This window comes from Electrona antarctica (assembly GCF_951216825.1).
Source record: "Electrona antarctica genome assembly, chromosome: 4".
NCBI lineage: Eukaryota > Metazoa > Chordata > Actinopteri > Myctophiformes > Myctophidae > Electrona > Electrona antarctica.
The window spans coordinates 55,396,784-55,468,872 of record NC_136809.1 but is presented as its reverse complement, the minus strand read 5'-3'; the positions used below and the strand labels follow the sequence as shown (position 1 = coordinate 55,468,872).

The 72,089-nt window shown below is 41.6% G+C and overlaps 2 protein-coding genes across 4 annotated transcripts in view; both read right to left on the bottom strand.

Moving 5' to 3' along the window:
* The window catches only part of LOC306922041 (sodium/hydrogen exchanger 9B2), a 48,018-nt gene extending 38,702 nt beyond the window's left edge, over nucleotides 1-9,316 (bottom strand). The window contains exons 1-3 of one of the 2 annotated variants that reach the window (XM_079499408.1): nucleotides 9,159-9,316; nucleotides 5,460-5,818; nucleotides 1,597-1,801 (exon numbers count right to left, since the gene is read on the bottom strand). In XM_079499408.1, coding sequence (XP_079355534.1) covers nucleotides 1,597-1,801; nucleotides 5,460-5,645 — 391 coding nt within the window. In that variant the 5' untranslated portion in view covers nucleotides 5,646-5,818; nucleotides 9,159-9,316. Of the gene's footprint in view, nucleotides 1-1,596; nucleotides 1,802-5,459; nucleotides 5,819-8,918; nucleotides 9,048-9,158 lie in introns of those variants that run through there. The other variant, XM_079499409.1, reaches the window with a different exon arrangement.
* Nucleotides 9,317-12,349: 3,033 nt separating this feature from the next.
* bdh2 (3-hydroxybutyrate dehydrogenase, type 2) lies at nucleotides 12,350-35,675 on the bottom strand. 2 transcript variants are annotated; one of them, XM_079500250.1, is made up of 10 exons: nucleotides 35,644-35,675; nucleotides 33,633-33,722; nucleotides 26,796-26,874; nucleotides 23,383-23,479; nucleotides 21,628-21,736; nucleotides 19,823-19,883; nucleotides 19,388-19,501; nucleotides 16,430-16,488; nucleotides 14,742-14,834; nucleotides 12,350-12,757 (listed from the first exon to the last, which is right to left on the bottom strand). In XM_079500250.1, exons 2-10 carry the CDS (start codon nucleotides 33,702-33,704, stop codon nucleotides 12,704-12,706), a joined length of 738 nt encoding a protein of 245 aa, XP_079356376.1. In that variant the 5' UTR covers nucleotides 33,705-33,722; nucleotides 35,644-35,675; the 3' UTR covers nucleotides 12,350-12,703. The 2 variants fall into 2 exon arrangements, with proteins under 2 accessions (XP_079356376.1, XP_079356377.1); XM_079500251.1 differs by having other exon boundaries at nucleotides 33,633-33,725; nucleotides 35,648-35,669.
* Between the last annotated feature and the right edge of the window lie 36,414 nt (nucleotides 35,676-72,089).

The following is a 72,089-nucleotide window of genomic DNA, read 5'->3' as shown; positions in this document are numbered from 1 at the left end:
GGGTCGGGAGGGGGCGGGGCGGGGGTCCCGAGACATTGCCAAAGCATTTCCGGGGGTCCCCGGCCAAAAACGTTGAGAACCCCTGTACTACACAATTAGAGAATGTGGAATTGTTATTTTGATCAACGTTTGACTGTTATCTCTCGTAATGGTACCAACATCAATACAGCATGGAATTGCACAAAATATTCTACATTTTGGGTCTGAGAGGCTATATGTCATCAAATGGTGGTCCGTGGCTCAAATGCAGAATAAATAATGAACCTTTTGATATGAAAAGGGTTGAAAACCACTGCTGTACAGTCTTGCGTAGCCAGACTAAGGAATTCCACGAAAATATTTATTCGTGAATGGAAATGGCAGCTTCCTTACTCGGATTTCGGAAGGTGTAGTTACACTACACCTTCCGAAATCCGAGTAATTACACTACACCTTCCGAAATCCGAGTAATTACACTACACCTTCCGAAATCCGAGTAATTACACTACACCTTCCGAAATCCGAGTAATTACACTACACCTTCCGAAATCCGAGTAATTACACTACACCTTCCGAAATCCGAGTAATTACACTACACCTTCCGAAATCCGAGTAATTACACTACACCTTCCGAAATCCGAGTAAGGAAGCTGCCATTTCCACTCACGAAAATATATTTTAAAATATCTTTACATTGTATTATTTTATTTCCATTTCTGCTAAGCAGCAAGCTATATATGCTTAGATCATTTCTATTCATAATAGGATATATTTGCGTGACTGTAAAGATATATTTTACTGCATGATCAGAACTTCCGTTGCTCCAGACTGTGTGACCGGAAGCATTTGAAAACTTACGAGAGACAACAGTCTGGCAACGCGAGACCAAGGTCTCCATTTTCATCACCGCTAAACCCCTTATCCCTGAACTTCTTTTTTTTTTTACTATTTTGAAAAACATTTTTGAATAGTTCAACTAGCCAATCTACATTGACACGTTGTGAGCTTGTAGACTGGCCATTTTAACGATTCAAAAATGTTTAGCAAAATAGTAAAAAAAAAAAAAAAAAAAGGCAAAGAAGTTTAGGGATAAGGGGTTTAGCGGTGACGAAAATGGAGCCCTAAAGGCTCATTCATAGTCTGGATTTTCGGTGGTGAGGTGACCACCACTCCGATGGTGAGGTGACCACCGGAGCGGTGGTGAGGTGACCACCACTCCGATGGTGAGGTGACCACCGGAGCGGTGGTGAGGTGACCACCACTCCGATGGTGAGGTGACCACCGGAGCGGTGGTGAGGTGACCACTACTCCGGTGGTGAGGTGACCACCGCTCCGGTGGTGAGGTGACCACCGCTCTGATGGTGAGGTGACCACCACTCCGGTGGTGAGGTGACCACCGCTCCGATGGTGAGGTGACCACCACTCCGGTGGTGAGGTGACCACCAGAGCTGAAATAACGTTGAGCGGTGGTGAGTAAAAACAGAGAGAAGGTCTGGGGAAGTGGTTTGCTCTTCACCGCGGCTTGTGGCGTCATGTTGTAGTTCGGTGGTCACCTAACCACCGGAAATCCAGACTATGAATAACGCTCGAGTCTTCCTCTACTCTGTGCATGCCTACCTTTGGTGACGAGCGAGGCGAAGAGGCCGCGCGGCGGACATGGGCAGACCTTCTTCAGCAGCGGGCAGCAGACCACGACCGGCTCCGTGTTGGTGCCGGCGTCCGCCACCGCCGCATTGCGAGGGAGGAAGTAGGTGGTCTCCTCCGTGACGTTGGGAGTGGAGCAGCGACGCACCACCACCTGGATCTGGTTCACGTTCAGGTGCTGGTTGGCGTACACAGGAGAATGGATGGGTTTGTCAGTTACTAACATTAGCCCATTTATTTAGACCTGAGGATGATTCTACAAAATGTCTTCGAAATGCATGGGTTTTCGGAAAAGCCTATGTTTCTATGTCAGTGGTTCTCAACCCTTTTCATGTCCAAGGACCGCCAGAATTATCTGTATTTGGCCTCGGACCCCCCATCTCAAAATACGTTGTTTCAGGGGGTGCCGGTCCCTCTACTGTACCCTCTACTGTACTGTACTGTCACTGTACTGTACTGGCACACCCAAAATCATCATATACACAGTTAATATGTGCGTGTGTTTGTGTGTGCGTTAGGTTGCGCACAGGTGGTGAAAAACAACCATGCTGTTTTCGACTTTTCGTGCTCATACCCAGCCAGGCAGGCACCCACCCAGCCACCCACCCAGCCAGCCACACACATATCTCCGTAAGGGAGTGGTTGCACCACTCAAAAATACATGAACCTGTGTACTGGCGCCATCTAGAACATCAAGAACATTGCCCGTCTCCGACCCTCTCTGTCATTTTCCGCAGCTGAAACACTCATCCACGCCTTCATCACATCCCGCCTTGATTACTGCAACAGTATCCTCTACGGCACCACCTCCAAAGTCCTCAATAAACTGCAATATGTCCAGAACTCAGCTGCCCGTCTACTCACCAGTACCCGTTCCAGAGACCACATTACACCAGTCCTCCGTGACCTTCACTGGCTACCGGTTAAACAAAGAATCCACTTCAAAACACTCCTGACCACCTACAAAGCACTAAACAACCTGGCTCCCCCATACCTCTGTGACCTCCTCAAACGTCATGTCCCCTCTCGCTCCCTCAGGTCTGGTGATGCAAACCTCCTCGACGTCCCCAAAACCAAACTCCGTACATGGGGTGACAGAGCTTTTGCCGTTGCTGCCCCAACCCTGTGGAATGCCCTCCCTAAGGCACTCAGAGATGCCCCCACCCTCCAAACTTTCAAAACCGCCCTCAAGACCCACCTCTTCAATATTGCCTTCCCTAGCTAACCCTTTTCACTGTCTTTTAATGTTCTTTAGCTTTTAGTGTTTTTCCTTTTTTCTAATAAAGTTGTTTTTATTTTGTTGTTACCTCTGTAACAGAAAAGCGCTATATAAGTTTGAGATATTATTATTATTATATTAATATTATATTATTATTTATTATTACAATTATTATTATTTATCTACTGAAAGTGACGTCAGACTTCGGTGCTCTATACGCCTGTAAGGTCGTCATGGCTAGGGCAAGTGCTACGGGTTAAGATGGAGTCTGAAGAGGTGGGTTTTCAGACTATACGGCGGAAGATTGGGAGTGAGTCTGCAGTTCTTATTGCAATGTGGAAGTGCATGCCATAGTTTAGGAGCCAGAACTTAAGGGAGAACTTAGAGTTTGGGAGAGGTGGAGCGTTATCCCATCTTTTAGTGAAAGATGGAGTGCCGTGATTTTTTTCCACCCTAAAACATGATCATCAGGTCTTATTGTTATATAAGGAGGTATATTTTTTTCAAAAAAGTGTACAGTATTTGTTCAAATGTTGTTTTTATGTGGGCACGCCCACCAGTTCATTAAGTATGCCTGGTTTGCCTGGTGGGTGGTGATGGGTGGTGATCCACCTGAACTGAAGCCGCACCCACAGCTGTAGTTGTATGATAAAGGGGGAGGGGTTAGGGGAGGGGCTGATAGTGTGATGTCACTATATTACTGTTTACTTAATTGGCCTGTTTGACTGTGAAGGGTTCAGCCTCCAGGAAGAAACCCTAAATACAAAGTTAATACACCATTGCACATAACAACGACTCCAGGGTGTCTAATGAAGTACTGTCACCTCATAGACACATGAAAAACTGGAAAAATACAAACATTGTGGCACTCCCTCTTGAAGGTACTTCTGGAGAATGGATGTTTTGTCAATTACTAACATTAATTGTCCCCTCCAGACATATTTGCCCCCGCTTACACCACGTTTAAATGCACATTGCATTGATGAATAATACTAAAATGTCTATCAAGGTGACTTACATTATGAATAAAACAACGGATACCACAATTCCATTAAAATGCACGTGGTCATTATCATCACTCGACTATAATAGCCTAGTAGTTGCCGCGGAGCAGCCTCGTGAAATCTTAGCATCAATAATGCATCGTCATGACAAATCCACGGAATCTAAAATGTAAATAACAAAACAATGCTTTGCTTGTGGAAAAACATCAGAACAAATGATAAGAGTGGGTCCTTAGCCCATTTTGGGCGGGAACCCCTTTGTGTTTTAAGCATTATGTTATACTTTAGCTATTGAAAAATAGCAGATCTACAAGCTCATAGCGCGGCACCGAGTGGCAAAAAAAGTGGCGCAAATCCTGACAGAAAACTGTCAGACATAAATTTCGACGTCAGGTCAAAATGGGTTAGGAAGCTTTCCACACCCGTATCGAGTGACTTACCCTGTTGACATAAGGTTAGAGCACAGACTACTACTGTTTGTCACTAGATTACACAGATATACAGTATCAACTGGACCGAATGAAGATATGAACATTACATTACACCATACATACAGTATGAACTATGTGCTCAACATTCTCTGTGGCCTTGGCTAGGATCTAGAATTAAGATATACAGTAGGGCTCCATTTTCGTCACCGCTAAACCCCTTATCCCTAAACTTCTTTGCCTTTTTTTTTTTTTTTTACTATTTTGAAAAACATTTTTGAATAGTTCCAACTAGCCAATCTACATTGACACGTTGTGAGCTTGTAGACTGGCCATTTTAACTATTCCAAAATGTTTTGCGAAATAGTAAAAAAGAAAAGAAAAAAAAGGGGTTTAGCGCAGTGTTGCCAACTCTTGTGAGAGAAATAAGCCAACCCACCTCCAAAAACAAGCCCAAAACAAGCCAACTCTTAGCGAGAGAAATAAGCCAAATCTTCCCTCGAAAAACAAGCCACCGAATTTGTTAAAACAAGCCCAAAAAAACGCAACCCGCCACCTGGGAGAAAAAAAACACAACTCTGGAAAAAAACAAGACAACTTTGTCGGGAAACAAGCCAACATGGCTAAACTTTAGCGGTGACGAAAATGGAGCCCATACCCTATGAACTGTGAACACCCTGTTGCCTTGGTCAAAACAATGTCTCAAAGTCTAGAATCTCCCCATATTTGTGGTATGTTTTCACAGTATGAACGAATTCCGTGTCTGACAGCCTTTCACAGTCCATCCCTTATACGGGATTACAATTTAACCCATTTTGGGCGGGAACCCCTTTTGGTGTTAGCATTACGTTATGCTTTAGCTATTGAAAAAATAGCAGATCTACAAGCTCATAGCGTGGCACCGAGTGGCGCGCTACAAGCTTGTAGGTCTGCTATTTTTGAAAAATCGAAAGAACGACTGACATAGAAACACAGCTTTTTCAGAAAACTGTCAGGATATAGAAGACATTTTTAGAATCTGATCTCAGGTCAAACTGGGTTAAAGTACATTGTATTTCCTGTGCCAACAGAACACGCCGACACCTATCGAAGCACGCCACTTGCCAAAGTCCAGACTTTGATCTAATAATCTCAAGACTTGATTGATGATCGTGCAAGGATAAGAAAGAAATGGTATATACTCACATCGACATGGTTAGCGCTAGTCGTGGTAGCTCGGTCTTCCCCTGCCTGAGTACTAGGAGCGGGACTGGGGGGCAGCACTGGACTGTGGGCCAGTGGGCTGGCGGGCGGCACCGGACTGGGGGGCACTGGACTCGGCACAGGACTCGCCTCTGGTGTAGCTGCTTTGGTCTTGGTGGTGTCCTCCATGGCATTTAGCTGACTCTAGTTATGGTCTTGGTCCTCCTGTTGCTTCTAACACAGCGAACCCACTGAAGGGGTGTGGTTCATCATGGCCATCTATGGGGCTATAGTCCTTCACCGGTGGACAAAAAGGTCCTTCTGACTGTGGGCCGCCAGGCACGCTCCTATTGATGTATCACCTGTTTATCAGTGGAAATAGAATTAACCCATTTAGACCTGAGGACGATTCTACAAATGCCTTCTAAATGCTAACAGTTTTCTGACAAAACCCATGTCGTTCTCAAACATTTTCATGTCAAGGACCCCCAAGATTATATGTAATAGGCCGCCGACCCCCATCTGAAAATATGTAGTTCCAGGGAAACCCACAGAAGCAAAGATTTGAGTTAAAAACTTTGGCTCTGAAAGAATATACAGTATATTCAAAGATTCGCGCCACATGTTCACGATTTTTCAAAAATAGCAGGCCTACAAGCTCGTAGCGCGGCACTCGGTGCCGCGCTACGAGCTTGTAGATCTGCTATTTTTGCAATAGCTAAAGTATAACATAATGCTTAAAACACCAAAAGGGGTTCCCGCCCAAAATGAATTAAGAATAACACTGCAGGTGTGCAGCGCTGTGCAGCAGGTGCCTAGGTGATAACACTTGGCATCGGGCAAACAAGGCATTGAGTGATTAACCCATTCAGGCCTGACGTCGAAATTAAAAAAAAAAAGTTTTCTAAATCATGACAATTTTCGGAAAGATTTGAGGCACATTTTAACGATTTTTCAAAAATAGCAGACCTACAAGCTCATAGCGCGCCACTCGGTGGCGCGCTATGAGCTTGTAGATCTGCTATTTTTCAATAGCTAAATTATAACAATGTTTAAAACACCAAAAGGGGTTCCCGCCCCAAAATGGGTTAATGGTTAATGGTTAATGTGGTTAAACGCTAACGTGACATGGATGCGTTCCAGGTCTCAATGGATTAACTAGTAGTACTAACATATAGGCCTATGCCCCAAAGGCAAACATTTCAGTCAAGGTTATTCTCAATTTGGTAACTGGATAACTCACCCCTTTTTCCAACTTTTTTCAAAAAGTGTGGACATCTCACCACCGAAAGTCTGGATAACTCACCGGTCAAAATGTCGCCCGCGGTGAGATGCCTCTACTTTCGGGGGTGCATGCCCCGACCAGTTATTATGTCTGTGTCACGTTTTTAACGCCCATGTATGGAGTTTTTTTGTCAGGCATGCCCAAATATGGAGTCTATGCAGCTGCCAGAACATCATTGCTTTGTCGGAACAGGCCAGTTCCATATATGGAGATATAGGGGTGATCAGGTTCAGAGCCCGCGGGCAGAGGCTTTTGTGCTGGTTCTGGACAACCGGCTATCCGACACCGACTCGACACCGCGGGCACTGCTGCACTCCCTGTGGCGGTGTGGAACGCGTGTCGAATTTGAAGTCGGTGGGGCGAACGGTTTTCGAGTTACGTGGATTACACGGTCACGTATGTACTACACACAGAGACTTGGTGCATTTATATTAGGATGTCTTGTAGTCATTTTATACTCTCATATGTGGTCGGTAGGTTAACCCATTTTGGGCGGGAACCCCTTTTGGTGTTTCAAGCATTATGTTATACTTTAGCTATTGAAAAATAGCAGATCTACAAGCTCATAGCGCGCCACTCGGTGGCGCGCTATGAGCTTGTAGGACCTACAAGCTTGTAGGTCCCTTAACTTGTAGGTCTGCTATTTTTGAAAAATGGTAAAAATGTGGCGCAAATCTTTGAATATATATTCTTTCAAAGTGAATGTTTTTAACTCAGGTCTAAATGGGTTAAATCATAAGGTGAGCTGTCCGCGTCTCTTGGGCGAGCTGTCCGTCTCTTGGGAATACTGGATAACTCACCCCTCTACCAACTCACCGTAGAGACATAACTCACACAGACATGTCAGAAAAGTGAGGACATTATTATCCAGTATTCTTAAGCCATTCTGGGCGAGAACCCCTTTTGGTGTGGCATTATGTAATGCTTTTAGCTATTGAAAAATAGCAGATCTACAAGCTTGTAGCGCGGCACCGAGTGCCGCGCTACGAGCTTGTAGGTCTGCTATTTTTGAAAAATCATGAAAAGTGACATGAAAGTGTTTGATAACGACTGACATAGAAAAACAGCTTTTTCAAGAAAACAGTCAGGATTTAGAAGACATTTGCAGAATCGTTCCCAGGTCAAAATGGGTTAAGTATAAGGTTATTGACCGGCCGGGAGAGAAGGGTGCAAAGCAGACTGTGAATGTTGAAAAGGGTATCTATGAAAGACAAAAGGAGAGATACTGTCTGACAGACACTTGCCAAAAAACGTTGCTCTTTAATTAGGTCGACGTTCCGGTCGCTTCGACCTTCATCAGGCCAGACAATACTGTGTGTGAATGTTAAAATGTGTTTTAAATAAATTAGTTGTCCTTAATAGCCAATTAGCCATAGTGCTGGTCTTGTAGTAATGCAATTTATAGCTTCCACTTGTCACTATCAACAAATAGGGTCATTCAAAGGAAGCCAGGGTAATTCAATTCAAGTGTGGTCTCTTTATTCACGTGTGGTCTATAGCTGTGGCGGGCATGGTGCCCAGTCCCCACAATGACCAGTGTGGGCTCAGAGGGCACATGCCGCTCTCTCTGTGGCATGGTGCCCAGTCGCCCCACAGTGCCCACCATGAACCAGTCCAGTGCACTCAGAGGGCACACGTGTGTCAACACAGCTCAGGGGGCACACACACACACACACACACACACACACCTGAGGACACACACTCAGTCAGCCATAAAAAAACTGGTGCCTAGCCTAATATTTATAGACTCTCGTAGGTGTATTTAATCGATTCTGACATTTTTTAATTGTCAGAATCGATTAATAACACCTATACGAGAGTCTAAATCTCAAGGCTAACTGGTGCCAGCAGCAGTCAAACGCATATAGACGAGGTAATGTTTTGACAGCAGTTAGTTAGTATAGCTAAAGCAACAGACGCTGTTGTTAATCCAATTTGGAGGGAGAGGGGGACCACACCATCTAATCATCAATGCTTTACCAAGCGACCATATGGCACGTCTTCTAGCCTTAGATTTAGACAAGACATCTATGCCAGTCAGTGTCACTATATAGCCTGGCTAACTTAGCTGAAGCTAGCAGCAGGAGGGCAGGCAGGCAGCAGCCATGCTGACATGTTAGCATTACCATTATTAATAATGAATGAAGTCAACTTCCTTATAGAGTTATTAAACCTACTGTATCATGAAATAAAAGGATCGTCTTGTCTTCCTGGTTCCATCCATCACGTACAAAGAAATATAGGCACTATACACTTGTATAGAATGCTAATACACACATTATCCATTAATACCCAGGGCAGTTATACGCATAGCGACTAAAACCAACACGACAGTACAGTACTAGGGGGAGTGGATCTGTCCTCACATGATCCCCACTACTAGTGGTTGTTGTAATTGTGTTTAAAAATTAACTCACCCCGTCGTAAATCGATGTCATCACGTCGTGTTAACGGTCATATATCCCTCGAGCAGCAGCGGATTCAGCCTTTCAGTATCCAGGCCGTTTAAACTGAGTGGTTGAATGGAGTGAGTGGGATGGGATTATAGAGAGAGGCGATTCAAAACTGTCCCGTGTCTGGGAATCTGGCGACGCGCCGCGCATCCTTCAAAAGACTGGACTACACACAGACAGGCGGGTCCTTCAGTGGGGCGGGGTTTGTCTGGACCCACTGAAAAATCGGTCATTCGGTTTTTCCCCATTATTAGAGATTTACAAGAAATATTTCTATACATTATTCTAAGCTACAATCAGGGATCCCGGTGAGTCGTCATGACCATAAAACCTTTGGTTTTGTGAAGAGAGAAAAAAAAAAGTTTGAATAATTTAATTATATGGAAAATAAATAAATAAAGTTTAAAATAAATTTAAATGTCTTCTATACATCCTGACAGTTTTCTGTAAAAAGCTGTTTCTATTTCAGTGGTTCTTCGATTTTTCAAAAATAGCAGACCTACAAGCAAGATCTTGTAGATCTGCTATTTTCCAATAGCTAAAGCATAACATAATGCTAACACCAAAAGGGGTTCCCGCCCAAAATGGGTTTAACTAGAAAAAGTGCTCCTCGGGGCACAGGTCCTCCACCAGGGCAGGTCAGGTTGTGGCCTCCTGGTGGCGCTATAATGGGCCAATGTGAAAAGAGTGACAGGATGATTTGAGGCATTTTAATTGTTCCAAAAATGTGTTTTGCAAAAATCCACCTGTTGGTGGCGCTATAACAGGCCAATGTGAAATGGTTGGGATATATTCGGAAAGTCTGTGCACTGCACGCTGCGTTCATGATTTAAGGCTTTTTGTTAAAAACGGGCCAATACTCTTTATGGTCATGACTCACCAGCATCCTGGATGGTTTGTTTCATTCTTGGCTTAAAATAATTGATCTAAATATTGTTTTGGAAATCTTTAGGGGAGAAGTCCTTCTGCACACCTACAGCGGACAAGTGCGTTGGATAACTGGAACTAGATCGAGAAGTAGAGAAAAAAATCACACCCGTGTGAACTGAGTGGTGTAAGGTCTTATATAGCCTGATCAGCTGTGGTCTGACGTAATGTCTGACGTAATGAAATCACACCCGGGTGAACTGGGTGACCGTAGCAACCATGCTAATTTTTTCTGCACAGACAGACAGACAAACAAAGCCAGTTGTAGGAGTGGTTTACACCACTCAAAAAAGGGATTCCGCACACTGTCAGGCATATGGCCTGTTGAAGGTCTGAACGACCGAAACGTTGCTCAATAAACTTTAATGCTGTAAAGTGAAGACAGTGTGCGGGATATCCCTTTTTTTCCCCCCCTAAATCTCTATGGGAGAAATGAATGGCCGATTTTTCAGTGGGTCCAGAAGAAACCACACCCACCGCAATGTGTGGGACTTCTGAAACAAGCGTGCGTGTGTGTGCGAGCGTTCATGCATGCACTGACTGACAGCAGCCAGCATGCAGGGCCCGCATAGCTATGTGCACTGCACAGCAGGGACGTGCACACATAGACATCAAAGGGGGGCTTCAGACGCTGCCCTTTTTACCCGTCTGTAAAAGCATATAGATATTAACAAAATGGATGCCTCATTGGCCGCTGCAGTTCGTTGGTGCGATGTGTGTTGAAGGAGGGGCGGAAGAATTTACTTTATTTTAGCTTTTAGTCCTCTTGTCCTGTTTTACTGCTCACTTCTGTGGGGCTGACCTATGTACATTTCACTGCATTTTAAAGATGTTTTTGAATATGTATGTGACAAATAAAGATTGATTGATGCCTGCCAGTCGCGATAATGTGGGACAGGGTCTCAGTTTGTGGGACGCCTGAAAAAGTATTAAATGTATAAATGAGGGATTGTCCCACGCTGGTCAGTCACCCTGGGTGATGGATGATGGGAACTAAGTACATAAAACTCCAGTCTTGCATGTCAAGAAACTTTTAATGCCATGAAATACCATACATACAGACAGTATTTCACCAATAATCACAAAATGGGGATATGTATAACAATGAATGATGATGGCACAACATCAACATTAATTTATCTGAGTGATCTGATCACAACAGATGATCTGTGTGACACATGTTCCCACCAATTTGAAAGCAGACGATTTCCTATACACAATCCTATCAGCAGTTTCAGTGTGTGAACTGCGTGCGTGTGTGTGTGAGACAGCTGTTGCCTGGCAGCATTGCTTCATCGGGGGTAGCAACAGGCCAACAGGGCCCTCGAGAGTTTCCTTCCTCCTTGATCATGATGACAGCACATCACATGTTGGATCACAGATAATCCGCAATTTGCAACACTAGATTTCTTTTTTTGAATAATGGGATGAATCTAGAGTTGCAATACCCTCCATTGACAGTCAGTCCATTGATCCAAATTGCATTTCCAATCTGCTTGTATTAAACAACTCACCAATATTGCAGCTGTAGGCCAAGCTTGAATTATCCTCTTTCAAATCTGCAAAGCGTTTGTTTCATAAAAATCCACCGTAGACATGTTATGAGCTACTTTCGGTCAATTCTGTGCAGGTGATTCTTTTTCTAAGTGTTGGGGTTTGGAAGCGCTCGTCAAAGTCACTGAACAGCCCTGCGTACCACCTGTTTCGAATTTTGCACATAAAGCAGGAGGCAGCAAGCACGACCCGTTAATAAAAAACGAGTACTTCCAAACTCTAACACTTCTTGACAGAAAGTAGCTCATAACATGTCTACGGTGGATTTTTTATGAAACAAACGCTTTGCAGATTGAAAGAGGATCATTCAAGCCTGCCCTACAGCTGAAAGGTTGGTGATTTTCACATTGCTTAATACAAGCAGATCGTAAATTCGATTTGGATCAATGGGCTGTCAATGGAGAGTATTGCAACTCTAGATTCATCCCATTATATAAAAAAAAAAAAATTGTGGCCAATGTTGGATCACAGATAATCTGTGACAGAGTTTGCTTATACAGTACATTGAAGATAATAGACATTAGTCCAACCACCACACATTCGACAGTAGAGACCACAATGATTGATTGATTGATTGATTGATTGAAGAATTTATTAACAGTTTGCAGAATTACAGTACATTTCAAGCACAAACTCAATACAAAGGCTGTTAACTGTGAGTGGACGACCCAATTAAGCATTACACTTGTTTCCAATAGGGTCCACCATGTTCAAATCATCAAAACATTTAGAGACGTACAAATAGACACTTCTATAGACAGAACAGGAATTCATCATAAAGGAGGTAAAAAGGGAAAAGAAACATATACAGTGAGGGGAAAAAAAAGGGGTGGGCGGTGGGGTGGATTCACGTTCAGCTCTGTTAATTTGTTTGTTTTCCTTGGAGGAGCTGATCCTAATCATATCAAAAGCAGTTGTGCGTGATTCCTTAATTTATTTCTGTATGTTTTGTACGTGCACGTCTTATAAAATGACGTGTTGCCCAGCAGCAGCAGTGTCTAATTAGGTATAGGCCGACAGGTTCCTCTTCACAGTCTCCATCCTCCGTCGATGATGTGCTCCGTTCCGGTCACGTACGCTGACTGGGGAGGTGGGGGAAGAAAAAAAAATCATGCATCTCACATAAATATTGTCAGGCCAAATTGTAATTAACCCATTTAGGCCCGACGTCGACATTTTAAAAATGACTTTTTAAAATGTATTTTCTTCTGAAAGAACGCATGTTTCTATATCGGTGGTTCTCAATATTTCATATCAAGGACCCCAAAAAATTTGATGTAATTGGCCACCGACCCCGATCTGAAAATATGTTGTTCCAGGGACCCTCCAGAAGCAAAGATCTGAGTTAAAAACTGAAACTCTGAAAGAATATATATTCAAAGATTTGAGGCATATTTTCACGATTTTTCAAAAATAGCAGACCTACAAGTTCATAGTGCGGCACTCGGTGCCGCGCTATGAGCTTGTAGATCTGCTATTTTTCAATAGCTAAAGTAACACCAAAAGGCGTTCCCGCCTAAAATGGGTTAAGTTCTGTAATCAGAAAACGATTCATCTGAGCATTGATCCTTAGTCTGCAAACAGCGTGCCTAACATCTTCGGCTATTCCCTTCAGGGGTCGCCACAGCGAATCATCTGCCTCCATCTCACCCTGTCCTCCTCTGCCTCCACAGCGAATCATCTGCCTCCATCTCACCCCGTCCTCGGTCGCCACAGCGAATCAACTGCCTCCATCTCACCCTGTCCTCTGCCTCCACAGCGAATCATCTGCCTCCATCTCACCCCGTCCTCTGTCGCCACAGCGAATCATCTGCCTCCATCTCACCCTGTCCTCTGCCTCCACAGCGAATCATCTGCCTCCATCTCACCCTGTCCTCTGTCGTCAACAGCGAATCATCTGCCTCCATCTCACCCTGTCCTCTGTCGCCACAGCGAATCATCTGCCTCCATCTCACCCTGTCCTCTGTCGTCAACAGCGAATCAACTGCCTCCATCTCACCCTGTCCGATGTCGCCACAGCGAATCATCTGCCTCCATCTCTCCCTGTCCGATGTCGCCACAGCGAATCATCTGCCTCCATCTCACCCTGTCCTCTGCCTCCTCTTCTCTCACACCAACTAACTTCATGTCCTCTTTCACTACATCCGTAAATCTACTGTTTTTTGGGTCTTCCTCTAGGCCTCCTGCCTGGCAGTTCCAACCTCAAAACCTCAACCGATATATTACTCACTATCCCTCCTCTGTACGCGTCCACACCATCTCAGCCTGGCCTCTATGGCTTTATCCCCGAAACATCCGACATGCGCTGTCCAGTGGCGTGCACAGACATTTAGAGGGGCAGGTGCTCAAGTTAAAAAAGGGCACCTTGTGCAGCGCGTGGAACCGGCCGGTTGCCTTAATCCATTTTGGGCGGGAACCCCTTTTGGTGTTAGCATTATGTTATGCTTTAGCTATTTAAAAATAGCAGATCTACAAGCTCATAGCGCGCCACCGAGTGGCGCGCTTTTTTTTTTTTTTCTTCAAAAGGGCACATTGCCAAAAGGGCTCTAGCACCCCCTAGTGTCTATCTGTGCACGCCACTGGCGCTGTCCCTCTGACGTACTCGTTCCTGATCCTATCCATCCTCGTTACTCCCAGAGAGAACCTCAGCATTTCGGTCTCTGCTACCTCCAGCTCTGCTTCCTGTCCTTTTCCTCAGTGCGACCGTCTCCACACAGCATAATGAATTGCATGTTTATAGCGCTTTTCCAAGTGCTCAAAGCGCTTTACAATGGTTCATTCATTCATACATTGGGAGGTGAAGCGGCGAACAGTCGACGCCAGCGTCCTCACTTCCCACATTCACACACCGACGGTGGCGAGCTTTCACCGACCGACTCATTGGAGGCAATGTAGGGTTCAGCGTCTTGGCCCAAGGACACTTCGACATGTGGACAGGAGGAGGAGACGGGACTCGAACCGCCGACCCAGGGATCATTGGACGACCTGCTCTACCTCCTGAGCCACAGCCGCCCCAATCATACCTAACATACAGTATATTTATTGCGTCACCCATGTAACACGTACCTCGTCTGAAGCCAGGTAGACACACAAGTGAGCCACCTCCTCCGCTGTGCACATTCGACCCGTCTTCTGTCTCGCCATGAAGTCCTTAAAGGCCTGCGGAGCATAGTTATGTTCACAGTGTGCAAAACACAACACAGGGGGGGGGGGGGGGGGGGGTGGGGGAATAATCAAGGTCAAGGTCAAACTTTATTGTCCACAAGGGAAATTTGTCTTGGGCTTTCACCCCAGCTACAGCCACACATAAAACATCAATGACAAACAAAAATACATTACAGAGGAAGACACAACATTACACAATTGCACACATGATGTGGATAATCTAGCCTCACACAGTTACTGCTGTCAAAGGTTGGTTGATCAAGACCTGCCAAATCCTGGACAATTACAGCTGCAACTGGTGAGCTGTTTATTGTAATGTATTGCCATAGAAGCCATGTTCAGTAAAAGTGGCTCGTAAATATTTACAACCAATACAGATAAATAACTAGATAAAGTGCCCCTCGTGGGGACAGGTCTCCACCAGGGCAGGTCAGGTTGTGGCCTCCTGGTGGCGCTATAATAGGCCAATGTGAAAAGGGTGCCATTTGTTCTTATGTCTTGGATGGCAATTGAATGACTTGAGGCATTTTGTTGCAAAAATGGGTTTAGCTAAAATCCACCTGTTGGTGGCGCTATAACAGGCCAATGTGAAAAGGGGTGGATACATTCCTCAGCCTAGTAGGAAAGTCTGTGAAAGATTTCACGTAAATTGCACGCTGCGTTCATGATTTGAGGCTTTTTGTTAAACACGGGCCAATCCTGCAAACTTTGAAAGCCAATGTTAGCCAATTGGAATATGATGGAATATGAAATATCGGACAGATCTGTCTTGAACACATGACTATAGAGATAGTGTGTAACAATTTGCGGGATTTTTGGAGTAATATCAAAACAATTGTTTTTCAAAAGTCAGCCTCCTGGTGGCGCTATAACAGGTCGTTCTGGAAAAGTTGGGGCACTCGGACGGAGCGCAAAACATACTCTCTCCCCATGCCTTCGGCCTGGTGTGCAAAATTTGGCATCGACCGGGTTACCGGTGTCAGAGATTAGCTGGTAACAGACGGACGAACGGACTCACACACGGACGGAGTGCAAAACATACTCTCTCCCCATGCCTTCGGCCTGGTGGAGACAATTATGTGCACATGGAAATAAGCGCCCAAATGTTTAATTCAGTTATTCGCCTAGACCTTAATCCATCCATAAGACTAACGTGACCGAAACATGAATAAGCTCTCAATATTGATATACAGTATATTTATATACATGTTAATTCAATATTGAGAGCTTCTTTTTCCAGGGTGTATTTAGTCATTTTCCTGTGCAGCACTTTGTAAATGAAAACCTTGAGCTGTAAAATGTACTATATAAATAAAGAGGGTTGGTACAAATATTGGTTCATTTATATAGTTTTGTTTATCCTGAAACCAGCACGCACGCACACACACACAATTATCTGCTATAAATAAAAATTAAAAGTGAAGTGAGGGGCGCTCTTATCATCAAATCATACATCACTTTTTCCGTGCTCAGCCAATCAGATCATCACATTCCATGGTACACACACACACACACACACACACACACAAAGCTGGGCATATAGCCGCCCCTCAAAAAAATAGAAAATCCAATGAAAAAGCTCAGTATACCTGCTCGGGGTCGGGTTGGGCCTGGATCCTGGCCCTCAGTGACGGTGTGTCAACAGTCCCTGATGACCCAAACATAGAATGGTAAATGGTAAATGGTGCATTTATATAGCACCTTTATCCAAGGCGCTTTACATAGATTGTGCATTACATTCACCCATTCACACACACACATTCATACACCGATTGCAGCGGAAGCCATGCAAGGTACCAACCAGCACATCGGGAGCAATTTGGGGTTCAGTGTCTTGCTCAAGGACACTTCGACATGTAGACAGGAGGAGCCGGGATTCGAACCGCCGACCCATGGATCATTGGACGACCTGCTCTACCTCCTGAGCCACAGCCGCCCCGATAGAACATCCTTTATATTCAGTCTAAACAATTATAGAGTATGCACATGCATGATTTTCCCATCAGGACACGCCCCCCTCATCTAGACTGAGTGGCAAAACATTGAGCAGCATGGAGTGTTGGAGTTTGGAAGCGCTCGTTCTAAATCACTCAACCGTCCTGCGTACCACCTGTTTCTAAATGTCACATAATGCAGGACGCAGCGAAATGTTGTGTTATTGAAAACAAGCACTTCCAAACTCTTGCAGATAGAAAGAGGATAATTCAAGCTTTTCGTACAGCTGCAATGTTGGTGAGTTTAAAATTGTTTAATGCAACCAGACAGGACTTTTCTGTTTGGATGAATGGGCTGTCGATGCCAGAAAGTAGTTTTTTGCCACTCAGTGGGCGTTCCCGCATAACTTCCAGGTATGATGATGTCACGCGCATACCCTTGTGGCAGCGTTGGCCGAACGGTTTGCGGAGCGGTCTTGATACCGGAAGGTCGCCAGTTCGTATCCCCAGACCGGCACGTTAAAATTACCACCGCTGAAGTGCCCTTGAGCAAGGCATTGAACCACTACCATGAAATGTTCTATGAGCAGGGCCTGGCTGTAAACAAGTATCTGATGCTTAGTCCAGTTACCCTGGGTAAATATAGTAACTTTGCTTTGCTTTGCTTTGCTCTATACTAAACTAAAGGCTATCATTTATACTTTGTCGTACGTACAACCACGCTGCTTGTCAAAAAGATGTCGCATATTTCACTAGAAAATCTGCTGTCGTCGTCGTATGAAGTTATCACGATGTGTCATGGATAATACTGTACTTACACTATACTGTATAGTGTACATTATATACACACACTAGGGCATTAAGCAACTAGTCGACTAGTTTACTAGTCGACTAGTAAATCCACTAGTCGACCTTGTTGGTACTAGTTGATAAGAAAAATATATTTAAAAAAAAAAAAATATATATATATATATATATATATATTATATATTTTTTCCCCTTTTTTGTAGGCCTCAAGATCAGGTAGATTATAGTTATAGTCACCAATGTACAGTTTTTAAATGTACAAATATTTATTAAAAAAAAAAAAAAAAAACTAGGCAACTAGTAAAAATGACTAGAAGTGAATGCCCTAACACACACACACATCACTTAATCATATCTACTGCAAGTAGTGGCCGACCGGTTCGGGTTTTTCCAATGATCAATGCCGATACAGAGAGAGCACGATTCATAATCATGCTGCTGCCGTTTTGCATCAAATAAAAACACAAATGATACAAAAGCTGCTTAAGTTAAATGGTAATTTATTTTATTTAACACTAAAGTTGTCTGCTTTTTTGTAAAGTGGACGTTTAACCACTTAAAGATGGAGTGCCACGATTCTTTTCCACCCTGAAACATGATCATCAGGTATTATTATAACATAAGGAGGAATAACTTTTTTCCAAAAAGTGTACAGTATTTGTTAAAATCATGCTTTTATGTGGACACTCCCACCAGTTCATTAAGTATGCCTGGTTTGCCTGGTGGGTGGTGATGGGTGGTTGATCCACCTGAACTGAAGCCGCACCCACAGCTGTAGTTGTATGATAAAGGGGGAGGGGTTAAGGGAGGGGCTGATAATGTGATGTCAATATATTACTGTTTATTTCATTGGTCCGTTTGCCTCCAGGAAGAAACCTTAAATACAAAGTTAATACACCATTGCACACAAAAACGAATCCAGGGTGTCTAATGAAGTGCTGTCACCTCATACACATGAAAAACTGAATGAAAAAATACAAAAACTGTGGCACTCCATCTTTAAATGTTATATACAATACTTCATTGACTGCAGTCTCCGAGGGGTTTCCCTTTAAGATGTCTTTGCAGAAGGCGATCTACAAGCTCATAGCACATCACGACACCACACATTGTGGGCGTATTTTTGATGAACATCCACCCCCCCCCCCCCCCCACCCCCCAGAATTGAGCACCAAAGTCTGACGTCAATATCGGTAGAGGGCGCTAAGTCCACAGGTTCATGTACTTTTTTATTTGCATTGTGTTTGAAAATTAAACAAACCATCCCGGCCGTTTCACTCATAATGGATATGAAGAATCAACTGACTGAGAGAAAACAATAATGTTACTGCTAGTTACATTTTCGCTATAAACAGACTGTATCATAAACGATACAGAGACACCTCCCCGACAATATCGCTTTTTGGACCACAATTTATTATAGGAGAAATGCTATTTTTGAAACATCATGAAAATGTGGCACAAATCTTTGAATATATATTCTTTCAGAGTGAACGTTTTTAACTCAAATCTTTGCTTCTGGGGAGGTCCCTGGAACAACATATTTTCAGATGGGGGGTCGGCAGCCAATTACATATAGTTTCGGGGGGTCCTTGACATGAAATATTGAGCACCACTGACATAGGAACATGGGTATTATTTCAGAAAACTGTCAGGATTTAGAAGACATTTTTAAAATGTCAACATCAAGCCTAAATGGGATAATACTACAAGCAGGGCTTCTTTCTGACCCTGAGTTCCAAACCAAGGAAAATAACTCTGTTTTCTTCACATGTTGTTCGTTTCAAAAACCAATAACATCCTTACCAGGGCAGATGCAATTACAGCGAATGCCTTGCTCGATGAAATCTGCGGCTATGGATTTTGTGAGGCCGATAACCGCAGCCTTGGAGGTGCTGTAGACGCATCTATTCACAACTCCTGTGGAAGGGAAAACGTGTGTGTGCGCACGCACGCACGGACACACACACACACACACACACACACACACACACACACACACACACACACACACACACACACACACACACACACACACACACACACACACACACACACACACACACACACACACACACACACACGCACGCACGCACACGCGCAAACCAATTGTCAGTTAAGAGGATCACACTGAACATGGGGCATACCTTGTTCATAGCTATCCTTTTTTTTCCCGGCACAAAACAAAGTTTATTTGCGAAGTCTAAAATAGTACTTTCCAATGTAGTTAAGATCCTTTACCTTTGATACTCGACGCAACAGATGACATGTTAATGATGTTTCCCGACTTCTTTGCCAACATCTAGAATGAGAATGCATTGAAGGTGTCCCAAGTCATATTCACAGAATCTTCCCAAAAACAATACATATAGGAATATGAATGATCATGTGACAATCGTTATGTAAATAACTGACTCATAACTAATGAGCTACGGTGCAAGGCAATTATTCATCTTTAATCCATTGAGACCTGGAACGCATCCATGTCACGTTAGCGTTTAACCACATTAACCATTAAACCGGGAACCCCTTTTGGTGTTTTAAACATTATGTTATAATTTAGCTATTGAAAAATAGCAGATCTACAAGCTCATAGCGCGCCACCGAGTGGCGCGCTATGAACTTGTAGGTCTGCTATTTTTGAAAAATCGTTAAAATGTGCCTCAAATCTTTTCGAAAATTGTCATGATTTAGAAAACTTTTTTTTTTTTAATTTCGACGTCAGGCCTGAATGGGTTAAGAGACTTTGATTAGTTTGAGGCTAAAGCTGGATTAGCAGATGGGAAGTTAGTGCCCATCATGTCACAGGCTCAAAGTAATACAACTAATCCCAACAGGGCAACAAAGCAAGGCAACAAAAACATATGTCGCCTCAATTTACTGCCCTCTTGTTCTCCCAGCATAGGATCAGCAAAGAGGACATATGTTTTCTTCAACTTAAACCCTATATAGTACTTAGTTGACTACGGTCACCCAGGGGGGCTCTGTGCGTCCGTCGTCCACTCCTTCCCCCCCTCCTCAACACAAAATCTCTTCACCGAAAATAGCCGATCTACAAGCTTCACAACAAGGCGACAGACACGTTGCCGTGCGCGTGTACTTAGATCGGTTGTTTCTTGCCTATATATATATAAGCTTCACCCCTTAGAAAAGGGACGCTCATGTAGTTAATTTCCCAGTTTCCCCAGGCAGTGTTTCTCAACCAGTGGTCCTTGAGGGGGTTCCAGGTCGGTCCCCCAGCTAAATGATGGAGAGTTGGTAACCAAACGGACCCTTATTAGATCTTGAACTCTTGAGTGCGTAAAATTAAACCATTTTACGCTCTAAAGAGTTATTTAATTCACAATAAGTCTACACAATTACAGAATGTAGAAGAGGTTTGCCTGTTATCTCTCCTAATGGTACCGACATCAACAAGGCATGGAATTGTGGACTAAATCTTATCCAAGCGAAAACAAAGTATTCTTTAGTTTTGGGTCTGAGAGGCTAAGGGCCCCATTTTCATCACCGCTAAACCCCTCATTCCTAAACTTCTTTGCCTTTTTTTACTATTTTGAATAATATTTTTAAATAGTTCAACTAGCCAATCTACATTGACACGTTGTGAGCTTGTAGACTGGCCATTTAAACTATTCAAAAATGTTTTGCAAAATAGTAAAAAAAAAAAAGGCTAAGAAGTTTAGGGATAAGGGGTTTATCGGTGACGAAAATGGAGCCCCATATGTTATCAAATGGTGGTCTGTGGCCCAGGCGGTGGCGTAACCGCCTGGGCACCCGACTGGCAATCCAGTCGCAGTGTGCCGCGGGTTCGACTCCCGAGCCCGACACGGCCTTTACTGCATGTCTTCCCCCATCTCTCTCCCGTTTCCTGTTAGCCTACTGTCTGTCCCTTCAAAAAACCAATAAAAGGCGTAAGCCGCAAAAAGATATCTTTAAAAAAAAAAAATGGTGGTCTGTGGGTTTAAATGCAGAGTAAATGATGAGCCTTGATATGAAAATGGTTGAAAACCCCACTGGTAGTGGGAGGGCTAAAGGTCATCCATCACCTTTGGCAGGAAAGCCTTGCTCATGAGGTACATGCTGCGGACGTTGACGTTCATGGTGAAGTCCCAGTCGGCCTCGTCACAGTCCAGGATGCTGCCATGATGGACAAACCTGGAAGCATTAAAAAAATGTTGCTTAGAAACAGAGGTCTCAGCGGAGTGTTGCATGCAGTACACATGGGGCTCCATTTTCGTCACCGCTAAACCCCATATCTCTAAACTTCTTTCCCATTTTTTACTTTTTTGAAAAACATTTTTGAATAGTTCAACTAGCCAATCTACATTGACACGCTGTGAGCTTGTAGACTGGGAATTTTGACTATTCAAAAATACAAAATAGTAAAAAAAAAAAAAAAAAAAAAGGCAAAAAGTTTAGGGATAAGGGGTTTAGCGGTGACAAAAATGGAGCCCACAATGTCCAAAAAATACTAAAAGAGGTACAGTAGCACATCCTAAAACTTCAAGTCAATTGAGGACAAAGTACTGACGTTCATTTTGACGTTTGGGATGAGCTACCTCTTGGAATCTGTCGTTGAAATATTGTGTTCGTCATTTGGCAAAAGACAAAAACTACATAACATAACATAGCAAAAAAGAGCACACAAAGTAATACTGGATACGCCGACTATATTTTAACTCGTTTGGTGAAATACTGAATCAAAATATGTAAACTGAGCCCACAGAATGGGGATCTTAACCCAGTCTGAACGGGAACCCCTGTTGGTGTTTTAAGCATTATGTTATACTTTAGCCATTGGAAATAGCAGATCTACAAGCTCATAGCGCGGCACCGAGTGCCGCGCTACAAGCTTGTAGATCTGCTATTTTTGAAAAAGAATCGAGAAAATGTAGGGGCAAATCTTTGAATATATATATTCTTTCAGAGCCAACGTTTTTAACTCAAATCAATTGGGGTCGGCGGCCAAATACACATAATTCTGGAGGTCCTTGACATGAAATATTGAACACCACTGACATAGGAACATACAGTAGGTATTTCAGAAAACTGTGAGGATTTAGAAGACATTCCTTTAAATTTTGACGTCAGGCCAAAATGGGTTAAACGAATTGAGTGTCGACAAAATTATGAAGTTGTCAATTCGGAGGCCCCCTCTCCTCGGCGTTAAGGTGATTGGTGATCAGGTCAAGTGGGGGTTAAGTCTTAAAGTAGAAGGATTTTAGAAATGTAGTTAAGTAGTATAGGGGATGGTCCTAGACAACATGTGATCAACATGGGAGACATATTATCCAATTTTGGGCAGGAACCCTTTTTGGTGTTTCAAGCATTATGTTATGCATTAGCTATTGAAAAATAGCAGATCTACAAGTTCATAGCGTGGCACCGAGTGCGGCGCTACGAGCTTGTAGGTCTGCTATTTTTGAAAAATCGTGAAAATGTGGCGCAAGTCTTTGAATACATATTATTTACGTTTTATTATTAACGTTTTTAACTCAAATCTTTGCTTCTGGGGAGGTCACTGGAACAACATATTTTCAGATGGGGGTCGGCAGGCAATTACATATAATTTTTGGGGTCCTTGACGTGAAATACTGAGCACCACTGATACAGAAACATAAGGTTTTTCAGAAAACTGTCAGGATTTAGAAGACATTTTTTTTAAATGTCAGGCCTAAATGGGTTATTTGGTAATAGGAGCAATAGGGGTGATTTCATTATACATGTGAAATCATAGCAGCATTGCATTTAGTATAGGGGTGCGTGCGTGCGTGCGTGCGGTGTTCGGTGAAGTACTGTACCCAGCGACGTTGAACAGCACATCCACATAGTCGTGTTCCTCGGCCAGGACATCAACTTGATCCTTGCTGGTTACGTCCACCACTCTGGTCTTGATTCCTAGTGTAGTTCATGTCACATTAAAGCCATTTCTACCAGTGATGGGAGATTAAAACGGCAAACACATCGGTATCGGCCGATATTGGCCTCAACCCATTTTGACCTGAGATCAGATTCTATAAATGTTTTCTACATCCTGACAGTTTTCTGAAAAAGACATGTTTCTGTGTCAGTGGTTCTTCGATTTTTCAAAAATAGCAGACCTACAAGCTCATAGCGCGGCACTCGGTGGCGCGCTATGAGCTTGTAGGTCTGCTATTTTTCAATAGCTAAAGCTTAACCCAAAATGGGTTAAAGGAAAACTTTAGGGGGGTTTTTTCAACCAAGGTTCGTGTTTTAGGTGGTTATTAGAGAAAGTAAAAGGTGAGTGTTATTTTTATTTTTTTCATTTGCTGCTTTCTTTCGTTTTAATGATTTTAGCTATTTTTGAATGTGGCTTGGTGACAAACTGTCATATTGAGCCTACAACACACAGTATGACACCCCCCCCCCCCCCTCCATCCCCCTTCACATTCAGTAGATCCTGTGATCTTGTGTGGCCATACGTAATTTCCTGGAGTCTAGTAGGACTATAGTAAATGACAACTATTACGTTCTTAGCTTACGCATGTTTCATGATAACTACATGTGATGTAGTGCCATGCTTTTTGTTCTTGCTTAATGTAAGTCGCTCTGGATTAAGAGCGTCTGCTAAATGCCTAAATTGTAAATTGTAACAAGAAATCGCTGTAAAAAGTTGTAAAAAAACCCAAACATATTTAGCCCCATGTTCGAATGCCCCGGCCCCATGTCAAAAACAGCTAAAATCGCTAAAACGAAAGAAAGCAGCAAATGAAAAAAAACACTTACTTTCTCTAACAACCTAAAACATGAACCTTGATGAAAGAAAACCGAAGTTGTCCTTTAAAGGAGCATTCAGTGATTTGGGTGATTTGGAAAACCACCCGGTAACAAAATGTGCACATGCACGCTCTACAGTGGGGGGAAGTGCAACAGGCCAACAGCATGTGCACCAAGGCCCGCCCCCAGTCGATCATGATTGGAGAAAGGCCCCTCTCATCCTGATTGGATGAAGGCTTTGCCACCCGCCACCAAAACTGAAACTAGGGTTTTTTGACCCCAGGGGCTCACTGGGGACAGGGAGGAACTCCTTATATGGTCAGTACACTCTATAGTAGGGAGGATTATCCAGAAAAAAAGAAAAAATAAGTGATATTTGAATTAAGTAAAATCACTGAATATACCTTTAAGCTAAAACATGTATTTTATTACGGCGGTTTTAAGAAAGTAATAATAGCAGTATTACAAGTGAGGCCTCTCATGTGAAGCAATTTGAAGCATCGTCAATCTCACCAATGCAGCTGGAGCAGCCTACACAGTATGTACACTTTACAGGACACAGCAGTGCGTTTGAAGTGCAGTCAAGTACGAATGAACGAGAACGATATCTGTTAGTGTGGTGTCTAGACTAGCTGACATACTGAGCAGAGTGCTGTACGTACGCTCCAGTGGCCATTGTAGTATTCACTGGCTTAACCCATTTAGACCTGAGGACGACTCCACACATGTCTTCTGAATCCTGACAGTTTTCTGAAAAACCCTTGTGTTTCTATGTCAGTGGTTCTCAAACATTTTCATGTCAAGGACGGAGGACCCCCAAATATATATATATGTAATTGGCCGCCGACCCCCATCTGAAAATATGATGTTCCAGGGAACTCCCCCAAAGCAAAGATACGAGTTAAAAATGTTCGCTCTGAAGGAACATATTATATATTCAAAAGGTTTGTGCCACATTTTCACAACTTTTCAAAAATAGCAGACCTACGAGCTCGTAGCGCGGCACTCGGTGCCGCGCTACGAGCTTGTAGATCTGCTATTTTTCAATAGCTAAAGTGTAACATAATGCTTAAAATCACCAAAAGGGGTTCCCCGCCCATACTGGCTTAAAGTAGAGTTCAAAAACAGTATCAGACAGTGATCAGTGAGCATGACATTTAATAATAATGCAGGCCAGTTGAGGCATTTAACCCATTTTTGGGCGGGAACCCCCTTTGGTTCAAATATATTCAAATCTTTGAATATATATTCTTTCAGAGTTTCAGTTTTTTAACTCAAATCCTTGCTTCTGGGGGGGGGGGTCCCTGGAACAACATATTTTCAGATGGGGGTCGGTCGGCGGCCAAATTCATATCATTTTTGGGGTGCTTGACATGAAATATTGAGAACCACTGATATAGAAACATGAGGTTTTTCCAGAACAAAATACTGTTTTTCAGTACCCATTTAGGCCTGTTTTATCAGGCCTAAATGGGTTAATATAGACCACCCCCACTTGGCAGAGCTACAGCATCATCGAATTGTTTTTCTCATGATCGGCAGACACCGAACCGATACCTCTTTCTTGTGCGTAAGGGGAGAATGTTAATATTTCCAAAATTATTACATGTAAAAAAAAAAAAAAAAAACACGTCCAAACTGTTCTCTGTTCCTTTGTTTCTTCATTGTTGTTTTTATACACATTGTTGTTGGCATTTTTTTAAGTAACTGTCTTGTATTGTGTTGTCCTTGTGTCTATGTAAAAAAAAAACTCAAAATAAATGATGATAAAAAAAAAAACTGTTCCTGTGCGTGTGTGGGAAGGAGGAAGGGAAGAATGTTTAGGCCGGTCACAAAAATGATAGGCTATTATTGTACTATACAGTATTATCTGAATGACTTTTATACCATTTAAATGGTGTAAAAAAAGATGGGTTTCTCCAGATGGGGTAAATTGCAGAACACCGATCGAGTCATTTGCAGTGCCGATCGGGCACCGGTCGATCCGATGTATGATGAATTGAACATTCAACATGGTGGGCCCTATTGTAAACAAGTGTATGGTGTCGTCCACAGTTAACAGTTCTGTATCGAGTTCAGACTAAAGACAAAGTCGACTAAGGTTTTTCAGAAGACTAAATAGGACTAAGTGTGGTGTTATTCAAAAGACTAAGACTAATTCAAAATATGGTGAAAAAATTAACACCGATTGAGTTGTGCTTGAAATGTACTGAAATTCTCCAATATGTTAATAAATCAATCAATCAATCAATCACCGATCGGTGGCCGCTCGATTGGAGCACCTCCAACAGCATCCTAAGAAGAATTCCAACATTATGCAATAGTGGGTGATCTCGAACAATACAATACAATATACAGAGGTGTATATATATAGCATAATGGTGGGAAAATGGTGATGAGAATCAATAGGCTCATTCTGCCTGCACCGTGTGTGTTGTCCAGTAGATGGCAGTATAGGTGAGCAGCAGTATTATACCTGGGATGCCGTCCAGCTCCTTGAGCGTCTCTCCGTTGATATCCGTGGCCGTGACCAGGGCTCCCTCTTTAGCGAACGCCTGCGACGACGTGGGAACAGGAGGGAAAAAATTATAATAAGGTTTAAAAAATGGATTCAACATTTCTAAATAGAATACCTAGTCCAATATCTGACCAGGAAAATAAATTAATTATGTATATCAAAAAGATACCATGAATCAAATCGGATTGAGAATATATATATATATATATATATATATATATATATATATATATATATATATAGGGGACTCCCAAAAAACCCTGTGGAAACCACCTAACTCCATTTTTGAGGTTTTTGATTTCATTTATTTTCATAAATCAGTGATATTGAACACCCTTTACGTCTTGTGTGTTGTTTTGAAATGGATTAAAAAGCGCTTTGGACAAAACCTCTTATAACTCTATTGGACCCTCAAACTGTCTGCTAAAGTCACACCACCTCTCCCTGTCTCATGGAAATAATTGACAATATATAAAAGTCACAACACCGACTTTGATGAGGAAGTATATACATTGCTTTGTTTTCAAAATATTAAGGTTTTCTGTCATTTCCTGAAAAAAATATATTTTTCATTTCCTGGAAAAGAAAAATGTTTTAGTTCGGTGTTTTCTTCCTGACAGCGGAGATATATAAATTAGAGATGAGTCTATCTTGATATATTAAACACTGACATACAGTAAGTATTTGGCAAGCTGTGGATAAGGATATATGTTGCCTGACATTAAAAATGTAATCACTGCCTAAATGAAAATGAACTGTGACCGACGATGACAATGATTCATGCCTATCCAGTTCATAACATGAGATCCCATTTTCATGTGGTCTGTGGAAAAAGTATCGTTGTTAACCAAATGGACCCGTACGAGTCCATTTGGTTTAATTGTTACGCTCTCAAGAGTTAAATTAAAATATTGTCAAACATCTGCTTTACTTAATTTACAAGAAGTCTACACAATTAGAGAATGAAGAATAATTGTTATTTTGATCAACGTTTGCAGAAAGAATTGTAGACAAAGTCTTATTATCCGACAACAAAATATTCTTTCGTTTTGTGTTTGAGAGGCTAAATGGTGGCCCGGGGCTCAAACATGCCAAATAAATAAATGAGACCAGATTTGACTGAGTCGCTGCCATTGGATATTTCTTATTATTTTTTCATTTCATTTCGGGTTTTTTTTTGCAGGGAATCGTAGCTTCAAATTGACATATTGGTTGTTCAGTTTGACCCACCGGTTTTGGAGATATGGCTTATAGAGTAATGTCTTGCAGAGAAACAGCGAGTTGAGAAAACAGGCCTGAAAGGTTCACTTCTGTGGACTCTAACATTACACCTATAGCTACATGTTTAAGCATTTATTTCATATTTACATTTATTTCAGACATGCTCTAGTAGTATGTGAAGAGTCTGCGTGTGCTATTAACTCATTTTGGATTAAATAAATACATAAAATCAGTTTTTCCTCTTCTGGTGAAAAGCTGGAGGCTGCCCCTCAGTCAAATCCGGTCAGAAATAATGGGACTTGACATGAAAAAGGGTTGAAAACTCACTGGTTTAACCCATTTTGACCTGAGGACGATTCTACAAATGTCTTCTAAATCATGACAGTTTTCAGAAAAACCCATGTTTCTATGTCAGTGGTTCCTTTTTCATGTCATGGACCCCAAAAAATGATCTGTATTTGGTCGCCGACCCCCATCTGAAAATATGTTGTTTCAGGGACCTCCCCAGTAAGATTTGAGTTAAAAATGTTCGTTTCGAAAAAAATATATATTCAAATGTTGCGCCACATTTTCACGGTTTTTCAAAAATAGCAGACCTACAAGCTCATAGCGCGCCACTCGGTGGCGCGCTATGAGCTTGTAGATCTGCTATTTTTCAATAGCTAAATTATAAATAATGTTTAAAACAACAAAGGGGGTTCCCGCCCAAAATGCGTTAAAAGCAACTGCTTATATTAAACTGTAGTGTATTTGTATCACACGATAAAGGGAAACATTTCTGCTTTGTTTCATCATTCGTCGATGTGAATATTGATGTGATTGTACTGTATCTCGACGACAAGGACACTGCAAATGTGGCCAGGCCGGGCAGCCTCAATGTCTTTTCGAGAATAACCCATTTTGGGCGGGAACCCCTTTTGGTGTTAGCATTATGTTATGCTTTAGCTATTGAAAAATAGCAGATCTACAAGCTCATAGCGCGCCACCGAGTGGCGTGCTACGAGCTCGTAGGTCTGCCATTTTTGAAAAATCGACTGACATAGAAACATAGCTTTTTCAGAAAACTGTCAGGATGTAGAAGACATTGTTAGAATCTGATCTCAGGCCTAAAATGGGATAAATGAAAGGACTGAAGGAGCAGAATTGTCCCCGTCGAGTGTGTGTAATACGGTCCCACAGTCAGAAGCCAGCTCATGCAGTGAGTGGCTACATCGTTAAGCCATTAGGGCCCGCGGACGCACCTGTGTCACCTCATAGCTTTCAACAACTTCAAGCGTTATTTTTAAACCGTTTAGCCGACGGAAAATAGCAGATCTACAAGATCATAGCGAGGCTATACCGAGTGCCGCGCTATGAGCTTGTAGATCTGCTATTTTTTTTGAAGAAGAAGAAGAATCGTGAAAATGTGTGCAAATCTTTGAATATATATATATTCGTTCACAGCGAACGTTTTTTTTAAGTCATATCTTTGCTTCTGAGGGGGGTGGGGGGTCCCTGGAACAACATATTTTCAGACCGGGGGTCAGCGGGCCGATTACATATCATTTTTGTGGTCCTTGACATTTTGAGTTTGAGAACCGCCGCCGTAGAAACGTGATTTAGAAGACATTTTGTAGAATCTGGTGTCACTCTCAGGTCTAAACGGCTTAACCACATAATAGAGTAGTAGACCTTTTCAGCAGAAGTACCCTCTGAAGTGTAAACACCACAGCACAGCGAGCTCTCCGCAGCACAGCTCTCCAACAGAAAATGTAATTTTCGTCTCGTCTATTGATCTCAGACGGTAGTAGCAGTATGCATTTTGGTTAGCAAAAACAATTTTTTTTAACCCATATTGACCTGGCGTCGATTAAAATAAAGTCTTCTGAAACAATATATATTCAACGATTTTTTTGCCGCATTTCCACGATTTTTTAAAAATAGCAGACCTACGAGCTCGTAGCGCGCCACTCGGTGGGGCGCTATGAGCTTGTAGATCTGTTATTTTTCAATAGCTAAAGTATTACATAATGCTTAAAACAACAAAAGGGGTTCCCGTCCTGAATGGGTGAGACCTGAGACCAGGTTGTACAAAATGTCTTCTAAATCCTGACAGTTTTCCGTGTCAGTGGTTCTCAAACCATTTCATGTCAAGGGACCCCAAAAATGATCTGTATTTGGCCACGGACCCCCATCTGAAAATATGTTTATTATTATTATTATTATTATTAAGAAGCAAAGATTTGAGTTAAAAGCGTCCGCTGTGAAAGAATATATATATATATATATATATATATATATATATATATATATATATATATATATATATATTCAAAGATTTGTGCCACATTTTCAGGATTTTTCAAAAATAGCAGATCTAACAAGTTCGCAGGGCACGCTCAGACACTATGAGCTTGTAGATCTGCTATTTTTCAACAGCAAAAGTTTAAAAATGACGGTTAAAGTGGTTAAAAGCTGGCTCAGGCGGTGGCGTAACCGTCTGGGCACCCGACTGGTAATCCAGTCGCAGTGTGCCGCGGGTTCGACTCCCGAGCCCGACACGGCCTTTACTGCATGTCTTCCCCCATCTCTCTCCCGTTTCCTGTCAGCCTACTGTCTGTCCCTTCAAAAACCAATAAAAAGGCGTAAGCCGCAAAAAAATATCTTTAAAAAAAAAAAAGTGGTTAAAAGCTGTATGGGTGACACAGATGCGTCCCCAGGTCTAAATGGGTTAAGGCAATTGGTTCGACAAAGAACAAATCTTGACAACAAGAGCGATATATTAGAAATGTGTGCAAACAGCACAACACTATTCATTCAAGTCATTTACACATATTATATTCTAAAGTGTGTTTCCCCCGATACAAATAACGGTCTTTAAATTGACATACCGGTAAATACAATAGTGGTCGGTGGTTAGTGGCTATGAGGAGAATTCACAGCATGCCTATTGGAGAGCACACACTACACACTACAGTCTGTATTGTGTTATCATTTGCTATGGGGATACTATGTCGATGTTGTTTGGAGTCATTCATTTAGCCATTTATTTTTGCGTTGTGCGTTTGTGGACTATATAGCTCATTGGTTCTGGGGGTCTGGGGGACCCCCAGGGGTCCTTGAGGGACCCGAAGACGCTAGGCATGTAACGATATATCGTATATCGACGATATGAATCGATTTTTTTAAAAACCCCCCTTTTTTTTAGGGGGGCTAGTGAATTATGATGTGTGATGTGAAATGTGAGCTTCAGTCATATTCCATCATATGCAAGTGCTTTTGGAGAGACATGAGAGTAACTTTCAGTAGGGTTCCCAGATATAGAAATCCCATTAAATGGAGGTCCGTCCGTAGCCCAATGCATGTCAAACGGAGGGTCCTTGAAGAGTAAATGGTTGAAAATCACTGCGAAAACCGTGTAAATCTTCTCTTACGGGGGTCAACCATGGCATATCATTTCAAATGGGGGTCCGCGGGCAAATAAGTGTTCATTTGGGGGGGGGGGGGGGGGGGTAGTAATAGAAATACCTGTATTTCATTCCACTTTTATCTTTTTTCGTCTTTTTTTGGGCGACTCCTGAGTACCACCAGAGGGGGGCGCTCAAGTACCACCAGTGGTACTTGAGCGAGACCAGTGGTTGGAAACCTCTGGTTCAGCTTCGGAAAGGGCCGATCTGCCCTTTCTGCCACACAGAGACGGCGTTTTGGGGGACTTAAACCCATTTCGACCTGAACTCGATTCTACAAATGCTTTCTAAATCGTACGTTTTCTGAAAGACCCATGTTTCTGTCAGTCATTCTCAAACATTTTCATGTCAAGGACCCCCAAGATTATATGTAATTGGCCACCGACCCCCATCTGAAAAGATGTAGTTCCAGGGGACCCCCCCAAAAGCAAAGATTTGAGTTAAAAACGTTCTGCTCTGAAAGAATATATACAGGTATTCAAATAGTTGAGCCACATTTTCATGATTTAAAAAAAATAGCAGACCTAGAAGCTCGTAGCGCGCCACTCGGTGGCACGCTATGAGCTTGTAGATCTGCTATTTTTCAATAGCTAAAGTATAACATAATAAAATAAAAAGATTTTTTTTTCATGTTAAAAAAAGACGAAAAATGCAGTCCAGGACATCGTGAAAAAGAACTTAACTAAGTCCTTGGCAGTCATTGAGTTAATGACCACTTACATAAGTATCACAGCTATTTTATATTTGCACCTAAAAAAAGGAAAAGGATTGAAATGCGATGCGAGAGTGCGGTCTAGCCAACAACACCACCATCCCTCCACAGACACTCTCCTATCTAATATCAAGGTCTATATCTCTACAGCGTCTGGTTTTCATTCAACCCTTTTCATATCAAGGTCCATTATTTCTTTGGCATTTGAACCATGGCTTGAACCCAAGCTTCTTCTTGCCTCTCCTATGGCTTTGCCCTGGGTTGGGCTCCCGTGGTGCCAGTTTGCGTGCCACTAGCGCAGGGCATTGCGTCAGATCGGGTGCCTGGTGTAATTAACCCGTTTAGGCCTGACGTCGAAATAAAAACAAAGTCTTCTTAAAGAATATATATTCAAAGATTTGTGCCGCATTTTCACGTTTTTTCAAAAAAATAGCAGACCTACAAGCTCGTAGCGCGCCACTCGGTGGCGCGCTATGAGCTTGTATCTGCTATTTTTCAATAGCTAAAGTATAACATAATGCTTAGTTAAAACACCAAAAGGGGTTCCCGTCCAGAATGGGTTAAATGCCCTGCCACACTCTAAAATATTCAAAAAAAAAGGATAAAATACTTCCGATTCACTTTCGGAGACTCAACGATATAACAGCAGGTTTCATGCCATCTGGATGAAACCTGAATCCCAATTGAAATCCAATACTCTCTGACGGGGATCTGAAGTCTGATGCCCGAAGGAGTAAATAAATGTAACTTTTAAATTAAATTTGTTTTGTGGTTGCACAAAATTGTAATTAATTGTACCTCCCCAACTACACCAATAGCGCACAGTCAACTACTGCCAACATGTTGATGCCCAGAAATGTCCCGAACTAAATAAAAGAATAAAAGGTTATGTTATAATTATGCATCATTAAAAATAGAGTGGCTACTACAACATGACGATGTGAGCATACACCTCATAGGCTCTATGATGAAGATGAACTCCCTTCACTGAAGCAAATAACGCACACAAAGCAAACAACATTCTATCTATCTATTTTTATTTTATATAGGTTGAAAACAGGGTGAGGTGTAGATTTGGATCAAGACTATTTGTATCGACATTTGCATAACTATGATTTTTTTTACATATTAAATCCCAGTTTATAGGCATTTTAGCCACTGTGGACGCCATCTTGAAAACGATGCCTTTCTGGTTGTCCGTTGTAGTATGTTATTTATCACACGCAATAGTAACAGAATCCAAAAATCTCTTTTTATCAATTATTTTGGTTTTCAACCATACCTATACGTATCCAATAGAAACATAGCTTTTTCAGAAAACTGTCAGGATGTAGAAGACATTTTTTAGAATCTGATCTCAGGTCAAAATGGGTTAAGAAATGGAACAGTATGAAATAGTCATGAAGGTTTCCTTACTATTGCTGCTGCTCGTCCGATCCCTTGTGCCGCTGCAGACAACACGATGACCTTCCCATCCAGACGACCCATGGCGTACACGTTTTACAGCTCCTGGGATACAAAAAATAATAATAATTAAGAATACAAATAATATATGGGATATCATGATCTTGTTACAAATTGTGTTTCGAAAGAAATTCCTTGTATGGAAAGATCTACTTCTGAGATGTACTTTTTAGATTCTCAAAGTCTCAACAATAATATGTGATATTATGATATCTGATTCAGTTTAACCATTTTTTTTGTTTCATAGGCTACATAGTAAAGGTGTGACGACCTCAATTAAAAAATTAAAAAACGTCTTCTAAATTCTGACATGTTTCTGTATCAGTGGTGCTCAATATTTCATGTCAATGACCCCAAAAATGATATGTAATAATTGGCCCCCGACCCCCATCTGAAAATGTTGTTCCAGAAGCAAGGATTTGAGTTAAAAACGTTCGTTCTGAAAAAATATATATTCCAAATTTGCGCTACATTTTCACGACTTTTAAAAAAATAGCAGACCCACAAGCTCGTAGCGCGCCACTCGGTGGCGCGCTATGAGCTTGTTTTTCAATTTTTCGCTAAATATATATCGTTATAGCTAAAGCATAACGATGCTTGAAACACCAAAAAGGGTTCCCGCCCAGAATGGTTTAGAGAATATGACGATTTCTGAAATACAACTTCCAAAACCTTCCTTCAGTAGACTTGAAAGGACCACTTCACCTAGCTTTGGATCGAGACTAGCATAGATGTATATCTTATAGATTTTCACATTTGCATATCATAGTTATGCAAATGTAGATAAAAATAGTCTTGATCCAAATCTACACCTCACCCGTTTTCAACCTATCTTGGTCCTCACTAAATATTCCTCATTATGGTACCTCCGTTTTTCTACTTGGTCTGTGACACAAAAGTAGAGTTTGTTTTTAAAATATTAAATAATATAAAATATTATAATTAGCATTTAATAGTGAGAGGACCAATTATATGAACACATAGGTTGATAACCGTGAATATGATGGCTTGCGGTGGACATTGTTTTGTCAAATCTCCTTTCCATTTGTACACTCTCAGAGTTAAGGGTCCTTAACACGAGCACTAGTTGGGCTCCTAAAGTGCCACAGTGTCAGTAAAATGTCATGCATATTCTGAAGAAAACCTGGAGACATTCAGTAATTGGTTCTTATGATCAAAGATTCAAAATACCCTCCTATGATGATTTCCTGTTTTTGGCTATATAGAAGTGTATATTTGTGTCTCTAAATGTTATGATGAATTGAACATGGTGTGGTGGACCCTGTTGTAAACAAGGGTAACGCTTTATGGTGTCGACCATCCACAGTTTTGTATTGAGTTGTGCTTGAAATGTACTGTAATTCCCAAATCTGTTAATAAATAAATTAATCAACCAATCAAATTAAGAACATTATAATGGTGTTGTTTTAAAAAATAAAATCAAACATTTGCCACGGACACATTTGATGACCCCCCCAGTGCTGCTACCCTGCATTGTGTTGTAAACGTCTTGGACTTTCATCAGATTGCATTGTGTGCGGCTGTGAATGATTATGCGTGATTGAATGACCACTATACACTGTCCACTGACATTGCTGTGTAGCCTGGATGTAACGCACACATTGTTTGATCTGATGGGCTACCAAACAAAATAAGGAATGTTTTCAGAGCACAGATTCCTGCCTGATTCTCTGCTTATAGCCTATATACATTATTAAAGTTGTTTCTTATTCTTCAGTGAGTTTTGTGAAACCTTTGAACTCGTCGTGGTGGAACATTACATATAGCATGCTTTAGCCTTCCACTGTTCCACATGGAAACTTATTCTATTCTCTCAGCTGACACGTATATTTGTTCATCATGCAATAATACTGAGATTAAAACAAAACAAATCATTATTGATTTGCAAAAAGCAAATGCCTACTCGTATTACTGACTCAGGTTTCATAATAGTTGCTACTACTTACCTCAGTGGTTGACTGAATGACTGTTGAAGTTGAAAGTCTAAAAAAATAATAAAAGTGTACTTTATTGTCACATGCTTGCTTTCGGAGAATGCTATTGGTTCCTCACCAGGAAGCGTATCTCCCATAGGTTTACACATTGCACCTGCAATATAGCCTATGCCGCTAGGTGTCGCTGGTGTGTGCGGTGGAGGAGCTCAGATGAATTCAGACGTCAAGATGTTATTCAAATCATTTGAATGACTACAGGCTAGCAGTGGTTCTCAGCCAGTGGTCCGGGGACCACCAGTGGTCCTTGAGGGGGTTCCAAGTGGTCCCCATAGCTAAATGATGGAGAAGAGTTGGTAACCAAATGGACCCTTATTAGATCCTTAACTCTTGAGAGTAAGGGTTTGGTTTCATTGTATGCTCTCAAGAGTTAAATTATTGTTAAACATCTGCATTACTTAATTTACAAGAAGTCTACACAATTAGAGAATGTAGAGGAATAATTGTTATTTTGATGAACGTTTGCCTGTTATCTCTCCTAATGGTAGGCTACCAACAGTATGGCTACAAAGTCTGATCGAGAGGCTAAATCTCATCAAAATAATGGGCCTTGATATGAAAAAGGTTGAAAACCACTGGAATAAACCATCACCAACAGATATACCCATGAAATTTGTCATCGTTTGATGGTCGTCTGGACTTTGGCCCATATAAAATAACGGACATTTATCATTATCTAAATTTAGATAGCTTTTGTGGTCTTGAGATTAATAAAAGTAAAAAAATAAATAAAAGAAAGTCAACAACATTTCCAACTATGTGGATGTAGTTTTGCAACCTTTATAGGCCTATTGGTAAATGGTGCATTTATATAGCGCCTTTATCCAAGGCACTTTACATAGATGTGCGTTACATTCACCCATTCACACACACATTCATCCACTGATGGCGGAAGAAACCATGCAAGGCACCAACCTGCACATCCTACTATAAATGTGCCACGTCTCTGCTGGCGTGTACGGTTGTAATGCACGTAACTCGAGAACCGTTTGACCCACCGACTTCACATTCGACACACGCGTTCCACACCCCCACAGGGAGTGCAGTGTCAGGTATCGAGTCGGTCGAACCACCACAAAAGGCTCTGGTCAGGCTCTGCCAGTGGGCCTAATGAGGCCAACTCCTTTCACCTGTGCACTTTCCAGCCTCTGCCTCAGCCAATTAGCCCTTCACTAAGTCCCTCCCCAAACCATCCTTGTCCAATAGGCACGTTAGCAGCGAAGAAAGCTTGACCTACATAGCAACTGTTGCTAAATTATTTGGATTGGCATTGGACAATCGCTTTTTGGGGTGGGATTTAGTGAAGGTTCAACCAAACAGGCTCTGCCAGTGGGCCGAATTGATTTCAAAGTACACTTTTCAGTTTGCGGTCTTCACACACAGGCACATACACAGATCTCCATGTGGGACACCGGCTGACAGTTAAAATGGGTGCTATGAGAACGTATATCATTAGGTTCCCAAGTTGCATCGTTCCCAAGTAGGCCGGAATGGCCGACAGCGACGGGCACGTACAGGTCTAGTCAGGAGGGGTTCAGTGTCTTGCTCAAGGACACTTCGACACTAACTCTGGGGGAGCCCGGGTTCGAACTGGCAACCTTGCGGTTACCATCCGGCCACTCTACCCCTGAGCCACCACCGGCATGTATTAAATGTAAGGAGTATTAAGGACACCACTGAGTACGGACAAATTATGGTCATGGAAGTGGCACGTTTCCTGATGGCCTATAAGTGGACGATATGGATGAATTGAATTGAATTTGTGTCGTACAAATGTACAATCCTTAATTACAAAGAAAGTCGATAATTCACTCTAGGACAGGGGTACGTTTCTCCATGCTTGGTGTCACACAAGCACACAGACATGCCGTCCAATTAATTCAGTATTTTGTGCCGCGTGGGGTTATAATATACATTCAAGATGATGATGATGAATCATATCTTGAAGTACGTGGATCATACTCTTTGCATTAGACCATCATCATTCATTAACTAGACTGAGAGATCATCTATCACACACACACGCACACACACACACACGCACCCACCCACCCGCACGCGCACGCACGCACGCACGCACGCACGCACGCACGCACCCAAGATGCAACATTTAAATCCAAGAGTCATGATGTGGCTATACTGTGATTTATTGTCGTCCAATTGAGCCATGGTATAAGCTTCTGCTATTGGCCCTTAATTCCTTGCATGGATAACACACTACATCATTCTTTCTTCGAAACTCTGTCTAAGTAAGACAGCGTTGATTTCGTCGACTAAAACTAAGCCGAAAAATGTTCGTCGACTACCTTTTTTCACTGACTAAATGGAAACTAAATGAAAACTAAGCTAGGATGACTAAAACTAAGACTTAATATATTGGACAATTTCGTCAACAAATAACTAGACTAAAATGTTAGTAGTAGTGGGCAAGAGATCCAGTAGAAGTCATTTTACACTTGGTTGCATGCTGAAAATAGCAGATCTACAAGCTCACAATGCGTGTGTAAAACCAGCCTTTACGATGCCATCAAGGTATTAAATCAAGGTATTAAAATACATTTTAATCGACTAAATCAACTGTAGATTTAGTCGACTGAAATTGCATGACATTTAGTGGACTAACACTAGACTTACACTAAAACAATCCAGGTGACTAAAATGTGACAAAAACTAAATTAAGTTTCATTATGGAGCCCTGGGGCTCCATTTTCATCACCGCTAAACCCCTTATCCCTAAACTTCTTTGCCTTTTTTTTTTTTTTACTATTTTGAAAAACCTTTTTGAATAGTTCAACTAGCCAATCTACATTGACACGTTGTGAGCTTGTAGACTGGCCATTTTAACTATTCAAAAATGTTAAGCAAAATAGTAAAAAAAAGGTAAAGAAGTTAGGGATAAGGGGTTTAGCGGTGACGAAAATGGAGCCCATATGCTGTTCTGGTGGCTTGAAGCACACCTCCTGGACATGACGATGCTATGTTTAGGCCAGTCAATCTAAGCTAAAAAGTGGCGTGACCAAAAATAAATTGCAACGGTAATCGTTCAAGGTTGTTTTATGATCCTTAGGGTCATTCAAATAACATATTAAAAATTGTGAATTATAATATTGGTGGATAATGGTAAATTCAGGCGTTGAAAATTGAGAAAATTAGAACATTTTCAAATTTCATTATGCTTTAAGTAGCAGTGTAAGAAGTGTAAAACTGATGATTCTGAACTTCATGATTCTGAACCCATGTAGTTATGTAGCATAATCCAGTTTAGTGAACGTTTCGTGAAGATTCTTGTAAACCATGTTTTTTTCTGTTCTATGGACCATATAGGACACAAAAATAATAATATTTTCGCCCTGACAATATTTACCATTAACATCCTGTATAAGGCAAACAATTCTAAATGTGACATATGAAACTAGGGGGTTTTCATGATTCTGAATCCATTCCAAGCATTAGTTTTGCTCCAGCACTGTGTATTCAGGGTTAATAGAAATAAACAAAAGTACTGAGTTGTGACCGTCTTCACACACATTTTTGATACAAAAAAAGTGATACATCCTTTATAGCCTTGGGCACTCTTAATATGCATGGTCTTGGTTGTTAACATACATTTGAATCCACAACCCATAGCTTATCTGTGCTGCAGAGAGATATGCCGGAGATATGCCAGACAGAAATAGGTAAACTACTAAAATGGTCTGTGTTGAGTCAATTCCCTTATTATAAATATGCAAATAGGAAAAAATACTTTGTAGTTACAGTTATAATTTGTGCTGACAAACAACGGACCAAACATATTTCATTCATTTCACCTGCTAGACATGGGGAAACAATTCACAATGCATTAGGCACTATAGTTCTGCGTTTGAAGGGAGTGAGTTGTCTTCCTCATGCATGGATGGAGCAAGATTTTAATGACTTATTGACTGAGTCAGAAGAAATCACTCTGCCTTAAGGCCATGTTTCATTCCATCCAAAACAACATGTCACGAGCAGCTCTAACAGATCTGTTTCAATTGTTCTCACTGTACATAATAAAGCAGTGGTTCCCAAACTTTTTCGTGTCAAGGACCCCCAAATCAACATTTATTAGGCCACGGACCCCCCATTTGAAAACATATGACCCTGATAAGGGAGGATTCTTACGGCTCTAGCAGTGATTCCGAAACATATTAATTTCATGGACCCCCCCCCAGTTTCACACACATTATGCTACGGACCCCCCGGTTTAATGTAATTTCTATCTCTGGTAACCCAATTTATATTGTAAAACCACTGTTAATTTAACTCTGAGAGTGTACAAATGGACCCGTTAGGGTCCATTTGGTTCCATTTGTACACTCTCTGAGTTACAGACCCATAAGGGTCCATTTGGTTCCTAACTATCTCTAATTGAGCTAGGTACCCCCTGGAGCTCCCTCAGGTACCCCCAGGGGTCTCCGGACCCCACTTTGGGAACCCATGTATTAAAGCAAATACATTTTGCCATTACACTTTAAACACATGTTGGAATTTAAATGGTTTCAACACTGGAAAAAAAAAATCGATTCTTATAGGGTTAGGGTGTGTAGGGCTATAACCAAGGGGCCAGTGAGGCGCTCCAACGTTGAAGCACTGGGCCCTAGTGGTAAGAGGAAGGACTGCAGGCGGACCCGTCCTTTAACACGTAGGACCATCACTCCCTACGTCACCCATACGTCACCCCGGACCTCAAATTTGAGGTCCGGAGGAGGTACTTCCGGCAGTCTTCCGGGTGCTTCAAAACGCCACTGAGCAACTTCATCGAAATGAATAGCTTGGGGGCGGGGCTAGTGCTCCAGTTCGGTCTCTATCCTTTATATAGGCTATAACCCTACATGTACAACAACCCACTGAGCATTTCTCAGACTATTAGACGTCTAAATGGCCGTCTACAAATGGGATATAAATGGTCTAAAAAGTTTTTTTTTTGCCGTCTAGGCTTAACCCATTTTGACCTGAGATCAGATTCTAAAAAATGTCTTCTACATCCTGACAGTTTTCTGAAAAAGCTATGTTTCTATGTCAGTCGTTCTTCGACTTTTCAAAAATAGCAGACCTACAAGCTCGTAGCGCGCCACTCGGTGGCGCGCTATGAGCTTGTAGATCTGCTATTTTTCAATAGCTAAAGCATAACATGATGCTAACACCAAAAGGGGTTCCCGCCCAAAATGGGTAACAACGTCTTATTTATTTGACGTTTTCTTTTTCAGTAAGAATTGAGGCTCGAATACATGCACGTATAGTGGAGTAATTAAGGTCTATTAAAGTTAATTAATAAGCCTATTAGCTATGATTCACTATTTTTGCAGTGTTTGGTCAGCTACTGTATACAGTAGGCCTACATGTACTGTAGCTGACCCAGCTGATAACAATGAATCATAGCTAATAGGCCTATCAATTAACTGTAATAGACCTATTGCTTACTCCACTATACGTGCAGGTATTCGAGTTACTGGAAAAAAACAAAACATCAAATAAATAATTAAAACCAGTGTTAAGTGGATGTTAAACCAAGATAAGCTGCATGTGGCTGACCCAACACGTCAGCTATAGCCTACTGTATATAGACGGCCTATATTATAGACGTTTATTATAACGTTTTAGTTACCAGTTATAACCAATTTTTGAGTGGTGCAACCACTCCTATAGACAGCTATGTGTGTGGCTGTGTGTGTGTCCCTGTGTCCCTAGTGTCCGAGCACGACAATAGCGTTACGGCGTTTGTTCACCACCAAGTGTCACTGTTGCACAGCCTAACACACAGACACACTGATGCCAGGGAGGAGGGCTTGTACAGTACAGTACAGTACAGTACAGTACAGTACAGTACAGTACAGTACAGTACAGTACAGTACAGTACAGTACAGTACCACTCACTTCAGACAGGTCTGATTTTTAGATAATAGCCTATTGCTCAGTGGGAATAAGGGGTTGAGTGGATCCTGCAGCCTAACTGAGAGAAAATGGATAAGATATATATATATATATTATTATTTTTTGAGTGGTGTAAACCACTCCTACAACTGGCTTTGTTAGTCTGTCTGTCTGTCTGTCTGTCTGTCTGTCTGTCTGTCTGTCTGTCTGTGCAGAAAAAATGAGCAAGGATTGCTACGGTCACCCAGTTCACCCGGGTGTGATTTAATTACGTCAGACATTACGTCAGACCACAGCTGATCAGTCTATATAAGACCTTACACCACTCAGTTCACACGGGTGTGATTTTTATTACATTAACATCTTAAAAATGTCACCATCCCAGCCTGTATTTCATATTCTTCCTAATGAGAGGTGGGATGTGGAAGATGGTGTTGCTATGGGCCCCTGATGTCATGCTCATGCAGGCTAAAGGAGGAATATGTTTCTGTCAGGGGTGATTTATTCGCTGGCTGTAGGCATGAGAACAGATAAACCTGCAATTAATTAGGCTGATTGGGTGGGATGGATGGTGGCCTGAAGCCATGTCTTACAGTAGACTTATCCCATTTTTGACCTGAGATCAGATTCTAAAAAATGTCTTCTACATCCTGACAGTTTTCTGGAAAAAGCTATGTTTCTGTGTCAGTCGTTCTTCGACTTTTCAAAAATAGCAGATCTACAAGCTCGTAGCGCGCCACTCGGTGGCGCGCTATGAGCTTGTAGATCTGCTATTTTTCAATAGCAAAAGCATAACGTAATGCTAACACCAAAAGGGGTTCCCGCCCAAAATGGGTTATGGCTGGGCAGTCGCCGCTTGGGCTCGATCCTCTATAAGAAAATGTATACAGAGACGTGATACTTATTTTCTGGAATGACAAGAAAATGTAATAATAATAATTAAAAAAAAGTCTGTTTGTTTGTTTGTTCATGTTTATTTCGAATATGCAATAAAATAAATAAAACAGAACAGTTTTGTATTTCCTAATTACAAGGAAAAACACTTAAAATAAATAGCTTAAAATATAAGAAAACAAAGAAAAAGACAAAAAAAGCATATCCGAAAAGGAGTGAGAAGTTAAAAACGTATAAACTCCCACCCCTCTGTAATTTAATAATTACTCGCTGACGAAAAGTAAACTGTATATGAAAACTGTATATGTACATACGAATACATAGTATAAACATAAATTGAATACACATATCCATCATACATATAAAAAATATCCATTTTAAACACATAAGCACCTGAATTATCCATTTTCCTCCTCCCTGTATCTTGTGAAAACCATATTTTTATACCTTACTTTAAACAGATTGATGCTAGAACATTGTTTTTGCTCATCCCTCAAATTGTTCCACAGTGTTACACCCCTAATCGAAACACAAAAACATTTCATTGTGGTATTTCTGTTTAACGTTTTGAAATTAAAATTATCCCTCAAATTATAACCCCCCTCCCTATCTTGAAACAAATTCTGAATGTTTGCTGGTAAATTGTGGTTCCTAGCCTTATACATTATTATTGCTGTTTGATAAGCTACTATGTCAGTGAATTTTAGCAGTTTTGACTGTAAAAATAGAGAATTTGTATGTGCCAGATAGCTGACCTTGTGAATGGTTCTTAATGCTCTTTTTTGTAGTATGACTAGCGACTGAACTGAATTTTTATAATTATTTCCCCAAACCTCAGCACAATAATGAAAATATGGTAATACTAATGAACAGTAGAGAGTGTGAAGTGACTTGAGATCGAGAACCTGCTTTGCCTTATTTATGACTGCTATACTTCTAGCAACTTTGTACTTAACATTAGTAATGTGTGGTTTCCAGCTAAGCCTGTCATCTATTGTCACTCCCAGAAATGTATTTTCATGGACCCGGTCAATAGCAATCCCATCAATATTTATATGTACCTGTGTGTTTGTCCTGTGATTACCAAATAGCATAAACTTCGTCTTGCTCACATTTAAAGATAATTTATTGTAATCAAACCATAACTTTAATTTACTTAATTCTTCATTGATGTCAACCTGTAGTTTATCCAGATTATCACCAGAGCAAAATACATTAGTGTCGTCTGCAAAAAGTACTAGTGACAGCAGCTTTGATACTTTGCAGATATCATTGATATAAAGAATAAAGAGTTTGGGCCCCAGTACTGACCCCTGGGGGACACCACAGGTAATTTCCAGACAATTTGAGCAATAGGTGCCCAGCTTCACAAATTGTTGCCGTCTGTCCAAGTAACTTTTAATCCATGTTATTGCAATGCCTCTGATACCAATTTTCTCCAGTTTTTTTTACTAATGTGTTGTGATGGATAGTGTCAAAAGCTTTTTTGAGGTCAATGAATATTCCTATTGCATACTGCCGATTATCAATTGCGTCTGTGATTTTTTTCTATGGATTCCATCAATGCCTGAGATGTTGATCTGTTCTTTCTGAAACCATATTGACTCTCTGAGAGTATATTAAATCTGTCCAAGAAGGAATCTAGTCTGCTATTAAAAAGTTTCTCCAATATCTTTGAGAATTGTGGCAGTGATGAGACAGGTCTATAGTTTGTGAAGTGATGTTTGCTCCCATTTTTATATAGAGGAATGACCTTTGCTATTTTCATTTGGTCTGGAAATGAACCTGTTTGGAATGATAAATTACATATGTGTGTAAATGGCCTAGAAATCCCCCCAATGACCTGTTTGACCAGTGACATGTCAATATCATTATAGTCTGTAGATGTTTTGTTTTTACTGTTTTGGACTATGTCCAAAATTTCAATTTCCTTCACTTCACTCAAGAACATTGAGCAAGGATTTCTATCAACCATTCCCCCCACATGTTCACCATCTGATCCTCGATCCTGAATTTTTCTGCCTAGATCAGGGCCCACATTAACAAAAAAATGGTTGAAGCGATCTGCCGCCTCCTCCATATTGTAGTTTTCAATGTCATTCTCAACAAAATATTTAGGTAAGCTGTTTTGTTTGGCACCATCTCTTATAATACTGTTTAATATTTTCCATATATCTTTAATATTGTTTTTGTTCTTATCTAATTTATTCTTAAAGTATTCTTTCTTGCTTATCCTTATAATACAAGTTAACTTATTTTTTATATTTTTTATATTTATCTTCTGCCACTTTAGTTCTCTGTCTAATAAAATTCCTATATAATGCATTTTTCTTTTTACAGGCATTTTGTAGACCTTTAGTTAACCATGGACAATTATTATAAGTTATTTTTCTATTGTATTCCTTGATAAATACTGGATCTCTTGTCCACTAGTCCCTTCCTAACATTTCAGTCTACTTTTTATTTGTTGACGAAATCGTCAGTATATATTTAGTCTCAGTTTTAGTCATCATAGCTTAGTTTTCATGTAGTTTCCATTTAGTTTTCATCAGTGGAAAAAGGTAGTCGACGAACATTTTTCGTCTTAGTTTTAGTCGACGAAAACAACACTGGTATATGATTTCCTTTTCAAAGTAGCTTATATTTGCCTAATGGCATATTCATTTCTGAAGTAAAATAATCCAGTAGTAATAGGCTAGACTGAATTCAACGAGTTTACTAATTATAATTTGACTCATGAAACGAATGCAGCTAATTTAGAGAAGGGATGGATGGCTGTACCACAGCTCAGAAAGGCAGCCTTTGGTCAATTTGCTTTCTTAGTTGGGCGGGACCCCCTTTTGGTGTTTTATTTAACTAAGCATTATGTTATACTTTAGCTATTGAAAAATAGCAGATCTACAAGCTCAAGCTACGAGCTTGTAGGTCTGCTATTTTTTTTAAATCGTGAAAATGCGGCACAAATCTTTGAATGTACAGTTGGAGGCCATCGATATTGTCCTTTTCTTTTTGCTGAGGTTTGCGTGATCTGCGCAAAAGGACAGTTAACCCATTTTGGGCGGGAACCCCTTTTGGTGTTTTAAACATTGTTATAATTTAGCTATTGAAAAATAGCAGATCTACAAGCTCATAGCGCGCCACCGAGTGGCGCGCTACGAGCTTGTAGGTCTGCTATTTTTGAAAAATCGTGAAAATATTTATTTCAGAAAACTGGAGGATTTAGAAGGATTTTTTTAAATGTTGAGGTCAGGCCTAAATGGGTCAAATGATAAGGGACAATATCGGTGGCACCCAACTGTATATTCTTTCAGAAGACTTTTTTTTTATTTCGACGTCAGGCCTATAAATGGGCTAAGTTGGGAAGAATAATTCCATACCCACACACTGGAAGTGTTGCAGTCTGCAGGGTAGCCCCAGAGAGGTATATCTAAGCTAAAGGCAGCTCCGTATATGTGCCACCATGCACCAAACGTTTGCTTTATGTATTTGATTATTTCATCTCCCATTGTGCTGTTTTCTGTTGTGTATTTTCTCTGTTTTAGTTGACTTAGTTAGACTCCCTGCCCATGCAGTACGTGCCAACTATACTGTAACTATACTGTAACTGTAACTACTGTACTGCAATTATTATTATTTTTAAGTCATGCTATCCCTGTGATAATACAACAATGAATGAAATGAAACAACACAAAACAAAACAAAACTTTAAGTAGCTCAACTTCATAATACAGAACATGATCAACATTTCTTGAAAGTACATTGTACAGGTGTACAGTACAGGCATTCAGCAGACACTCTTAATCCAGAGCGATTTACAGTAAGCAAGAACAAAAAAACATCGTAATACACCAAATACATAAAAATAGTCATCATGAGTCATACGTATAAGCTAAGAACCGAACAGTGGAATATCTACAGGTATATAATGAAACTACACGTATATGACTATACATAAAATGCTATCTAAGTTACTTAAGTTTAGCCTTTGCATACGCCGCCTTTAAGGTCGTCGAGGCTGCAGGGCAAGTGCTACGGCCCCGGGCTATTAAGTCTGAAGAGGTGGGTTTTCAGACTGCGACGGAAAAGATTGGGAGTGAATCTGCAGTTCTGATTGCAATGGGTAAGTGCATTCCATAGTTTTGGAGCCAGAAAGGGAGAAGACGTTTGAGACGTGTGGAGCGTTGTCCCGGTGTTTTTAGAATCTGACCTGAGATCAGATTCTAAAAATGTCTTCTACATCCTGACAGTTTTCTGAAAAAGCTATGTTTCTATGTCAGTCGTTCTTCGATTTTTCCAAAATAGCAGACCTACAAGTTCGTAGCGCGCCACTCGGTGGCGCGCTATGAGCTTGTAGATCTGCTATTTTCCAATAGCTAAAGCATAGCGAAGACGAAGGTACACTTCCAGCCTCCCTGTGTCGGCTGATCTGGGCGAGGCGGGAGGGTTTGTAACAACAACTCATAAAGGAGTGTGATCATCCCTAGCCTGGTTCGCTGTGTTTCGTGATTTGTTTTGTCACTTATACGCTAACAAGTGACAAAACAAAACAAACGCAGCGAATAAGGCTGGAAACCGCATCCAGGAATCCCTAGTATTCTCCTTCAAAATCACTTTAAAAGAAAGAGCACTTCCATTCAAAATTGGCCCCAGTAAAAAGTCAAAGCCTGTTTATTGTACATATACCCATATTGTGCTCAATATAAGACTATGTTTTTTTCCCCAATGGAAATATCCTAAAAAACGGGGTCATATTTATAATCGGGGGCTAAACTATTTGACATTATTCTTTTTCCACAAATGAGTCACCCACCCCTTTTTCCCCCTCACTGTATATGTTTCTTTTCCCTTTTAACCTCCTTTATGATGAATTCCCGTTCTGTTCTTTGGCTTTATAGAAGTGTATATTTGTACGTCTCTAAATGTTTTGATGAATTGAACAGGGTGGACCCTCTTGTAAACAAGTGTAATGCTTTATTGGGTCGTCCACTCACAGTTAACAGTCTTTGTATTGAGTTGTGCTTGAATTGTACTGTAATTCTGCAAACTGTCAATACATATTTCAATCAATCAATCAAAGTCTTGAAAAATGGGGGTCGTCTTATAATCAAAGTTGTCTTATATAATTCGGCACAATACGGTATTTTTCTTTTTGACTTCTAACCATATATATGATAGTATTGTATATTTGTCTGTCTTTAAATGTTTCAATGAATTGAGTATACAAAAGGACCGGTCCCCAATGGAAACAAGAGATAGGCTTTCTTGCGTTCCTCTTAGACCTTGTGTCAAACTATAATGTCCTGTGTGTGTGTGTGTGTGTGTTTTTTTTTAATCTGCTAATAAAGTATTACATTCAATCTCTTTAACAGACCAAAGTGCATATCCATTTTGCGGTGGCAACAAATCAATGTAATTAGCAGAGAGGGTGCATAGCTTTATTGGATATACGTCAATCAATATTTGAGGTGCAAGATCTACAAAGCAATTAAGCTACAGATTAACCGCTTTAACCCATTTTGGGCGGGAACCCCTTTTGGTGTTAGCATTATGTTATGCTTTAGCTATTGAAAAATAGCAGATCTACAAGCTTGTAGGTCTGCTATTTTTTTTAAATCGAAGTACCAGAAGACATTTTTAGAATCTGATCTCAGGTCAAAATGGGTTAAGTTAGTGAAGTAGACTTTACCGTGGCACCTATACAGGGAGCCATAGCTTTAGCACGATATTGGAAAGTTGTGCCGGTCTCCGCGTTTGTTTATTTCCATCGTTCAATTATAGCACTACTTGTATTGTCACATTAACCCATTTAGGACGGCAGACAAGATTCTACAAAATGTCGTCTTCTAAAAAAATCCTGACAGTTTTCTGAAAAAAACCTTTCTATATCAGTGGAACTTCTCAAACGTTTTCATGTCAAGGACCCCCAGAAATTAATAGTAATCGGCCCGCCGACCCCCCATCTGTTTCTGGAACCCCCCCCCCCCCCCCCCCCCAGAAGCAAAGATTTTACCTAAATCATTTGCTGTGAAAGCCACATTTTCACGATTTTCACGACGAGCTTGAAGATCTGCTATTTTTTCAACAGCCTATGGTTTAAAATAATGGTTAACGAACGTGGTTAAACGCCAAAGCGACACATATGCGCTCCCCATCCTAAATGGGTTAATTTGCGCTGAGTAATTGCTGAGGGACCATAATTAATGATGTCTTGATTTGATTTAGATCACATCAGGTCGTATTGCTCACAGGAATTCCCTTGATGACTGCATATCTTATCTGGGCTACTAGCCGTATCGACAGAAAGGGTCCATCCACCAGTAGTTCATTAGTACACTTTTTCCCCGAAGGTGAATGAAGAGGACAAGAAGATTGCTTGGAGGAGGATTACTCTAACTAGCCATTGCTTTATTTCAGAGTCTTGTTGTCTCCGAAGAATTAACAAGGGTTTAATCATGTCTGCTTAACATGTGATTGACATACAGTATAGGTCACATAAGCCACATATCTATGATGATGATCATGTCAGGAACACCTCAGTATTTGGACCCTTATGCAGAATACGACTTGCACTCAAACACCCCTTTTAATTAACTCAGAAAACCCTCCCAGGGCAATATAACATAAACTTACAATATCTCGGGAAACACAGCATTATAATCGAGCAACCTGACCAATAACACGGAGTCCCTAATATACCTCCAAACTGACCTGAGATCAGATTCTAAAAATGTCTTCTACATCCTGACAGTTTTCTGAAAAAGCTATGTTTCTATGTCAGTCGTTCTTCGATTTTTCAAAAATAGCAGACCTACAAGCTCGTAGCGCGCCACTCGGTGGCGCGCTATGAAAAGGGGGGATAGCTGCCAGAGTCGGTGAGAACCGTGCCCCGGACAGCAAGGCGCCATGGCGTAGCTGGACCGCGGGGGGCCGCCCTGCAGCCCCGCCCGAACGGGAACCCCCGAGACCGGCCCTCCTGACAGGCACCCCCCCCCCCCCTGGCAACGACGGCGGCGACGGTGGGGGTCGTCCTGCAAGCCGTACATGGGAGGGGCCCGCGGGCAGGTGGAAGCGTCTCAGACACAGGGGCCAGAAGAGGAGGGGGTATAGGGGGAGAACGAGGACCCTCGGGGAAGGGACCGGGCAGCAGTGAGTCCGTCAGCGTCTCGTCATCGCTGACCCGGGAGGAAGGGAACACTACAGAGCACCAGGCACACCAAGCACATAACAGTCAAGGAACCCATACCAAACACACACAACCCTCACACACAGTCAGACGGGGGGGGAAACACATAGTAGTGAGAGACTGAACCACAAGGCAGAACAAAAACTTAATAAAGAGAAGAAAACTAAATCTACAACTGGGCTAAACCCTTCTCTCTCTCTCTCAGGGCAAGCAGAGAAGAAATGACCAAATTGGGCACAAAACAAACATAGTTTCTCTTTCATTCTCCTTTCTCTCTCACCCTGAGACAGCTTGAAGCTCCCCAGCTCCCCATCGGTTCACTGGAAGCAGACGAATCAGTCTCACAATCAGCCAGGGGAAGGGAGGCAACAGAGGGGCAAAGTCAGGGAAGGCGACCCCAGGCATGGCACACCCGGGGAAAGCGTGTGACAGATCATGTCTAATTTATTATAGAGCCGTGCCCGTTGGGCACTGGCCTAAACCAGGGGTTCTCAACAATAACCTTAAACCATTTTGGGCGGGAACCCCTTTTGGTGATTTAAGCATTGTTATAATTTAGCTATTGAAAAATAGCAGATCTACAAGCTCATAGCGCGCCACCGAGTGGCGCGCTACGAGCTTGTAGGTCTGCTATTTTTGAAAAAAAGTGAAAATAAAATTAAAAAATAAATCTCTTTTTTTTTTTGGAAAATAATTTGGGGACCCCCTAAAATAATTTGGCGACCCCCCGAGGGGTCGCGACCCACGGGTTGAGAACCCCTGTACTAAACGATGCAGGGCTGGACTGGCCACAGGTCGTACAGGGCGTACCGGGCATATTCCCGGTGGGCCGTGACCGTTTTTCTTTTTTGGACAGGCAGGCAGGCCAATAGGCGGCAGGCCATTCTGCCAGTGCCATCATGATAATTTCACTGTACCTGTATCAGTGAGTGACAAATAAACCCTCTACAAAGGGTTGTGTAGTTAGTTGTCTGTTGGTTTGTATCATTTATGTTGTTCTGTAAAAGTGGTGGTATTAGGGCTTGTTTGTTTGTGTGTGCCTCGACGGAGCGGACGGTATAGTTTCTGCTATCTGCGCGCTGGTTGTGGTGGGCCGGTCTGGGCCAAATTCACGCGAAAATAACGATTTGTTTGTCCCAGTCCAGCCCTGAAACGATGCAAGTTGGAAATGCATGCCTCACCCATGCAATCCATGCGTGGAGATCTAGGGCTGATCAGGTGTGATCAAGTGTTGTCCGGATCCCGGGCGGAGGCTTTTGTGCTGGTTCTGGACAAGCGGCTATCCGACGGGACTCGACACCGACCGGGCACTGCATGCACTCCCCGTGGTGGTGTGGAACGCGTGTGAAAAAAACTGACCCTTATAGATCTTTAACTAAAAACGGCCATAGCCACTTGCCCAAATGTGCCCAAAATGTGATGACATCTTCACATTTGTGATGGCGGCTACGGACGTTTTTAGCCCAAGGGGTGTTTTTTGTGCAAAACGAATGCTTGGAATGGATTCAGAATCATGAAAAACCCCTAGTTTGACACGTCACATGCTAGCCTATACCTAATTTGTTACGGTTCGCTCTCCATCACCTCTACATCCATGTGCTGTGGGTGTTCTGGGCACTTCAGCGCCACCAGAGGACTCCAGAGCACTCCACAGCACCTCTCTCCCTGTTACTATCTCCCCACCTGGATGTCGTCTGCAATCACCTGATGAGCCTACAAGAGCCAGGCCTGTCTGCAGCTCGGCGCCAGTTCTTCCCCAGTCTACGGTTGGTAAAGTTAGACAGCCAGACATTTAGGCCCTCAGTATTTAGACTTAGACAGTTAAACGTCACGCCGTTACTGTGCTTATTCTCTGCTCTGTGGACCTGCCTCTGCCTTTGACTCACCTTCTCTTCTCCTCTCCAGTGTTTCCGGGACCCGAGCTCTGTGGAGCAGCCTACGGACCCCTGCACCTCCTTTCCCCCCCCCCGTGTTTGTGAATAAACATCCGCCCGGGTGGGCTTCACTCTGCTTTGCCTCTCCTTGTTGTGCATTTGGGTCACACCACACCGAGTCATAACATAATTAAAGCATAAGGAAAGTTTGACATTTTGACATGTGTTCTCCGCGCCTAGCTGCGACTCTACCAATCCCCACCTCACCCGCCACCCCTAGGTTTAGAATAGACGGAGACTTCTAGAGACCTTATAGAAGGTCAACCTGAATCGCAACAGCCTCTATATAGCTAGCTGTGAAACTAATAATGCACAATATCATTTCTGAACCCCGACCACCTATACTGTATCTCCTGATATTATCCTGAAACACTGAGCTTTTTTCCATGCGATGAAACTAATCTATCTATGAATGCACCGCGTCTCTGTGTGTACAGTATCTACGTCTGTAATCCACGTAACTCGAGAACTGTAAGCCTCGAGTGGGGGGGGGGGGGGGGGGGGGGGTTTCTAAGAAGTATTCGCCTCTGGTTCCAAGTAGGCCAGTGCCCAACGGAAATACAAAAAAATCACACCCAGCGTGAAGTGAGCGGTGCCTTGATGGTGACGTATATGGAGACTATGTCTGCTGGTGTATTGACCCACACGACGTCACAGGGGGCCGAGTAATAAGGAATAGAAACCCAAACCAGCGTGATTTGGTATGAGAGTGACGACAGTATAGCGTTGACTCCCACTGTAACAATGGAATACGGAAGTGCTCATACTATCTCATTGGGATAGTTCCAATGTTTGGAACTATAGCCCATAGCCCCCCGCTTTGTCTCAATGGGATATAGTTCCAATGTTTGGAACTATAGCCCATAGCACCCTGCTTTGTCTCAATGGGATAGTTCCATTGTTTGGAACTGCTGGAACTGCTGGTTCCAATGTTTGGAACTATAGCCCATGGCCCAGTTCCATAGCCCCCCGCTTTGTCTCAATGGGATAGTTTCAATGTTTGGAACTATAGCCCATAGACCAGTTCCATAGCCCCCCGCTTTGTCTCAATGGGATAGTTCCAATGTTTGGAACTATAGCCCATAGCCCAGTTCCATAGCCCCCCGCTTTGTCTCAATGGGATAGTTCCAATGTTTGGAACTATAGCCCATATAGCACCCCGCTTTGTCTCAATGGGATAGTCCCAATGTTTGGAACTATAGCCCATAGCCCAGTTCCATAGCCCACCGCTTTGTCTCAATGGGATAGTTCCAATGTTTGGAACTATAGCCCATAGCACCCCGCTTTGTCTCAATGGGATAGTTCCAATGTTTGGAACTATAGCCCATAGCACCCCGCTTTGTCTCAATGGGATAGTTCCAATGTTTGGAACTATAGCCCATAGCACCCCGCTTTGTCTCAATGTGATAGTTCCAATGTTTGGAACTATAGCCCATAGCACCCCGCTTTGCGGCGAGGTCAAAGCGTGTCGCCACTCTCTTCTTCTACGGCTCTGGCCCAAACACACAAACACACAAAGTCATTGATTGATTGATTGATTGATTGATTGATTGATTGATTGATTGATTGATTGAAATATGTACAGTTTGCAGAATTACAGTACATTTCAAGCACAACTCAATACAAAGACTGTTAATAGACGTCGAAATAAAACAAAAGTTCGCTCTGAAAGAATATATAGGCTATTCAAAGATTTGTGCCGCATTTTCACGATTTAAAAAAAATAGCAGACCTACAAGTTCGTAACGCGCCACCAAGTGGCGCGCTACGAACTTGTAGATCTGCTATTTTTCAATAGCTAAAGTATAAAGTTAAAACACCAAAAGGGGTTAACTGTGAGTGGACGACCCAATAAAGCATTACACTTGTTTACAAGAGGGTCCACCTTGTTCTATTCATCAAAACATTTAGAGACGTACAAATAGACACTTATATAGCCAAAACTAAAAACAGGAATTCATCGTTGGAGTGGCTTTCACCGCTCAAACATATGTTTTTTCTCTGTATGGCCGTGTGTGTATGTATGGCCCCCAGGCTGCATGAGTGGAAGCTCACGTACGCAGTCATGTCTGGTCCATAGTAGGAACAACGATGGAAAGCTTATGGTACAAACAGCACTATTTCATAAGTTCCATTTTCTTTATAGGGTATATGTCTTGTAGTTAAAGAGAACCTATTGTGACATGTGCCTGGAGGGTGTTTGGCTACTGCGGCTCAGGTCAGGTCATTTGAGAATAACAACCACGGAGGTTTCATGGGGGTAGGAAAAGGACTTGTTCTGTCCTGACTGTCATCTTGTCTTACCGTGAGCGTAGGTTTTTATTAACCCATATACCCCAGGAATAAGATTCTACAAAATGTCTTCTAAATCCTATAACAGCTTTCTGAAAACCCATATGTTTCTATACGTCAGGGGTTCTCAACGGTTTTGGCCGGGGACCCCCGGAAATGCTTTGGCAATGTCTCGGGGCTTGTAGATCTGCTATTTTTCAACGGATAAAGTTTAAAATGATGGTTATAAACGTGGTTCAAATCATGGTTAAAGGAACTATATGTATGACTTTCTCTGATATTCCAGGAGTTAACTAAGCTCTCTCTCTCTCTGCTACATTAATTCATTTTATTTTATTTCATTTCATTTATTTAGCTGTAAATTCCTAAACATTATGGTAATAATGTTGCATACTATTTGCATACAGTATGTAGGCTATACTGTATAGCTCAAGGTGCTTCACGAGAAATGTAATATAAGTAATGTAATATAATGAAAAGCGTTGATTGTATCTCAAAAGACAGAATGCCACTATTTCCGCTGCCTTTGAAGATTCTCCCTGCAATTCCCCTCCTCTCAATTTCTATGTTGTTATTCGCCTTTTATCTCGCTCAGAGGTGCACGCTGCCTCTCAAATTCAAACATGGCATATCGAGATACATTGGCCGCCCGTCGGTCATTTAGATATACCATATTCTCAACCCTCAATTCCTATAAGCGATCAACTTCAAAGCAGGGATGCATATACAGCTCCATCCCAATTAATTCGAATCTGCTGTTGGTCCACTGACAGTGAAAACTTAACAATGGTTTCAACACAGCCATCTTTTTAGAGTACACTGTGCTTCAGTATATTGACAAGCTTCATGGAGATGCTAATTGTCCTTTCCAGCTCGATTTAGTGGTCTCGTAAAATATTCTAATTCATTGAGGATTTTTTGATTTTCATGAGCTGTACGCCATAATCATCAAGATTAAAACAAAAAAAGGTTTTAAATACTTAACTTTAAGCACAATTAATTGAGAATATTCATATATCTTTGAATTATATTACAGAAGAAAATGAACTTTTACAAAATATTCTAATTCATTGAGATGGAGCTGCAATATTCGGCCACCACAACTTATTTGTGGCAAAAACAATTTGGTATTCGGTTCGGTTGAATTTAGAGCCGAAACAGAATTGTCACAGAACCAGGGGTACCTTTCATAACCCAGGGGTTCTCAACCCGTGGGTCGCGACCCCTCGGGGGGTCGCCAAATTATTTTAGGGGGTCCCCAAATGATTTAAAAAAAAAAAAAAAAAAAAAAAGGGGGTTTTTTAAATTTTATTTTCGCTTTTTTTCAAAAATAGCAGACCTACAAGCTCATAGCGCGCCACTCGGTGGCGCGCTATGAGCTTGTAGATCTGCTATTTTTCAATAGCTAAATTATAACAATGCTTAAAACACCAAAAGGGGTTCCCGCCCAAAATGGTTTAAGGTTATTGTAGCAGTCAATTTATATTGGGGGTCGGGAGGGGGCGGGGCGGGGGTCCCGAGACATTGCCAAAGCATTTCCGGGGGTCCCCGGCCAAAAACGTTGAGAACCCCTGCTCTACAACAAAGGTACGGCCATGACAGCAATGGCACAAAAACTGGGTAAAAAAAAAAAAATGATATATAATATTAATCCTATTTGGCTATTCGGAATATATATATATAATATATATAATGTATATACATACTGTACCTGTGACAAAGGTCGAGAAATCATGAATTATAGACCAAAGAAACCTGTAATTACCATAATATTGTTTTATGTATGACGTGCTCCAAGAGCATAAAACAGGATGGTGTGTGTGTGTGTGTGTGTGTGTGTGTGTGTGTGTGTGTGTGTGTGTGTGTGTGTGTGTGTGTGTGGGGCGCGTGCGTGCGTGTCAGGCAGCAATACGTAAAAACAGGGTCCTCCATTGCTAGAAGGAAAGCCTCTTATATATGCATTGTGATCAGCAGTCATACTGCTATATACTACTGCTCGACAAGGAAGAAACAAGGTTTCCCTGGATTTAAAACAATTCATTTTGTCATGCAAAACAAACATCACTGTAGCAAAATACAGTATAGTCTATTGGCGATAATTTTTGCTTTGCTCTGTCATCGCTTGTGTTCTAACTTCTATGGCAGTTAGTTTTCAACCAGTGGTCCTTGAGGAGGTTCCAGGTGGTCCCCCCCCCCCCCCCCAGCTAAATGATGGAGAGTTGGTAACCAAATGGACCCATATAGATCTTTAAAGTCTCTTAAGAGCATACCATGAAACCAAATGGACCCCGTCTCATTTTAACGCTCTCAAGAGTCTACACAATTAGAGCATGCATAGAAGAATTTTTGTTTTGATAAACGATAACAAATTATTATTTAGTTTTGGGTCTGAGAGGCTAAAAGTCATCAAAATGGTGATTCCGTACGTGGCTCAAATGCAGAATAACTAATGGACCTTGATAAGGAAAAGGTTGAAAAACACTGCTCTAATAAACTGCCTGTAGCCTATATAAATTCCGCTCAATTGATAAATCCTATTACAAAGACTGCTGGGTTCACAGAACTGGCATTTTCATCTACTAGAACTGCAAGAACGTATGGGAAGCCGCCCATATGGGGCTTAAGTGGTACCACACCAAAGGGTCACCATGAACTCCTCGGGGTCCAAACGGTTGCAAGGAGTTAACGCTACAACCGTCTCGGCCCTTTGGTGTGGTTTGGGGCCATTGAATTTCACTAGCGTCAACATGGGTCAACGTGCAACAAGATGGCAGTAAAGTGACAATATATGGATGGACTCCCCCCCCCCCCCCCTCCCCCCTCAACCCAAAATCATGTGAAGACCCCTCTGGGGGTCTGTCTGACATTCTTTTTCATTTATTCATGAAATACTTTAGAACAAAAATGATTGAATTGTTTAGTTGATGAGAAGTTGTGATGTTTCTCGTTAGGTTTTGAAATACTTCATAATATAAATAATATAAATGTGGGTCATAATTATGTGTACATGGCTTTATGTGTTTATTCTAATAGCAATGTTGCATTTGCTCATGTTAATTTTTGCATAATTGTGTTTAAACAAAAATGTATGTTTATTGAGGAAGCGGTTGCAAACAGCCCTGAGCAATGGCCAGTTTGGGATATTTCACTTTAAAAAAAAGTGGGTTACTTCATTGTTTAAAGTGGTGTAAAAGATTTCCTTTCCCAGTGGTGAGTAAGTAGGTCAAGAAACACTTGGGCCTTTTCATTATGAGGTCTCATCATCATCATCATCATCATCATCATCATTCGAGTGCCCTCGAGATCTGAGACACAAGCTGCTTCCACTGGCCAGTCAATCAAAGATTTGACCCAAAAGAATCCAAGGTTTTTTATGATCATGATTAGGGTCATCCAAATAACATATTAAAAATACATAATTATGTTAATTTTGGATCATGGTAAATCCAGGGGTTGAATGTTGGGGTACCTTTGAAAACCTATATAAGGCAAAAATGTCAAATTTGAATTATGCTTTAAGTAGCATGTGACATGTCAAAGTAAAACTAGGGGTTATCCATGAATCTGAATCAATTGCAAACATTAGTTTTGCAGGAAAAACACTCCTTGGGCTAAAAACGGCCATATAGCCACATAGTGGCTTTCTTCTTTTGGGTCACGCACCTTTTTTTAGCTTAGATTGACTGGCCTACGGTCTCTGTTGCTCATTGCCACACCAAGTTCATTCACAGTCAGTCCTGTGCAGGGCCGTGAACAGATAGACACCAAGTGGTGCTAGAGCACCTGCCCTTATGCCCTATCTGGACAGAAAAGACTTATAGTGCCCTTTTTCCACTTGAGCTCAAAATGTCTGTGCACGGTTACAGGCTTTAGTTCCGACACTGTTGTTGTTCCGGCAGCCATTAGACCGACAACCTATACCTCAAACCCTAAGCTAACCATAACCTCAAGCACGGGAGCAGCGCATGTTGGAGCGCTAGTCCGACCGCTGTTTCCGCATGTTGGACTAAATGCTCCGTCGGAATTACCATCGGATCCCCATGTGCACACCAACTCGGAACATCTGGAAATGTGAGTGGTCTTGTTCCTCTTGAACAGGGCAGGGTATAAGTCTCCACAGAAGAATATCCAAAATGACCTGGTCTTTTGCTCTGTGGCTGCAGTCTTCTTTGTGCCACAACAACTGAGATTGAAAAAGAAAAAACACATTCTCAACTCGGTTCTCAACCCGACCCCTCGCCAATTTTGCAACTGAGTGGCTGGAAAATGGAAATTAAGAGATAGTAGGCCTACATGCACAAACGTTCCTTAATGATTATATCTGGTTCCATGGTATTCATTTATGATATATTTTCTCTATTATTAAGGTTATTTTTTAAGTCAGTTTGTATTGGGGTGGGGAGGGGGGGGGGGGGCGGGGCGGTGCAGAGGTCGCGAGGCATGGCCAAAGCATTTCCCGTGGTCCCCCAGCCAAAAACGTTGAGCACACCTGATCTAGATCACTGAGGTCAGCTATAATCAAATGATCCTTGTCATCACTATAAGGCGTGAGAGAGCCTTCTCAGTCATTGCTCCTAAACTGTGGAACCAGCTACCTATAGCCGTGTCATGCTGGCTCCAAATTTAAAACACATCTTAATACAACTTTTAAACCGTGATTAATGTTGTATTCCTGATTGTTTGATTGTATTGTATTATATTTGTATTACTGTATTTTATTATGTTTAATGCTGCTTTGCCTAATTGTAGGCTACAGCTCTTTAGTCAACGTTGTTGTTTTAAATGTGCTCTATAAATAAAGTTGGACTGGATTGGAGATTGGAGGGATGATGCCTCCATAAATCTGAGCTTTATAGTGGGATGGTCCTTCCATGAGAGGTTCTGGACACGCATGAGGAGTCTTGTGTGTATGTTCCGTCAAGACCATCCCAAACTCCTTATTCGTCGTCCATGTTTCGGCACAATAAAGAAGGATGGTTTCCACACAGGCTTTGGACAGGTTGATCTTGGTAGCTCTTGAGATGTCTGACTGCCATGTACAATGACGCTTATTACAAGCACTCCAGGCCTGTCCTTTCCTTGTCAGGAAAGGAAAGTTGTGCAGAAATTGGCCTCATGGTGGCGCAAGAACCGGCAGATGTGGAAAATGCAGGGCAAAGGTTTTGTCCTGGCCTCTAGGGGGAGTGAGCATGCAAAGTTGTACACAGATCGGTGCAGTTATAGGTAAGAACATGAATTGGCCTGTTATAGCGCCACCATGAGTCCACTTTATTTTGAGTGGCATTTCTTCCTCTGCCTAGTGGTAATGTGTGTGCATAATGTCACGGAAATCGCACGCTCTGTTCATGATTTGAGGCATTTTGTTCAAAACGGACAAATCTGCAGAACTTTGGAAGGCAATCTTAGATGGAATATGGGAACGCGGAGTGATCCGTGTGGATCACATTACTATACAGATGCTGTATACCCAGTTGTGTGATGTATGGATAAAATGTGTACGAGTAGTAATATAAAGAAATGTGTTTTGCAAAAATCGGCCTCATGGTGGCGCTATAACAGGCCGTTTTTGGGGGCAGAGGTTCGTCGTTGGCATCCAGGGAGGGTGTGCAGTTTGGCATCGTCCACACCAACGGTGCCGGAGATTAGCTGTACTAACTACACACACGCACGCACGCACGCACGTACACACACGGACGGACGGAGTGCAAAACATACTCCCAAGAAATTACATCTGGTCACAAACGATCACAGGATCTACTGAATGTGAAGGTAGCCTACTGGGGGGAAGCCACACTGTGTGTATAGGTTCAATATGTCAGTTTGACACATTCAGTAGATCCCGTGATCTTTTGTGGTCAAATAGGACTAGTAGGACTATAGTAAATAATAAAAAAAGAAATCGCTAAAAAGCTTTGTAAAAAAAAAGATATTTACCCCCATGTTCGAATGCCCCCGCCCCCAGTCAAAAACAGCTAAAATCCCTAAAATGAAAGAAAACAGCAAATGAAAAATAACTAGAAAAAGTGCCCTTCTGGGCACAGGTCTCCACCAGGAGGATAGGATTGTGTGTGATGTTTGGTAAAATGTTTAGGAGTAATCTAAACGTGTGTGTGTGTGTGTGTGTGTGTGTGTGTGTGTGTGTGTGTGTGTGTGAGACGCGACTTGGCCTGTTGTAGCGCCACCATGAGGCTGATTTGAAAACTGTCAAGTGGCATTTCTTCCTCAGCCTAGTAGTGGGAATAGGCATGCACAGTTTCACCGCAATCGGACGCTGCGTTGCGGAGTTGTGGCAATTTGTACAAAACGGGTACAAAACGGGCTACTCCTGAAAACTTTAGAAGCCAATCGTAGCCAATCAGGATGGATAATTATGAGAAATCAACAAATCACATGATCACATGACTATGGAGAGCATGTGTACCGATTTGCGTGAAATTTGGATAAAATCTGAAGGAGTAATATTAGAAAATGTGTTTTACATATGTCGGCCTCCTGGTGGCGCTATAAAGAGCAGATGTGAAAAATTCCAGGCAAAGGTTTTTCCTTGGCCTCTAGGGAGTGTGCATACATGGTTTTACACAGATCGGTGCAGTTATAGCGCCACCATGAGGCTGAGTTGAAAATATTCAAGTGGCATTTCTTCCTCGACCTAGTGGGAATGTGCGTGCAAAATTTCACGGAAATCACACCATGTGTTCATGATTTGCAGCATTTTGTTTGAAACGGAGCACTCCTGCGAACTTTGGAAGCCAATCTTAGCCAATCAGGATGGAGTCTGAAAAATCTGAAAGACCCGTTTCGTTGAATGGCTCTAGAGAGACTGTGTACCAATTTGCGTAATGTTTGGACAAAATCTGTAGGTGTACTGTCAAAACATTTGTTTTGCACAAAGCGGCCTCCTGGTGGCGCTATAACAGGCCAATGTGAAAACTTTGGGGCAGAGGTTCAGCTCTGGCATTCAAGGAGTGTGTGTGCAGAGTATGGCTGCGATCAAGCCAACGGTGCCAGAGATTAGCTGTTCACAGACGGACACACGGACGGACACACGGACGGACGGACACACGGACGGACGGACGGAGTGCAAAACATACTCTCCCCCCATGCCTTCGGCCTGGTGGAGACAATTAACACTCGTCTTTTACTTTCTCTAATAACAACCTGAAACATAAACCTTGGTTGAAAAAAACTAAAGTTTTCCTAAAGTTTCCCTTGGGGAGGGTGGGGCGATGTGGGATTTGTAATGAAAATGAAAAATGCCTAAAAAAAAACTAAAATAACCTAAAAAAAAGTTTTCCTTTAAGTGTCAAACATTGCTCAGGGCTGTTTGCAACTCTTTCTTCAATAAACATACTTTTTTTTGTTTTTGTTTAAACACACTTATGCACAAACGTGAGCCTGTGGCCTGTCAACAGCTATTATAATAAACACATAAAGCCATCATACACATAATGACCCACATTTTGTTGGATGATTGTAATGCCTCAACAAAAATACTGAAGGTTCAAAATGATTTCAAAATGTATTTCATGAATAAATGAAAAATAATACATAAAAAAAATGTGTTAAGAAGTAGTGAAAATATCTACAAGCTCGCAACGCCACGAAGCCAGTTTGTGTTTTTGTGGTGGCGGCAGTAAAAGTCCTTACAGTATAATGTCACTTTACTGACACCAGACAAAACAAAACAATATATATGAAAAGTGCAATTTAACAACAGTACACATAACACATTCAGGACGGGAACCCCTTTTGGTCTTTTAAGCATTATGTTATACTTTATCTATTGAAAAAAGCAAATCTACAAGCTTGTAGCGCTGCACTGAGTGCCACGCTACAAGCTTGTGGATCTGCTATTTTTTTAATTTATTATCGGGAAATCTATCTTTGGTCAACTTTCACGCCCCCAAATGAGACAGCGGCCCCACTTCTGGTCCGTTTCAATGGTGTACTGCAGCTGTCAATGCAATCCATATGAGAGGCATCATAAAATACCCTAATTTCACTGGTCTATTACTGAGGCTGTAGCGATTTGTTTTTGTGTTCTAATAAAGTTTCCCATACGTTTGATTTGTCCTTTTCAATGTCACATAGGCCTAACCATCTGAATATACAACCCATGATGTACGATTCAAAAGTGCTAGCATTGTAAATCTCAAGTTAAAGGGGTATATACGTCACGGTCCCTTGAGGTTTTCAATACCCAGATATATTTGTTGTGTTTTATATGTTTTATATGTGTATTTGTGGAAAATTATCTAAACAGCATCTTGCAAGACTAATTATTAATACTCATCTGGAGAATTCACTAGGTACAGTAGTTGAAAAGGTCAGGATATGCCACTCCTCCATTTAGCTGGGTTATTTTCCCAAATATTCAGCCAAGTTAATTATAGTTTACAGCCAACAAGTTGACAACGGTAAAACACACCGTTGGAGCTCCGCGGTAGGTAGAGCATGACATACATGTTCAAAATATAGACATGAATAACAAAGTCAGTCGGGATCGGGATTTATTATTGAGAATTCCACTCTTCAAAGTCGGTGCTCATAGCCCCGTAAAGGCAGTGACATCCCTTAAAAGCGACAGGTTCTCTGTCTGCCGTCTCCCCCCTCTGCTGTGTTAACATTATGGGTAACTCATTCAAGTGGTAAATTAAATGTGAAATACATCCTCTATTGAGAAAACAACAATATGTGTTGACAAAGACACTTCATACATTTGGAAACATATTTTTATTCAAATTAATATAGTCTTCAGTTCATTTTGGATTCTTTTAAAAGTAGGCTAACTACAGTTGAATTGCAATGGACTTCTATGGACTGGCCTGCAGTACACCGTTCTAACGGAACAGAAGTGGGGACGCTGTCTCATTTGGGGGCGTGGAATTTGTAGTCCCCGTGTGTCTATAAGTCTGAGCTTTAGTGGGATGGTCCTTCCATGAGAGGTTCTGGACACGCATGAGGAGTCTTGTGTGTATGTTCCGTCAAGACCATCCCAAACTCCTTATTCGTTGTCCATGTTTCAGCACCATAAAGAAGGATGGTTTCCACACAGGCTTTGGACAGGTTGATCTTGGTAGCTCTTGAGATGTCTGACTGCCATGTACAATGACGCTTATTACAAGCACTCCAGGCCTGTCCTTTCCTTATCAGGAAAGGAAAGTTGTGCAGAAATTGGCCTCATGGTGGCGCAAGAACCGGCAGATGTGGAAAATGCAGGGCAAAGGTTTTGTCCTGGCCTCTAGGGGGAGTGAGCATGCAAAGTTGTACACAGATCGGTGCAGTTATAGGTAAGAACATGAATTGGCCTGTTATAGCGCCACCATGAGTCCACTTTATTTTGAGTGGCATTTCTTCCTCTGCCTAGTGGTAATGTGTGTGCATAATGTCACGGAAATCGCACGCTCTGTTCATGATTTGAGGCATTTTGTTCAAAACGGACAAATCTGCAGAACTTTGGAAGGCAATCTTAGATGGAATATGGGAACGCGGAGTGATCCGTGTGGATCACATTACTATACAGATGCTGTATACCCAGTTGTGTGATGTATGGATAAAATGTGTACGATTAGTAATATAAAGAAATGTGTTTTGCAAAAATCGGCCTCATGGTGGCGCTATAACAGGCCGTTTTTGGGGGCAGAGGTTCGTCGTTGGCATCCAGGGAGGGTGTGCAGTTTGGCATCGTCCACACCAACGGTGCCAGAGATTAGCTGTACTAACTACACACACGCACGCACGCACGCACGTACACACACGGACGGACGGAGTGCAAAACATACTCCCAAGAAATTACATCTGGTCACAAACGATCACAGGATCTACTGAATGTGAAGGTAGCCTACTGGGGGGAAGCCACACTGTGTATAGGCTCAATATGTCAGTTTGACACATTCAGTAGATCCCGTGATCTTTTGTGGTCAAATATAATTTGTTGGGGTCTAGTAGGACTATAGTAAATAATAAAAAAAGAAATCACTAAAAAAGCTTTGTAAAAAAAATACATATTTAGCCCCATGTTCGAATGCCCCCGCCCCCCTGTCAAAAACAGCTAAAATCCCTAAAATTAAAGAAAGCAGCAAATGAAAAATAATTAATACTCGTCTTTTACTTTCTCTAATAACAACCTAAAACATGAACCTTGGTTGAAAAAAACTAAAGTTTTCCTTTAAGTGTCAAACTGAACATTGCTCAGGGCTGTTTGCAACTCTTTCTTCAATAAACATACTTTTTTTGGTTTGTTTGTTTAAACACACTTATGCACTTAGCTGTCAACATAAACACATAAAGCCATCATACACATAATGACCCACATTTTGTTGGATGATTGTATTGCCTCAACAAAAATACTGAAGGTTCAAAATGATTTCAAAATGTATTTCATGAATAAATGAAAAATAATACATAAAAAAATGTGTTAAGAAGTAGTGAAAATATCTACAAGCTCGCAACGCCACGAAGCCAGTTTGTGTTTTTGTGGTGGCGGCAGTAAAAGTCCTTACAGTATAATGTCACTTTACTGACACCAGACAAAACAAAACAATATATATGAAAAGTGCAATTTAACAACAGTACACATAGACATATATAACACATTCAGGACGGGAACCCCTTTTGGTCTTTTAAGCATTATGTTATACTTTATCTATTGAAAAAAGCAAATCTACAAGCTTGTAGCGCTGCACTGAGTGCCACGCTACAAGCTTGTGGATCTGCTATTTTTTTAATTTATTATCGGGAAATCTATCTTTGGTCAACTTTCACGCCCCCAAATGAGACAGCGGCCCCACTTCTGGTCCGTTTCAATGGTGTACTGCAGCTGTCAATGCAATCCATATGAGAGGCATCATAAAATACCCTAATTTCACTGGTCTATTACTGAGGCTGTAGCGATTTGTTTTTGTGTTCTAATAAAGTTTCCCATGTTTGATTTGTCCTTTTCAATGTCACATAGGCCTAACCATCTGAATATACAACCCATGATGTACGATTCAAAAGTGCTAGCATTGTAAATCTCAAGTTAAAGGGGTATATACGTCACGGTCGCATCCCTTGAGGTTTTCAATACCCAGATACATTTGTTGTGTTTTATATGTTTTATATGTGTATTTGTGGAAAATTATCTAAACAGCATCTTGCAAGACTAATTATTAATCTGGAGAATTCACTAGGTACAGTAGTTGAAAAGGTCAGGATATGCCACTCCTCCATTTAGCTGGGTTATTTTCCCAAATATTCAGCCAAGTTAATTATAGTTTACAGCCAACAAGTTGACAACGGTAAAACACACCGTTGGAGCTCCGCGGTAGGTAGAGCATGACATACATGTTCAAAATATAGACATGAATAACAAAGTCAGTCGGGATCGGGATTTATTATTGAGAATTCCACTCTTCAAAGTCGGTGCTCATAGCCCCGTAAAGGCAGTGACAGGTTCTCTGTCTGCCGTCTCCCCTCTGCTCCGTTAACATTATGGGTAACTCATTCAAGTGGTAAATTAAATGTGAAATACATCCTCTATTGAGAAAACAACAATATGTGTTGACAAAGACACTTCATACATTTGGAAACATATTTTTATTCAAATTAATATAGTCTTCAGTTCATTTCGGATTATTTTAAAAGTAGGCTAACTACAGTTGAATTGCAATGGACTTCTATGGACTGGCCTGCAGTACACCGTTCTAACGGAACAGAAGTGGGGACGCTGTCTCATTTGGGGGCGTGGAATTTGTAGTCCCTGTGTGTCTATAAGTCTGAGCTTTAGTGGGATGGTCCTTCCATGAGAGGTTCTGGACACGCATGAGGAGTCTTGTGTGTATGTTCTGTCAAGACGATCCCTAAACTCCTTATCTGTTGTACATGTTTCGGCACCATAAAGAAGGATGCTTTCCACACAGGCTTTGGACAGGTTGATCTTGGTAGCTCTTGAGATGTCTGACTATGTACAATGACGCTTATTACAAGCGCTCCAGGCCTGCCCTTTACTTGTCAGGAAGTCATTTCTGCTACTTATGATCCTTCTAATACGTGTTTTTTTTATTCATTTATTACTTTCATTCATTTCACTCATTTTCAATTAATTTGGGTACATTCACTTTATAACTAAATGGTTCTTCTCTTAAGTGACAGCACTACATTTGGGTCTAACTTTGGTCTCATGGTACTCATACTTAGTCCTTTAAATTATAACTATTACAGTATTTATATCATTATCATCATTAGCCAAATCCATCAGCGCCACCATGAGTCCACTATTTTGAGTGGCATTTATTCCTCTGCCTAGTGGTAATTAACGGAAATCACACGCTGTGTTCATGATTTGAGGCATTTTGTTCAAAACGGACAAATCTGCAGAACTTTGGAAGGCAATCTTAGCCATGATATGAGGACGCGGAGTTGTCCGTGTTGCGCTCATGACTATAGAGATGGTGTTTACAGAGTTGTGTGATGTATGGATAAAATGTGTATGAGTAATATAAAGAAATGTGTTTTGCAACAATCGGCCTCATGGTGGCGCTACAACAGGCCGTTGTGGGGCAATGGTTCGTCGAGTGTGTGTGTGCAGTTTGGCATCGTCCACGCCAACGGTGCCGGAGATTAGCTGTGCGTGTAACGGGACCAAGAAGGATAGACGGCTGTTCCAACTGGTGTTACACATTTGTTTTTATTTGTAGCTTTTTCTGCAAAATAGATATTACATGCTCAGTATCACACACTGCATTGTGCTCACAGCAGCATGTGTTTCATGGTATGACTGACCAAACTCTCCGAAATCACATTAACTTGCAAATGACATCAAAATCAAATAATCAAATCCCAAAACATTACCATTTCTCAATATCCAATAATCAGGTCACAGTAAGTAAATATTCACATTAGTTGTCTCTTCCAAAATAACCCACTTCCCTGTTTACATAAACCCAACATTCATATAACATGTCACATTCTCCCATAAGATCACAGTATCACACATAACATCCTTTATCTTACTCCTCCAACCCACATTAGTTAGCACAACTTCACTTAATGCCCTGTCATGATGTATCACCAGGGGAACAGAGTGTGTGAGGTGTGTCAAGTCTCATGTGGACTGAACTCTCACGTGATTTCGGAGAGTTTGGTCAGTCATACCATGAAACACATGCTGCTGTGAGCACAATGCAGTGTGTGATACTGAACATGTAATATCTATTTTGCAGGTGAGATGGTTATACTGGGAATGCACATGCTGTGGGATTATGTTGTGGGATGATGTATGTCTGCATGGTATTTTAACTGTGTGTAACTTTGTTTTGGGACAAAAATGAGGATGAGTCAGAGTGTAGAGTGAGGTGGAGTTATCTTAGCAACTAGCATGGGGCCTAGCCTAGCTGCAGCAGTGGCAGTCTAAGGCAGCCATGACAGGGCATTAAGTGAAGTTGCGCTAACTAATGTGGGTTGGAGGAGTAAGATAAAGGATGTTATGTGTGATACTGTGATCTTATGGGAGAATGTGACATGTTATATGAATGTTGGGTTTATGTAAACAGGGAAGTGGGTTATTTTGGAAGAGACAACTAATGTGAATATTTACTTACTGTGAACTGATTATTGGATATTGAGAAATGGTAATGTTTTGGGATTTGATTATTTGATTTTGATGTCATTTGCAAGTTAATGTGATTTCGGAGAGTTTGGTCAGTCATACCATGAAACACATGCTGCTGTGAGCACAATGCAGTGTGTGATACTGAGCATGTAATATCTATTTTGCAGAAAAAGCTACAAATAAAAACAAATGTGTAACACCAGTTGGAACAGCCGTCTATCCTTCTTGGTCCCGTTACACGCACAGCTAATCTCCGGCACCGTTGGCGTGGACGATGCCAAACTGCACACACACTCGACGAACCTTTGCCCCACAACGGCCTGTTATAGCGCCACCATGAGGCCGATTGTTGCAAAACACATTTCTTTATATTACTCATACACATTTTATCCATACATCACACAACTCTGTAAACACCATCTCTATAGTCATGAGCGCAACACGGACAACTCCGCGTCCTCATATCATGGCTAAGATTGCCTTCCAAAGTTCTGCAGATTTGTCAGTTTTGAACAAAATGCCTCAAATCATGAACACAGCGTGTGATTTCCGTTAATTACCACTAGGCAGAGGAATAAATGCCACTCAAAATAGTGGACTCATGGTGGCGCTGATGGATTTGGCTAATGATGATAATGATATAAGTACTGTAATAGTTATAATTTAAAGGACTGTAAGTATGAGTACCATGAGACGAAAGTTAGACCCAAATGTAGTGCTGTCACTTAAGAGAAGAACCATTTAGTTATAAAGTGAATGTACCCAAATTAATTGAAAATGAGTGAAATGAATGAAAAAAGTAATAAATGAATAAAAAAAAACATGTATTAGAAGGATCATAAGTAGCAGAAATGACTTCCTGACAAGTAAAGGGCAGGCCTGGAGCGCTTGTAATAAGCGTCATTGTACATAGTCAGACATCTCAAGAGCTACCAAGATCAACCTGTCCAAAGCCTGTGTGGAAAGCATCCTTCTTTATGGTGCCGAAACATGTACAACAGATAAGGAGTTTAGGGATCGTCTTGACAGAACATACACACAAGACTCCTCATGCGTGTCCAGAACCTCTCATGGAAGGACCATCCCACTAAAGCTCAGACTTATAGACACACAGGGACTACAAATTTCACGCCCCCAAATGAGACAGCGTCCCCACTTCTGTTCCGTTAGAACGGTGTACTGCAGGCCAGTCCATAGAAGTCCATTGCAATTCAACTGTAGTTAGCCTACTTTTAAAATAATCCGAAATGAACTGAAGACTATATTAATTTGAATAAAAATATGTTTCCAAATGTATGAAGTGTCTTTGTCAACACATATTGTTGTTTTCTCAATAGAGGATGTATTTCACATTTAATTTACCACTTGAATGAGTTACCCATAATGTTAACACAGCAGAGGGGGGAGACGGCAGACAGAGAACCTGTCGCTTTTAAGGGATGTCACTGCCTTTACGGGGCTATGAGCACCGACTTTGAAGAGTGGAATTCTCAATAATAAATCCCGATCCCGACTGACTTTGTTATTCATGTCTATATTTTGAACATGTATGTCATGCTCTACCTACCGCAGAGCTCTACCTACCGTTGTCAACTTGTTGGTTGTAAACTATAATTAACTGAATATTTGGGAAAATAACCCAGCTAAATGGAGGAGTGGCATATCCTGACCTTTTCAACTACTGTACCTAGTGAATTCTCCAGATTAATAATTAGTCTTGCAAGATGCTGTTTAGATAATTTTCCACAAATACACATATAAAACCTCAAGGGATGTGACCGTGACGTATATACCCCTTTAACTTGAGATTTACAATGCTAGCACTTTTGAATCCTACATCATCATGGGTTGTATATTCAGATGGTTAGGCCTATGTGACATTGAAAAGGACAAATCAAACATATGGGAAACTTTATTAGAACACAAAAACAAATCGCTACAGCCTCAGTAATAGACCAGTGAAATTAGGGTATTTTATGATGCCTCTCATATGGATTGCATTGACAGCTGCAGTACACCATTGAAACGGACCAGAAGTGGGGCCGCTGTCTCATTTGGGGGCGTAAACGTTGACCAAAGATAGATTTCCCGATAATAAATTAAAAAAATAGCAGATCCACAAGCTTGTAGCGTGGCACTCAGTGCAGCGCTACAAGCTTGTAGATTTGCTTTTTTCAATAGATAAAGTATAACATAATGCTTAAAAGACCAAAAGGGGTTCCCGTCCTGAATGTGTTATGTGTACTGTTGTTAAATTGCACTTTTCATATATATTGTTTTGTTTTGTCTGGTGTCAGTAAAGTGACATTATACTGTAAGGACTTTTACTGCCGCCACCACAAAAACACAAACTGGCTTCGTGGCGTTGCGAGCTTGTAGATATTTTCACTACTTAACACATTTTTTTTATGTATTATTTTTCATTTATTCATGAAATACATTTTGAAATCATTTTGAACCTTCAGTATTTTTGTTGAGGCAATACAATCATCCAACAAAATGTGGGTCATTATGTGTATGATGGCTTTATGTGTCTATGTTGACAGGCCTGTGGCCTGTCAACAGCTTAAGTGCATAAGTGTGTTTAAACAAACAAACCAAAAAAATTGAAGAAAGAGTTGCAAACAGCCCTGAGCAATGTTCAGTTTGACACTTAAAGGAAAACTTTAGTTTTTTTCAACCAAGGTTCATGTTTTAGGTTGTTATTAGAGAAAGTAAAAGACGAGTATTAATTATTTTTCATTTGCTGCTTTCTTTAATTTTAGGGATTTTAGCTGTTTTTGACAGGGGGGCGGGGGCATTCGAACATGGGGCTAAATATGTACTTTTTTTTACAAAGCTTTTTTAGCGATTTCTTTTTTTATTATTTACTATAGTCCTACTAGACCCCAAGAAATTATATTTGACCACAAAAGATCACGGGATCTACTGAATGTGTCAAACTGACATATTGAGCCTATACACACAGTGTGGCTTCCCCCCAGTAGGCTACCTTCACATTCAGTAGATCCTGTGATCGTTTGTGACCAGATGTAATTTCTTGGGAGTATGTTTTGCACTCCGTCCGTCCGTGTGTGTACGTGCGTGCGTGCGTGCGTGTGTGTAGTTAGTACAGCTAATCTCCGGCACCGTTGGTGTGGACGATGCCAAACTGCACACCCTCCCTGGATGCCAATGACGAACCTCTGCCCCCAAAAACGGCCTGTTATAGCGCCACCATGAGGCCGATTTTTGCAAAACACATTTCTTTATATTACTACTCGTACACATTTTATCCATACATCACACAACTGGGTATACAGCATCTGTATAGTAATGTGATCCACACGGATCACTCCGCGTTCCCATATTCCATCTAAGATTGCCTTCCAAAGTTCTGCAGATTTGTCCGTTTTGAACAAAATGCCTCAAATCATGAACAGAGCGTGCGATTTCCGTGACATTATGCACACACATTACCACTAGGCAGAGGAAGAAAATAAAGTGGACTCATGGTGGCGCTATAACAGGCCAATTCATGTTCTTACCTATAACTGCACCGATCTGTGTACAACTTTGCATGCTCACTCCCCCTAGAGGCCAGGACAAAACCTTTGCCCTGCATTTTCCACATCTGCCGGTTCTTGCGCCACCATGAGGCCAATTTCTGCACAACTTTCCTTTCCTGACAAGGAAAGGACAGGCCTGGAGTGCTTGTAATAAGCGTCATTGTACATGGCAGTCAGACATCTCAAGAGCTACCAAGATCAACCTGTCCAAAGCCTGTGTGGAAACCATCCTTCTTTATGGTGCTGAAACATGGACAACGAATAAGGAGTTTGGGATGGTCTTGACGGAACATACACACAAGACTCCTCCTCATGCGTGTCCAGAACCTCTCATGGAAGGACCATCCCACTATAAAGCTCAGATTTATGGAGGCATCATCCCTCCAATCTCCAATCCAGTCCAACTTTATTTATAGAGCACATTTAAAACAACAACGTTGACTAAAGAGCTGTAGCCTACAATTAGGCAAAGCAGCATTAAACATAATAAAATACAGTAATACAAATATAATACAATACAATCAAACAATCAGGAATACAACATTAATCACGGTTTAAAAGTTGTATTAAGATGTGTTTTAAATTTGGAGCCAGCATGACACGGCTATAGGTAGCTGGTTCCACAGTTTAGGAGCAATGACTGAAAAGGCTCTCTCACGCCTTATAGTGATGACAAGGATCATTTGATTATAGCTGACCTCAGTGATCTAGATCAGGTGTGCTCAACGTTTTTGGCTGGGGGACCACGGGAAATGCTTTGGCCATGCCTCGCGACCTCTGCCCTGCACCGCCCCGCCCCCCCCCCTCCCCACCCCAATACAAACTGACTTAAAAAATAACCTTAATAATAGAGAAAATATATCATAAATGAATACCATGAAACCAGATATAATCATTAAGGAACGTTTGTGCATGTAGGCCTACTATCTCTTAATTTCCATTTTCCAGCCACTCAGTTGCAAAATTGGTGAGGGGTCGGGTTGAGAACCGAGTTGAGAATGTGTTTTTTTTTTTCAATCTCAGTTGTTGTGGCTCCAAATAAGACTGCAGCCACAGAGCAAAA

Bases quoted from the DNA above. Each gene is read 5' to 3' on its own strand.
- bdh2 (XM_079500250.1), bottom strand. From the start codon at position 33,704: ATGGGTCGTCTGGATGGGAAGGTCATCGTGTTGTCTGCAGCGGCACAA. The intron at 23,480-26,795 runs GTATAATACTGC...GAACTACACTAG, and splicing joins GGAGCTGGACGGCATCCCAG to GAATCAAGACCAGAGTGGTG. The intron at 16,489-19,387 runs GTAAGGATGTTA...TTGGGTCATCAG, and splicing joins CTGTAATTGCATCTGCCCTG to GGACTGTTGACACACCGTCA.